The sequence below is a fragment of the Bombyx mandarina genome, chromosome 05 (assembly GCF_030267445.1).
Source record: "Bombyx mandarina strain Sakado chromosome 05, ASM3026744v2".
Taxonomy (NCBI): Eukaryota; Metazoa; Arthropoda; class Insecta; order Lepidoptera; family Bombycidae; genus Bombyx; species Bombyx mandarina.
In genome coordinates this window covers 17,909,210-17,981,298 of record NC_143212.1, presented here as the reverse complement: position 1 = coordinate 17,981,298, position 72,089 = coordinate 17,909,210, and the positions used below count along the sequence as shown (strand labels likewise).

Genomic DNA, 72,089 nt, shown 5'->3' with positions numbered 1-72,089 from the left:
CTAATGTTTGAGACGTGTCCTTACTGATAGCGGAGAGCAGGAATAGTCGTAATACATACAAGTGGGAAGATCAATACTTTTTGGTCAATTAACACTGGTACACTTATTTAATTTTAAAATAAGAAAACTTAAATGACGATCAACAACTGATATTTCGATGGTACGAATAGGTTTTTGAAGTGAAAACTTCTTTGGAATCGTTGTGATTTCAAACCGGATGCAACGGAAAAAACGACAGGTAAGAGACACAAATACAAAAATGTGTAGGATGAATGAGACAGAAATATACATATTATTTAATACAGCGCCATCTGTGAGATTTTTTAATACTAACGTGTGTATGAAAGCTCTTGTAATGAATTTTAATTTAGGATTATACGTGAAATTAAAATATCAATTCACAGAGGGCGCTACCTTACAATTATTTACTCATGACAAAATTTTACATATACTTAAGACGTTTAGGATAATTGTATTTTAATTTTGGAAGGTTTCACTTCTACCACGTGTGAATTGCACACATATTTTTTTTGGAGAAAATAAAAGCTTTTGTTGTTAAACTAAATATCCACTAGAATCCCACCATATGAATGTCGGTATTTTTTTGGTTATTATTAATAAAAAGAAAATAGAATATAAAGCTAACTGAAATAAATGAAAAAAAATATTCTATAACGGTAATATCAGCTATGCATATAGGTCGTGCATATAAGCTAAGCATATTATTATGCTATGTTGGGATAAATTTTAGATAAGGAATTTAATAGATCGCGCATGGTGTCCGCTGCGAGCAGACCGCGGCCCGCTAGTGCTGAGTGCGCACGATCTACTCTATGAACCAATCACTCTCCGCTGCCTCCCCCTCCCCCCGGCGAGTCGTTACCGGGAGCACGCACGCGTCGCGTTACATTTATGAAATCGTTATATAATTGTTTTTAAAGTATTTTGCGTAGATGAAGGAGCGAACGAGCTCGCGCTCCACCTGATTTTAGGCCATTATCGGAGCTCGGAGACGTCACAGGGTAAATGCCACCACCCGCTTTGAGAGCTCAGGTGCTTGGCCTAGAGGCTGTCCGGTCCTTCAAGGCGAAACGTATGAATGTTTGTCAATTTTGATCACGGAAATACATTTGATAATGAAACGGGACTTACTATTTTACTAACGAAGCATTCACTTCATTATGTTAGTGACCGGGCCGAACACAGCTCACGATGTCCCCGCTCTAGCGCGCGACACGTTCTCAACACGTGAAGAGAACTGAAGTGGAGGGAGGGTACTCATGCCTGTGATGTGATTCTTTAATCTTAATAATGCACCGACACACGCCACGTGTACACACTACCTGAGCTCTATACTTGTGACGGGTAGAGATGTCTAATGTATAAGCTCTCACCCCTAACTAGGACCACTTTACAATGCGGCGTGAGTACGGACTCCTGAGTAGGGTGTGGCACGATGGTTGCGTGTGTTTAATCCTGAATAGAGCCAACTGGCAATCTAACCTAGATATCATCCCGCTGATATCTCACCGCATCTTCTCAGCGGGTCGCGATTCCGATCCGGTAGTAGATTCATTCGCGAAGCAGTTACTCTTAAGTTGACGGGTCTTCTTTGGAGGTGCTCGGGGTGCTGTTAGCAAATCCCCCCCTTCCCGACTGAGCTCGTGGCCCCGCCTGCCCTGCCTAAAACTGGAGAGGTCTTCGGGCCACCAGTAATCTCTCAAAAATAAAACAGTTAGTAGCACGGCGCGGTGTCTCGCAGCTCTAATACAATGTGTAATTACGTTATGTGTATGTAGATAAGGACGTCGGGAACCGCACTCCGGATCCACTACTACGGCGATACACAATTTCAGGATAATTTTAATTATTCAGCATTACAACAATGTTATGAATTATAGATTAACTTTATTATGTTATATCTATGTTTCTTGGAGTATTTCCACTTTCGGGTAGTGACATGGTAAGCGGATGGTCTTCGTAAGTTAATAAAACCAGAAATGTTAACTCAGAGCGTATATTACGCAGGAGCGTTCTGTCTGACACGGCGACTCGCTCGCTTCTCAGCTCGAGAGAAGAAGAAGAAGGGTCGTCGTACCCCCTTTCGGGGGCACGGAACGGGCCTCGGGGCAATCCCCACTGCCCGGGACGAAGCTCCCTGCCACATAGGGCAGGGGTGATATGGATGCAGGACGAGATGGGAGGGGACTGTTCGCAGCGTGCTCGGCACACTCACATCGACAAAATAAATAAATACTTAAATATAATACGATGGGCTTGTTGTTTTCCTGGGTGGAGTGATGCCCGCGGAGGAGTCACCCGGCGCCGCCTGCTGTCCTCTGCTTGAAAAAATTTTTTTTTTTTTTTTTTTCTAACTACTAACTATAACTAACTAAAACTAAACTACTACTAACTATTAACTACTACTATTTACAATATATACAAAGCGGGACAACAGTCAGCACCGTGGGGCCCGCCACCGGCCCCACCTCTACAAGTCAGAGGGGGAGCCGCGGCACTGGTTTGGCGCTCACCCGCTAGGGGCTCCCCAGAAGGGGAAGACCGTCGCGGGGAGGGACTGACGTAAATCACTCCCCTTAAGGGGGAGTGGTTCACCCAAACGGTTGATAGAAATGGGTCCCCATAGGGGGGCACCCCAACAGTGTGGGGGGAAATGAAGAGTGTGGACAGCTCAGTCCCATGGGGGCACTCATTATGAGCACTCCCATATCACTCCGGTTAAGCCGACTATCTTACCATAGCCGGGGGTTCCAGTAGCTCCCTTGGTAGCGCCCTACCATCAGGTAGTCTGGCGTGCAAGGGAGCTATATTGTGTAGGTGCTCGTGGGGTCCACCGTCAGCCCGTTCGTACATATTACGAGCTAGCCTCCGAATGAACTCCTCGAGCGACTCCACATCTAGATCCCGGGCGATTACGTCATTTCTGACGTAACGCCCTGCTCCGACTATCGTGCGAAGAGCCAGATTCTGCTGGGCCTGTAACTTCACCCGCATGATCTGCGGGATGAGGTGATACCAGGCCGCAGCTGCGTACGTGATACGGGAACGAACATACGTCTTGTAAATGCCGAGTCTAGTCCTGGTCGGCAACCTGGAGGCCAACACCGGCCGGAGGAGAAACCTCGCATAGCGGGCGGCCGCCAACGCCGACTTGGCGTGGGCGGTCATCCTCAAACTCCGGTCGATACTGACTCCCAGGTATCGGACACTAGGCCTAAACTCGACATTGACTCCACGGAGACTGAGCTGTCCTGGGACGACTCTTGTGCGGACCGGACCGAAGAGGATAGCCGCGGTCTTCCCCACGTTGACCGCGACCCTCCATCGGTCCAGCCACTGGGGCAGTAGGTCCAACAGCCTCTGCATCCTCGAAATGGCCGCAGAGGGGAAATTAGAGGACGAGAAGTAGGCGCTGTCGTCGGCAAACAGCGCCAACTTCACGTCGGCTTCCCACGCTTGGAGGTTGCCCTCAAGCGTGGGAATGTCGTTGGTGTAGAGAGCGTAGAGGACTGGTGCCAGGACGCTTCCCTGGGGAACTCCGGCCGTGACTGGGCGCACCGACGACTTTGCGCCCTCGACCGCTACAAGGAAGGATCTTCCCTCCAGGTACGACCCCAGCAGTCGCACATAGGCGTGCTGGCGGTCCGTGTTCTGCAACAGCTTGTGGATCAGTCCCGCATGCCAGACACGGTCGAAGGCCTTCTCGATGTCGAGAAAGACTGCGGCCGTGTACTGGCGCGCGTTGGACCGATCCGCCAAGTGATGCATAACGCGGACCAATTGCAGCGTTGTCGAGTGACCGCTGCGAAACCCGAATTGCTCGGGTCTGAGAAGGATGTGCGGTGTGTGAACAACTTGCCCATATGCGACAGCAGAGTGATCGGACGATAACTGGAGGGATTTCTCCTATCCTTGCCGGGTTTGGGCAGGGCAATAACCTTGCCCAATTTCCAAGTTCCCGGGAAGTGTCCTGTGGACAGAATGGAATTGAACAGTCGTGTCATGAATGACACGACCGTTTCGGGGAAGTGGAAAAATGCGAGGGAGGGAATACCGTCCTCGCCCGGCGCCTTGCGCCTCTTCATCCGCTTGATGGAGAGGCGCAATTCACTGGGAGTGATGAAATCACCATCTCCCAACGGTGGCACCGGGGAGGAGAGTAGGCTTGCTACGCTCTCTTCCACCGATTGGTGGAATGCGGCCTCTGAGGGTGCAGAGTTGTTTGGAGCGAACTGCCGCTCCAGCATTACGGCCAGGACATCGGCGCGGGCCTGAGCCGAGAAGCATCGGTTACCCCTCTCGTCCACGAGTGGACAAGTCGGGGCAGGCCGATTTGAGAGCTGGCGGCAAAGTCGGTGGAGGGACACGGACGAGGGGTCCTCACGGGCCTCATCGATCCGTTCCTCCCACGCATAGCCCCGATAGGAGCTAATCTTCGCCGCCAACTCCGCTTCCAGCTCATTAAGCTCGCGCTTGATCCTAGGACAACGAGTTGTTGCCCAGAGCCTCCTCAGGCCCCTCTTCCGGCGAATAATCGCTTTCAGATGGGCCGGGAGTATACCTCTGGGCCCGCCGCTGGGCACAAGAGTCGTCGCCTGGTCGATCGCTCCCCTGATGGAGTCGACAAGGCGGACTGCCGCGTCGTCGACCCCCTCAGGGGTGTTGGGGTCCTGAATTGCGGGAAGGTCGACTAGGCGTCTCTTAAAGAGCTCCCAGTCGACCTTCGGTCGTAGGGGCGAGGTCGCAACCCGGGTGAGCCCCATTCCCAGAGTGACCAGGATAGGGAGATGGGGGGTACCCAGGTCGTACAGTGCCTCAATAGTTAAGGGGCACCGTAGCCCCTTATGAACGCACACATCCAACACGTCGGGCTGGAGTTGCGCGGCGGTCGGAATGTGCGTGGGTTCGTCGGGGCCGACCACAGAGTAGTCGCCCCTATCGGCATCTTCTAACAGCCGCCTGCCCACCGCTGAGTTCAGTCGGGAGCCCCACGCGACGTGCTTCGCGTTGAGGTCCCCGACCAGCAGAGCTGGGCGGCTGTCGCAATTCAGGACCCGTCTTATGTCCCCGGGGTTGAAAATCAGGCCCCGGGGGTCTATACGCGGAATAAACCCGCATATCTCCCCCCGAGGTGTGGATCCTCACACCGATCGACCTTGTCGATGTGAAGGCCAGCAAATCCAACTGATCATGCACCACGTCTCGCCTGACGAGCGCCGCAGTGCCCCTGAACGGCGTCCCGGCAGGACTCACCTCGTCACGTCGGTACATGAAGTAGTTTGGAATCCTGAACACATCCCGAGGACGTAGCTTGGTCTCGCCCAGGAGCACAACCTCAGGGTTGTACTCCCGGGCGAGAACCAAGAGATCGTTCTTGCGGGTTTTTACCCCGCCGGGGTTCCAATAAATGATGCGCAGTTCCTGGCTAGCCATTGAACTGCGCAATCATTCGGTAGAACCCCGACAAGAGAGCCCCGAAAGGGCTGGCTCCCGAGGCGATCTCGCGGATCACTCCGGAGACCACCTCGGACAATTTTTCCCAGAGCGCGAGAAGCCATGCAGCAAAGCCGGCAGGCTGTGAGGCCTGCCGACCGCTGCGCTGCTCGCGCTGAGGGCGGGGGGGAAGAGGGGGCAGAGTATTGCCCAACTGCTCAGGTTGAGCTTGAGGCAATGTTTGTCCCTCCAGTTGTGGAGGGTTAGGGTCGGCAGTTACGTTGGCTTCCATGGCCTCATGAAGTTGTTGGTCCACTTCCATGTTTCTGGCGCTGCTCTCTCTCGCCATTTTCTTCAAGAATTTCTTCCTCTCCTTCTTTTTTTTATTTTTAATTTTATTTTTTGCAGATTTAGGGGCTGAGCCGGCTGTCTGGCGAGTGTCGTGGGCTGTGGTGACAGCTATAATTTGGGCTCGGCCACGAGGAGTGGGGTTGGACGTTTTGGTCTGTCGCGGCGGGTTGGCCTGCGCCATCAGCGTGGTCGCTGACGGCGCTGCCTCCACTACCGAGACAGACGGAATGGTACTAGGAGGGGGAGGGGCTGGGGTTTGGGAAGATTTCCCTTTCCCCTTCCCCTTTCCCTTAGGGATGGGAACAGGTGCGACTGGAGCCGGGACATTCCTGGGCCGAGGCACCGGTGGTGGAGGAGGGGGGATGGTTACTCCCATCATCCTGGCCCTCTTGCGGTAGACCACACACCGCCGATCGATGGCGGCGTGGTCCTTCCCGCAATTTGCACAGGATAATGGGCCATCCCTTGGCCTCGGGCAGTCCGCCACAATGTGCTCGCCGGCACATCGAACGCAGCGAACCGCACGGTGACAATTGGTGGACGCGTGACCGAAGGCCTGGCAGCGGTGACACTGCGCAGGTCCTCGGTTTGGACGCCATCCCTCAACCGTCACCCCCGGCAAGTACATCAGTTCATTCACTGAATACAGCCGGGCGAGGTCACCCTTGGAGAGGTGGTCCAAGGCCACGAAGAAAACGCAGCCCTGTCTCCCTCTCTTGGCCCGGATACACCCGGAGCAGGAAAGCCCAGCTCTTTGAGGGCGTTCGTAACTTCCGCCGCATCGGTGTCGGCAGGGAGACCCCGGACGGCCACCTTCGAGGGTATTTCCTCCGACAGCGCATAACAAAACCATTTAATGGCTTTGTCTGCGGCGGAGGCCCTCGAAAGATAGTCCTGGATCACCCTGTACTCCTCCGCCGATGACGGCAGGAAGCGGAAACCGGCGCCGTGGGGTCTGGCCGAAGGAGCCCTACCGAGGCGCTCCCTAATGGCTGCCATATGGCGAGACCAGTTCGGGAGAGCTTCCACCATGATAGTACTGTCGCGAGAGGCCGGTGTGTGCCTCACACTGAACGCGTGCTGTATATATATTGGAATATCAAGAGAAGATGGAAGAGCAAACATCGCGAGCCAACACGAGCGAATCTCTGATAACAGTCATTGAATATAATATGGTCCATATGGACCGTTCAAATACAATACTTGTACCGAATCCGGCTAATACTATATTATAGGTATTATCTATGTTTCTCTCTCTCTCTCTCTCACACTCTTTTTATACGTGTTCTCTCTATTCTTTTATTAAATAAGAAACGAAAACAAAACAATTATATTATGTTGGCTGTAGAGTGTACACATCTTATATGATATCATCACAGAGCAACGTTCTTTCTTTGTACCACAGGCTCGAGTACTGGCACGGGAGGGCCAGCATTAGACCAGTCATTTCACGGGGAGTGAACATCGCCCCCGCCCCCGCCCCCTGCCTCCCCGGAGACCCTCGCACGCTCTGACCCTTACAGGTTTTGTGCGTTCGACCGAAATTATCCGACCACGTTAATTAAAATACAGATAATTATAAATGTAGGTATCGTGATCGTGATAGGTACTCATCGGTACTTCGGTACAGCGGTATACTTAGTTACATTGAAGATACAGAAGGCGCCATGATATTAAGTGGCAAACGGCCGTGGCTTGAGGTCGAGGCCCATTCGATGGACACACGAACTCCGGACCAGGTAGTTGTAGTGAAAACCGATCCGTCGTTGAGAATGCACTTCTCAGTCAGCGGAGTGCTCACACCAAGCGTGTTGCCAACATCCACACGGTCTGGAGTGCTAGCTGATTATGAATATCATTCGTATCCGATACTATCATTTGTTGTGTCCCGCACTGTTTAACAACGACTACTGCTGTGAATATTGATGATTCTAGAACGACATTACTGGGCTGTAACGGTCACTACGTTATCGGCTAGAGCGAGCACGCGTCGAGGAGTTCGCCGACACCTCACACCTCACACCTCACACCTCGCAACCAACGACCGACGACCGACGATAGATATTATCAACAATCAACATTGATTGGTTGTGTTGTCAGACGTGTAGAGCTGAGCTGACTAAGTCTATTCCTGAGCTCAAGTAATTGAACCGAACTCACAATGGATAATGTTAACATCAGTCGTGTACGAGTATAGAGTATCCGTGAGATAGAATGGCTCAACGGTGTGCTGTGTGAAAAGTTCATGCCGACTCGCACGATTTACAATTGATGTTAAGTTGGTGTAGAGATAACTACAGGATTAACCATAGCAAACAGTGTATCACAGCTACTACAGCAGTAGTAAGAAATACCCTGTCATATTTAGCTACAGTTTTAGCCCATTTTTTCTAATTAAGATCGTTATAAGTTTGTGTGTTGCGTGTCTCTTGTTCTGTCAATGTCAATGTTCTGTTAATTAAGCGCGTACAGAGAGATACGGGAAACGATCCAATTATACGTGAATCGAGTCAAAGGTTCAGTCGATGAAAATTTACAAAAGCGAACTACGCGCTGTTGCTAGTAAGTAAATATTGAAAAAGTGTAGAGAATAGCGGCGTCGGTTCCGCAGCGGAGGTGAGCCGCCTCCTACAATAAAGAGCACGGAGCGGCCGCCGAAGCCCGCAGAACTTTTCTCATTTCCCTGTCATCCCACGCGCGGAGATCAGTAATGCGACTTGTTAAACAATACAATTAGCTTCACTATTGTAAAATCTAGAGTCATTTCTATTAAACAACACACGGCCTCTTGAAGCTGGTCGTCGTTCGTTGCCGTGCTCTAGCAGTCTACTTACTTACTCGACTCTTCTTACTTCCTGTTGCTCTAAAAACTAAAAAAAAAAATGCAGGTTTTAAATAAAGAGCAGCTGATTCAACGAGAATGTAATGAAAGTAGTCGGAGCGGAGGGCCGCGCTCCGAGTGCTACTCCTTTTTGATGACGCGAACAGCACATGAAGCAGAAAGTATCTTTAAAAAAAATGCGCCTTCAAGAATAATTGCGTCAGCATTTAGGTAGGTATAGGTAACGTGGCTCTACGTGAATTTTCAGATTATCTGTCTCTATGGTTTGCTGGTATATATTTCGCGACAAAATGTGATTTTAATAAATAAGTTGTCAACTTGGCGGTGTTCATGCTTTGTTATTGTTATTTTCTCAGAGAGATGAGACGATTCGCTGTTTTTTATTTTTCATTATGAGAAAACATACAATTTAAGAAGAGCGAGATTGAGAAAATAGACAGGACCCGCAAATCATGGCTTAAGGGCGTCGGCCACTAGATGGCTTGTTATTAGTTTCTAATTGGTCCTGTAGATGGCAGTAACATATTAACTATCTTATATTTAATTTGTAATAAAGTATTTTTAAAAATATGTATAGGATCAGGGGTAGATATTATTTTGTTGAACACCAAGTAAAACGAAGTCACTTTTTGATTCCTGATTTAATCAACAATATGACAACTTGATTCACTTATCCAACCTTAACCAGTACGTATAACAGTCACTTAATCACACAATGTAACAAGGATATAGTAAGTGCACCGGGCAAACGCAGTCGAACGAATGTCCATTGCGAGGCACATACCGCCTTTTTATAACGGCCGGGGCACCTGGCTTATCTATGAGTCACTCCTGTTGCACGTGCTGTATAACAGAAATATCGTTAACGTCGTCACGGCCATACTGACGTGCGCTCGTCCTCGTCCGACTGGATCCGTCTCGTCTGGTCTTTCTGTACTTGGACGGTCATTGTAGCGGCATCGTACAGACAACGACTCTTTATTAATTGGATTTTCACAAAAAGCTCCAGCGAGGACTTTGATATTATTCTGAACGAAAGCTGCCCTAAGTAAATGAGATCCCTTTGAGTGATTTAACGCACACACTCGTACGCACCGTGTGGCTACAAGTTTGTAGATGTTATAATATAAAAACAAAGTTTATTAATGAACTTTACTAGTTTGGATGAATTAAAATCTTTGTAACAGAAGATGCCACCGTCAATTGAAGCCAGTCACAGAGGCAAGTTCTGTCTTAGGCAAGGGCGGTTAGTATTTTTATTATTACCACTAGGCTACTTTCAGATGCGTCTCTACGCGTTGCATCTCAGCGGCAGCAGCTCGAACAAGCGTAACTCTCTATGTTATTTTGCTGAGCGCTAAGATATAGTTTTTAATATAGCGTTCGGGGAAATATAGTCCTTTCTCAAACGAAGTTTAGAAAGCGTTTTATATTCAGTTTAATTCTAATTTCATTTTAATAAGCCGGATGTATTTATTATAAGTCGATTTTAATAAACTAGAGTATAGAATCAGGGCTTTTGCGGGTTAGACAGGGACAGTTTGTAGTTTTCCAAACTTTCTAGGTTTTTTTATTTTTTATTGCTTATGTGGGTGGACAAGCTCACAGCCCACCTGGTGTTAAGTGGTTACTTATCTTATACTGACATCCACAATGTAAATGCGCCACCCACCTTGAGATATAACTTCTAAGGTCTCGAGTATAGTTACAACGGCTGCCCCACCCTTCAAACCGAAACGCATTACTGCTTCACGGCAGAAATAGGCAAGGTGATGGTACCTAACCGCGCGGACTCACAAGAGGTCCTACCACCAGTAATTACCTAAGTTATAATTTTGCGGATTTGATTTTTATTGCACGACTAGCTGACCCGGCAGACTTCGTAGTGCCTCAATCGATAAATAAAAGACCTAAACTTTTGTATAAAATAAACTTAAAACAAACAAAAGGAATCCGCCCGACGGGGGACACATCAAAAGAAAAACAAAATTGTTATTTTTATTTAATTCCGAGCATTTTCATATTTATCTACCTTTTAAACTTTCTCTGGACTAACACAAATAATTTAAAACCAAAGTTAGCCAAATCGATCCAGCCGTTCTTGAGTTTTAGCGAGTCTAACGAACAGCAATCATTTTTATATATATAGATAGAAGATAGATTGAAACTGTAGACTTTGTAGTAGCTCAGTCCGTGTAGGGCTTAAAGTTCACTCTTGTGAGATCCGAAGCTTATCCGAATAATATAAAGTCGAGTTTCAACTAAACCATGTCAAGTGTACTTATTTGTAAGTGCAGAAAGCTTGTTTCGTAATCACATAAAAACTTTTCAATGTCGTAGAGTGGTCCTCAGTATCCAGACCATCACACCTCCCGGCTCTCGGGCGGCGGTCTATTCAAAGTCTGCCTCACCGGCGCGCCGTCTGACATCGCCGCTTGCTTACAACCAGCGCGGGCTGGGAAATGTGCTGATCGTGACTTGGTGTATTTTTTTTATTGCCACTGTGGGTAGTCGATCATATGGCTCATCTAATTAAATGGTAAGTAGTTACCGTCGCATTCAAAATGGCATGTCGATGTCACGAAGTATCAACAACAACATGTTTATAAAGACGCTGTAACGACCAGATTGGACCAGAACTGGATGTCATCCAGATGACAACAATGTGCAACCAACGTATCCAAAGTGTAATGTTAGAGTAAGCAGACACTCGAGCACAGCGCGCGGAGCAGGGCGGGCTCGAGGATGAATGGGAGGCTTCGTTAACTCCGACTAAGGTCTAAGAGTATAGTGTGAGGTGCACACAGTGTGCAGCTTGTACACGCTCTGTCGCCTGAAGAGTCGTGTCCTATTCAATGGGAGATAATATCGTCTACACTAAAATAATCTAAATTAGAATATTTAATTGGTCCAGTCGGTTAGTTCGCACGTGGCTTAGTAGCGTCACCAACGCCGGGCCGCGTCATTGTTACAATCCTTTACTATATGAGCAATCGTAGGCTTAGTCCATAATTGTTTTAAAGATAATTTTATCACAATCACGAATAGTGCCTATGCAACTTTCATATTATACAGTTTGCGAGTCTATATGTACAAGTGATGTGTATATGTATACACAAGCGCGTCACATCATCCCGTTTCATTTTCTTTTCATCAAGGTATCTTCACGGTCGAGGGACGCCGTCTCCGGGATCTGCTCCCCCCTCCCACTACGTCCTCACCTCTCCACCTCCTCACCGCCGCCTCACCGCCGCCTCTCCACCGCCGCCCGTTTTGATAATGTTGCACATTTTAGTTGTTCCTCGTCGTTTTTAAACGTTATTAGTGATACAGGCTCGTCAGGCAGGAGGATCGACCGAGGCGCGGGCGGCGCGCTGCTCTGCCATCGACGCGAAATGTTAATGCGCTTCCAATATTATGTTACCGGTGCACGTAGCCTCGATGAGGTCTATATTTCTTGGAATTTTTTTTCAAATTGAACATTGTTTTATAGAATATTTTTAATTATCAAATTTTGTTAATGTTTTATCTGATAGTGTGGACGAACAAAGTTAATTCGATTTAAAAAAAGAGTAGCTCTCAAACTGATGATGATTCTCAGCTTGATAATGTATTTGAATGTATGTTGATTAGATTATAATACGTAGTTATTGAAGAACAATAAACGTTTTTTTCCCCAAGTATTTTTTTTCGTATTGTGTTTTCTATTCTGGGTTAAATATACTGTCTTTGTGTAACATATTTGGTATTTGGAGTATACATTTTTGAGACGTGTTTGTATTTACGGTAGTTCAATATAAACTGTTCATTTTATTATTTATTAATAAATAGTTTAAATGACATACCCACATTAAATATTTGTTTATATTTATATATTTGTAGTCGTCGTGCCTAACGGATAAGACATCCGGTGCATTCATGTGTAGCGATGCACCGGTGTTCGAATCCCGCAGGCGGGTACCAATTTTTGTAATGAAATACGTACTTAACAAATTTTCACGATTGACTTCCACGGTGAAGGAATAACATCGTCTAATAAAAATCAAACCCGCAAAATTATAATTTGCGTAATCACTGGTGGTAGGACCTCTTGGGAGTCCGCACGGGTAGGTACCACCACCCTGCCTATTTCCGTCGTGAAGCAGTAATGCGTTTCGGTTCGAAAGGTGGGGTAGCCGTTGTAACTATACTGAGACCTTAGAACTTATATCTCGAGGTGGGTGGCGCGTTTACGTTGTAGATGTCTATGGGCTCCAGTAACCACTTAACACCAGGTGGGCTGTGAACTCGTCCACCCAGCTAAGCAATAAAAAAAAATTAAAATTAAGTAATATTCTAATTTTAGATTTTGATTTATTTATTCATTTACATTATATTATTAAATATCTTTACAATTGAAAACTATCCACAGATTCGGTAGAATCTGGCGCCAAGTTCCGTTCAAAAATCCCGTTGTAAACGGAGCGCCAGACTACCGACTGTGTTTACTGTGAGCAGAACAGTTTTTTGAGGTTGCGAAATTTTATTTAATTCTACGGTACTTCTGGTTCCTAAATTGTATATTATATCAATCACTCACAACTTTATTTTACTGATATTAACTAGTTATATCAATTACAACAATTAATCTACTTGAAATTATTAATTTTATCACCACAAACTATGGCTCGCTCAAAATTTTCGATCCTGACTTTTTTCGATGTAAAAAGTGACATGCCACAGACTATAAATATTCGAGAATGGTAATCTAAGGCCGCCAGGGTGCGCTGGAATTATTCCTATTTGTAATGGATTTTATGACCTGGTAACTGAGACCTTTAAGTCATGTCTTATTTTAATTTATATTCATATTTTTATGAAAAATGATATTATGGAGTGAAATGAAATGTGATATTATGGAGTGAAATGAAATGAAGATGATTAATTTGAGACATTAATCAAATGGGATGAAATGAAATGAGATGAGATGATATGGAATGAAATATAATCTCAGTAAAATGGTGGTGGTCATTTACTAAGATCTCAGTGGACTTTTTGGAGGAAACCGAGAAGTTACGTACAGCGGCTTTGTTTAATTTTCCCACATTTGTGCACTTTCACAGATATTAAACAGTTAATAAACCACTATTATTACATATTTAAACCCGAAGAAACACTAAATAGACAAATTAAAACAAATCACACAACTTCACACCTCGCGTTCCCGCCAAAAAGTCATTATTCCTACATAAACTGTAGCTTCAAAGGGATAGTTTGCAGTTCTTATTGAACGGTTTGTACATTAAATAACGTTAATGTTGTTACTGTTAGCATTTTAGTTTAAGTACTGCCGAAGCAAGTACTGTTGTTACTGTTGGAGAAACAATTTTGTTTTGTAATGTAATACCGAAATACTTTACGAGATGGCGTTACAAAAAATCCCTTCCCAAACTATAAAACCGTTGTGATTGTCTACGAATAATAAATAATATAATAACTAATATTTATTCGTAGGTGATTGTTTAAGATGCTATGAATATTTCGGTTTTGATTTCATCAAAATAACTTGAACTTTACTATTGAATTCCGAAGAAAATTCTAATTAAGGCTGAGTTAAGTTCAGCTTTTTATTTAAGCCTCTTACTGTAGTTTTTAAATTACATTTATGCGGATTGATGTTTCAAGGCTTTCAGATTTTAATTTTAAATTCTGAAATAATTAAGAACAGCGTCATCTACCCTTCACATTTGAAACAAAATTTAATTCGGTTTAAATTTGTAAAAGTTGATGTTGATTATTATTACACTGTAACGCAGCGTTCCGTTTCGCGGGGCAACAGCAGCCAAAGGGAATGTGACTCAGGTCCGTGCCGCGACGACCCACCCCGCGCTACCCGCGCCCGCGCATCTGTTGCATCATTCGCACCAATCGCACCCCCAATTAGTGCGCGCCAGACTTTGAAGCGGAATACACGCGTCCCCGGTCGATACCGGAACTGACAACCCGAGAGTCTCATGCCAGTCGGGCACCTAACATTAAACTGGCAGCCCAAGCGCGGGCCCTTTAACTAGTATTTCGGAGTGAATCTACGTAATTACGACACGTACTCGTCGTCAGTCACGGCGTCAATCCGATTTTCAAGACGTTGAAGAAGAAATTGGTTCAACCGCGGGACCGACGCCAACATTTACCGCAAACATTGCGTCATTACAAGAAAGTCAAATGGCAGCATTCGAACGCCTACTCGACCGTGAGCATAAAACTCAACTCGAATCATCAGCAACACCGACGTCGGAGCCGACATCGCCGCCTTCCTCGACGCCCGCTCACCATTCTGGGAACTTCGCGTCATGCACGGCGCGGTTCAGCGGAGCGCCCGGCGACTCACTCGACGGTTTCCTTGACGCGGTCGAATCATACAAAGATTGTGCTGACGTAGGACACGCCATCGCGTTACGAGGACTCTCAATGTTACTAACCGGAAATGCAGCCGTGTGGTGGCAAGGCGTTAAAGCTAGCATCACTTCCTGGGACGACGCTTTATCATCGTTACGAAGCGCTTTCGGTGATTGCAGACCGCCCCATCGAGTCTACTTAGAGCTCTTCAAAATGTCGCAAGGACAAAGAGAGAAGACGGAGATCTTCGTTGCCAGAGCACGAGCCCTACTAGCTCGACTCCCACCTGGTGACCTTAGTGAGAAAGTTCAAATTGATATGCTTTACGGCCTTCTACACCGTCGTGTTCGTAAAAGATTAAGAAGAGACGAAATAACTTCATACGACATGTTATTAAAGAAAACGCGCCATATCGAAGACTCCATCTACGAGACCAGTCCGCCTGAATTTATTCATCATCCTCAGCGAGCGACGCCACGTTCATCGGGTAGTACCGTAGGCGAAGTTCCCGCCGGTGCTTCGACTTCGCAGCATACATACGCGCGGATGACGCCGCGGAAAATATTCAACTCGGGCGCCGCTGGCGGCCCGCCACGCGACGACAGCGCTGCGCCGAGCACCGTTCGAGTCCCCGCGCCTCGCTACACGAACACTGATAATGTATCATCTACGTCGATTGTTAAAAGACTTCTGTGTTTATTGCAAAAAGTACGGACATATTCGTGATGAGTGTTTAAAATTTGCGTCAAAAACGAAATTCGACAACGAAAATACGCAAGCTGTATCCTCGTGTTACGGGTGTGGTACCAAAGGTGTTACTCGGTCTCAGTGTACAAAGTGTAACGCAAGTTATTACGCCGTCGACGCTGCACGGACCCGATCAGTCACATCCGATTTACCTATTGGTAAAGTAAATACACAGCTGTCAAGTTCAGTGAACTCTATTCATCGCGACAGCTCGTTGCATACAGCTTGCACTTCAAACACCGTAAAGTCGTCCATTTATATTAATAATCGTAAACAATGTTTTGTTGATAATGAAAATAATTATTATCCTACCGATTTTAAGGCGATTCTTCCTCCGCGCTTTTTCGGTACTGATAACAAGGTTAGACTTCAAAATTATTCTAGACTTAATCATAATATAAACAATAATATTAGTTCTAGGAATAGGCCCCTGATGCGTTACTCGAGTGGTACCGAACCTTAACATAGTTATTCCGAGGTACCAAGTGGCCGCGATAGGGTGACCATGATGAACGAAAATAGGGTGACCATGGAAAACGTCGGACATTTTTCGACGATTAATTCTAATGTGAAAAGTGTTGCCCAGAGTAACTCTACTGAGCACCAGGTTAGGTTAAGACCAATTTTAAGTGTTCAAATTTTAGGTATACGAGGTAATGCTTTGTTGGATACGGGAGCTAAGAGTAGCGTTGCCGGTGCGTTGCTTTATGAATTGCTGTTAAAGCATAACCATCCGTGTGAGGAAACCAGGCGTCGGGTGAGGCTTGCAGACGGTTCCGCGCGCACCCGCCGAGTTTTGCTCACTACTCTAGAAGTAAGGATAAGTCCCGAAAGGTCAGTAACCCTTGAATTTACTGTTTTTCCAGATGCTCAAAATAATGAAACTTTGCTTGGCATGGATTTTTTGGTGGCGGCAGGTGTTGTGCTTGACTTTGCTTCATCCACTTGGCATTTTTCGGGAAAACGGGTTACCTATCCAATTGAATATGAGTGCCCTAAGCCATGCATGTTTGCTTCTACTGCTGACTTCCTGCGTGATGATAAGGGTTCTATGCTTGGCTCCGATGAACGGCAGCAGCTATCACATTTATTGCAGCAGAATGGAGACATATTTAGGGTGGGGGGAGCCCCAACCCTTTACGCCGAGCACCACATTGATACCGATGATCATCCGCCTATATCGGTACCGCCGTATAGGCTCACTCCTGTGCTTCAACAGCGTGGAGAGGTTCTCGCAATCGATTTGTTCGGGCCACTGCCAGAAGGAGAGCAGGGGGGGCGATGGGTACTCCTGGTAGAGGATGTAGCTACAAGATGGGTAGAACTCTACGCACTTGCTGATGCCACCGCCGTGGCTTGCTCCCGAGTCCTACTGGAAGAGTATTTCCTTCGTTATTGCTTGCTTATGCGTCTAGGGGTGTAACACGTAAGTTCATGCCACGACGGGATGGCCCGTATCGCGTAGTAAAAATAGTTAGTCCTACAACGTACTTCATAGCAGACTTGTCAAACAATGTCATCGGCAAGTATCACACCGCGGATTTAACCCACTCTCCGTCAAATTCAAGTACGGATCCAATTATGCCAAAGAGGCAGAGAGGAAGGCCGCGTCTTCAGACTAACAGTCCCAAGTTGGACTCGGGACGCGTTCCCAACTTGGAGGGGGAGTATGTAACGCAACGTTCCGTTTCGCGGGGCAACAGCAGCCAAAGAGAATGTGACTCAGGTCCGTGCCGCGACGACCCAACCCGCGCTACCCGCGCCCGCGCATCTGTTGCATCATTCGCACCCCCAATTAGTGCGCGCCAGACTTTGAAGCGGAATACACGCGTCCCCGGTCGATACCGGAACTAACAACCCGAGAGTCTCATGCCAGTCGGGCACCTAACATTAAAACACTAATTAATTGAGCGTTTCATTAGCTTTTAAGCTGAGTGACTATTAATAATTTATTTTTATTAAGTAATAAATGAGCAAAAAATAATACTTAACAAAAAGATATGAAATCCGAACAAAAACAGTTTCACTGTAAAAAATTGCGCCAAGTCCACGTTTATAAAACTCATCTCAATAACATTTGCACTTTACAAAAAAAAGAAGACTTCAATAGCTTTCATTCTCTACAAAAATATGTGAAATACAAAAAAATACCAAGAAACCGTCATAAAGATGAAAAAATTAAAAAAAAATTGTTTAAAATTTAAAAATAAAAAAATTAAAATTTTATCGTACTTGGCGCGCGTCATGAGTACCCCAAAATTTTTCGGAAGAATTTCAACCCGAGAAAAAAACAATTTTGCTTTAATATACAGTGAAAGCTGAAAAAGTTACCCAGGTTGTCTTTTTCGCTCTTGTTAGCGTTTTATGAGAAATTGAGACAGAACTACGGTAATTTTCAACAGCTCACTATATACCTATGGGCTATTATATGCCAAATCGACCACTTTTGCGTTCGACCCCTTTAGATTCAGCTGAAACTTTATTATTCTTTTCTACCCTTTGAAAAACATCTTTGAGAATTTTTTCAAATGTTTTGAAGCCAACGTATACATACGTATCGACTCGTAAGTAGCTTGTATTTGTATAAGCGAACACGAGAGGGTGTTAAGTTCAAATCATAAAAGATGAGTGGGAAATGAAAAAAATTCAAATAACATACGTATGAGATGTCGATTTTACTTAACTTTTGTAAAACTTATTATGAAATAATAATTCATTAATTACATTTATGCATTTCATAGGTTGACCTACTTATAAATTTCTAAACATTGAAAGGATGTTCATTTATCCTGAAAAATTTGGGGTACTCAATGACGCGCGCCAAGTACGATAAAATTTTTATTTTTAAATTTTCAACAATTTTTTTTTAATTTTTTCATCTTTATGACGGTTTCTTGGTATTTTTTTGTATTTCACATATTTTTGTAGAGAATGAAAGCTATTGAAGTCTTCTTTTTTTTGTAAAGTGCAAATGTTATTGAGATGAGTTTTATAAACGTGGACTTGGCGCAATTTTTTACAGTGAAACTGTTTTTGTTCGGATTTTGATTACTCGTATATTCGGTAATGTTCGTAGCACTCGTAGCACACGTAGCACGGGCGCTACGGGCTCGTTGTACGCCACTCGGGTGCGAGTCGCCGGGCGTATCGCGCGTGAGTCGTACTACGCTGCACGCCACGCGCTCGAACTGTATGCAATAACTTAGGACGACAAGTCGCGACTCGGCTCTAACTCTAACACTGGCGTGCTAGTGAACAGTGCAGTGTAGTGTAGTGTAGTGAGATCATAATGTTTATATAATGTTGGTTTTGTGTACATTTTTTGAAGCTGGTAAATACTTTTTTACATTTAATTGTTAGTTACGAATCATTATAGGGATTAGACACATTTTCCAACAAAAACTATGGTTATATTAAAATAATAAATAAAAACTCAAGTAAATTGTAAATATTGTCTAATAATCATAATTTGTTAAAACTTGAACATATAGCGAAACTGTTAGCCTTTTTTGTAAGGAAAGAAATGCAGATATAATGATTAATTGTAAATATGAAATTAACTTTGTTTGTCTGTTCTATTTTCACGCCCAATTCATTAAATCGAATTTGACGAAATTTGGTATGAAAATAGTTTTTTATCTGCTATTACTTAACCGCTTCTTGTCACGATTTTCACTCTTATTGAGTACTTGATATATTGATTTTTTTTTAATTAACATAACTCCTTTTAACCTGTCATCGCTGTGGAGCGAACTCACCCTATCTACTTTTTAGTTCGGCTAGATTTGAAGGTGCATGTTTTATTTTATTTTTTAATGAAAACTTTTCCTTAAATATAACTAGTCTGGCCATAAACTCTGTTATATAAAAACTTATTTTTTCTATTTTTTAATTATTTGGAATTTGTAACACGTATATTATTTTAAAAACTTCTTTCGATTTTGCGCCATTTCACATTTTTTCGTGTTTATTATCAAATTACAATACGGAATCGGGTATTAAAGGCAATAGGATTACAGTGATTGCCTTGCACAAAGTGGGTATGGAGTCGTCGGTCATATTCCAGAGACTTCAAAAGCTTGGTATCAGCCGTATGTTCGGATATAGTACTATCAACAGATACAACAACACTTCGTCTGTCGAAGACCAGAAAAGATCGGGGCGGCCGCGTGCTGTTGGAACTACAAAGGCTGTTAGTGCTGTTAAAGCCAGAATTCGTCCAACCCCATTAGGCATTAGGAAGCAAAAAATCTTATCGCGAGAAATGAAGATAAATTTTAATAATTTTAATAATGGTATATTACTTCTTTAAAAAAATGCATTTTCATTTGTAACAGAACTTATGGCTGGTCTACGTAGAATAAAGGGTTTTTAAATAAGTAAACTTCGTCCTTGACGCGGTACATCCTACGACACACGGTTGGTTTGAGTTGCAACGAGCCGGATGTCGTCACCCCATCCGCAGCTGCTGGCAGATGTACGAGTACATTCAATTAGCGAGACTGCGTTAGTGTAATGGGACAGCGGAATACATTTATTTCACTGTGATAGGTTTAAGTAAGAATGAAATAAAACAAATTTAGATGGTCCCTAACGGTGAAAAAAACGGATGGTCTCTACTCGCGCGGGCTGGTCTGGACGCGCAGAGTCGCTAGTACACCAGGCATGTTCTCGTTGAGACCACATCAACTTCAAAACTTTACGTTCGGCCTCCATTACAATATTTACCTACCTACCTACCTTTATGTAAACTGGAAATAAACTAGAGCGCCGGGGTGCAGAATAAACACAGTCCTGTGTATTTTAAGTTCTCTATTTCAGTTAGTAATTCCAATTATTAATTGAAGTTAATTATAACACGCTGTGTACTTACTAAAATAAAGGCGGACAGGCACTACGGTGTCTCAAACTGATACGTAACTTAATGCCAATAGTAAAGCCTTGTTCGAACTAGGCGAGTATTTTAGTCGAGTACCGAGTAATTTAGTGGCTAAACTACTCGCTACTCGCCCAAAAAAATAGTACAAAATGGATTGACTTGACTAAATTATTTACTAACCTACTCGACTAAATTTTTGGTGCTCAGACACATTTAGCAACTAAATTACTCGGTACTCGACTAAAATACTCGCCTAGTCCGAACAAGGCTTAAGGTTCGCTTTATTAGTGAGAGTGGATGACAGTATGTGACGTCGGCAGCGACTACGGCGTAGCAAGCCGAGAAGGTCTACGAACTTGTAGCACAACTAAAACTTATATTTTATAGTCCTTGTAATATTAAAAATGTCGGTAATTTATTGATTATTTATTGTCTTTGTAGGCCGACAAGTGTACGGTCCGCCTGATGGTGAGTGGTTCACGTAGCTCTTGGACCTCAGCTATGTCATTGACACTGCCAAACCGCTGCTAGCTGCTGAGCACTGGCCCCGACCTCGCTTGAAGAACGACATGTCGTACCGCATAAATAGCGTTCCGTATTTGAAGAAAACTTTAAAACTTAAAGAATCTTAGAGTTGACAATGTAAATGAATACGTTCGTTCCTAATGTTTCTTCTAGATCGTTAGGATACTTGTAGACTAGTTTATTGGTAAGATTTTTTAATTCGTTTGTCTATTTTAGATAAATTATAGAAGAAAATTTTTTTTTCGAAAACTTTTCATAAGAACTTTTACGCCCGGCCAATTGCACACTCAGAGCATCTTAACAGAGTAATAAACATTTGTGCGTAAATTTTCTTGTCCAGAAAAAGGTGTTCTTTCATTTAGCTGTGATTCATCTGGCTGAATGTTTCTAGTTCTATTGCGACGAGTATCGTAACGATAATAACCGTGGACTTCAGATATCGTTTCGGCTTTTTATTCATATTCAGATAGCTGTCTGTCTTTCATGTCCTGAAGAAATAAAGCCAGAGAACTATAGATCTCCACGACGGATGATAAATCAACTTGAGATTCTTGAAGCTTCTTACTAGCAGCATTAAATCGATCTAAAACTACTAGAACTGCTGAACTACTGCTAAGTTATTTTCTGACTAACTATAATTGCTGTTTCTAAATGCTGCAACTTTCGGTGCCTTCGCGCTCAGGTTATTTTAATAAAAATTTTTCTGAGATATGAATGAATACTAAAATGATATTTAATATTAGGTATATATGCATATCTACAGTATTTTTATTTAACGGTAAAATCAATTTGTGAAATTATTCAGATTTATTAATTCTTAAACGCTTTATAAGCATGAGATTAATAGAATAACAAAACAACAAGTAAAATATATCATTTGATAAAGACTAACTGATCTACTAAACAAATTATATCTTATTCATCATCATCATCATAGTCGGTTGCTCTTGGTAGAGCAGTCGTGGTCATGTGGAATTCTTGCTTATTAAAGCCTTGACAGATGTTTTCCGTAGTTTGCGAACCCAGATATATTAATAACCGAGATATATTATAAAAATTATTTATACTTGTCTCGAGATTGTTTCCGGTACATGTAGCAGTTACATTTACATGCGTCTCTATCGGCTCGGAGAGAAGAGACGGCTGCTGGGATGCGAGCTCGTCCGTGCTAGCGCTACTGATGACCAGTACTTTACACACTGGGAACTGTTAACTTAAAAGAAAATATTCCAAGCTTAGCAATTACACAAACTGTAAGGTGGGACCAGCCGGGTCCGTGCGTTTTGCGTAACGTTTTGTTGTTTCTGTGTGCAGATGTCGGAGCGGCGTCATGATCGGGACCCTAGTGCTGAGTCTCCTCTGTGCCAGCCGTGAGTACCATTCTCTATCTCTGTGCCTCCGCAGATAGGGTACACTTTAGATATTTGTAAATCTAAACTTTAATGTAAATGTGTATAATAATAAAAAGCCGATACAACACAACAACTTCGTTATTAATATGACACTCCCCGAAAAAAAAACAAAGGATAAAAACAAAAAATACTTTTATGTTTTACGAGTGTTCGTACAGAGTTTCTGTCCAGGGCGGTGTAGGCGGTGAGGGCGGCGAGGGCGGTGAGGGCGGCGAGGGCGGTGAGGGAGGTCCAGGCTGTCAGGGCGGCCAGGGTGGGCCGAGTGTGGCATCTTGAACAAAGAGAAACTTGAAGCCACTTAAAAGTCTAACTGCGCAACTTAAGTTTTAAAAATGTTCGCCTTCAGAGCTGCGGAGTTCCCAATCTCGGCTCCGGACCCTTATCTCGCAGGACGTGCCCGTGTCCGTACGGATCCGTATTATCGGAATAAAGCGTCCTCGGTCCGGGACGCAGTATTGGTACTTTGTTTTGATTACGTTCCGAGTCTCTCACTAGCAGCTGCTTCTTGTTCCCACGAAATTACTTGATTTTGTCTCTGTTGATCCTACCTTGAGATATAAGTTCTAAGATCTCAGTATACGTACAACAGCTGCCCCACCCTTCAAACCGAAACGCATTACTGCTTCACGGCCGAAATAGGCGAGGCGGTGGTACCTACCCGCGCGGACTCACAAGAGGTCCTACCTACCACCTTCTGCCGATATTTTAAAGGCATCCCTCACGTGTGTCGGCTAGTACATAATTATGTACGTGTACTGTACGTACTGTAGCTAGTGGTGCGGTCGGCCGAGGTACAAATCGATTCACACACCTCATGTCTCAAGAAGGATGACGATATTGACATTGTGATTTCTATGGGCTCGGTTTACTACTTAAAACAGCTGAACTATGAGTTCGTTCCTACTACTCGTATGTGCAAAAAAATAAAAACAGCTGGACAGTTTTTCACATAAATAAGTAAGTGACATTGTATCTGATATGATCCAAATGTAGAGCTCACCAGAGCTGGAGTCTAAGCGTGTGTATATACAGGCGGCTTCTCAGATGGACACAACAATGCAAATGAATCTTTCTATCTTTTCTATGTATACATAATGTCGGGTATCAGAGGGGAAACCCAACCAAACCGAAGATTTAGGAGATATAAATATTTTAAATACAATTTTAATGTGGTTCAGTTCGATTGTCGATATACACATATATAAAAGATTTCTGTATGTCGATAGCCAAGACCAAGTGTCGACCAAGAATGTTTTGAAGGTACAATGAGATCTCAAATTAAGTTCATCTGAATACTATTGAAATCAAACTAAGCTCAGGCAGAGCTGCGAAATACACTTAGTTAAGTAATACGAACAGTTTAGTGAACAAATGTTTATTTTATGTTAACGCTTACTAAAATTGTTGAGAGTTAAATATTTCTAATCTGTATCGTTAAAAGTTGACTGCACATTTCTCATTGTCGGTATCTATTCACAGAAAAATGTGTATTTTTATATAAACATTGTTTATATATACATACATTTTATATATAAATTATTTTGTGACTACCTACATATATATTTTTGCACATATATGTACATTTTTTTATAAATTATATATGTATACTATTCTTTCTGGAATTCCTTCAATCTTAGATGCTTACAGCTAGTAAAGTATTTATTGTAGGTCCTGTCCATTCTGTGCACACAGCTAGAGCTACTGCTCTAGTGCAGATATCATTATATGTGTACAGTGCAGCGGGCGAGGAGGCGCGCAGACTTCACTAATCGTTTTAACACCTCGTAGTTACACAACCGTACAACACAAACGACTCTGAGGGACGCGGTCCGATGTAGATGATTCCTTTGTACTCAAACTTGGGGCTTCACTCTTATTATACTATTTTCGTTGAAATTTGCTGAATTTTATTTTAAACGCACAGATCCAAGCGCGTTGCCACGAAGTATAACTTTGTAGTTTTTATCACGTAGTGGCGATGATAATAGCTCCGTGCTACAGACGGCTGCGGTCGGCGCAACGACACTCGCTACTGGAGGAGATGTTGAGGCTAAGCTCGAACATTATTATTAATGGCCTCAGCAGGCAAGCGAGCTCACGGCTCGTCCCGTATCACGTCATTGTTATTATTATTACACTGCGCTGGCGCTGCTCTTCAGTGCAACAGTATGTACATATATAGACGCGGCGGCTGCCGTGGAGCGACTGGCGCCGTGGTTCGTGGTGGAGGCGCCCCCTGTGGTGCAGTACGGGGTCGGCGAGGGGGTGCGAGTGACGTGCGTGGCGCGCGGGGACCCGCCCCCCGCCGTGGCCTGGCTGGCGGAGGACGGCTCCGCGCTCGAGGACGTGCCCGGACTCAGGTTCGTGTTCAGCTCCTGCCGCACAACGTCATCGTCTCGACCTGGACGCACTCACGTCCACATCCGACTGAATTTACAAAATCAACTTAATTGTGTTCACTTTCATTAACATTCACTTATAGTAGCTACCGTCACTCTGCCTAGTTCTGCCACGCAGCGGTCAGGTTCGTGAGGTAGGTGAGTTATGAAGTAATACGCATACATCTCATGTCCCTAGGTGAGTCCCTTCTCTTCGCAAATACTGCAGTGTCTGAAGGCGCATTTCGTGACCACTGAGTGTTGTCAGTGATGACATATGGTACTGGAACGTGATAGCTCACAATGGATCTTATTAGAAGGCTCACAGTCACTTAAAGAGCAATGGAAAAGCTATGATGGGAGTTTCCCGAGATCGAATCAACAACGAAGATATTCGCAAAAAAACTAAGGCGACTGATATAGTCCGGAGGATTGCAAGGTTGAAGTGGGCAGAAGGCTGGGCTGGGCCTGTAAAGTTCTCGAGTATCAACCGCGCACGGGAAAATGCAGCGAGGGTAGGCCTCCAATGCGTTGGACCGCTAAATGTGAGCTGCGGAGGACCGGCCACTATAGCGAGAATTGAAAGAGGCAGTGGAAGTCTACGGGCTGATGATGATGATGATGTTGACGAGAAGTGATCGGTAACCACATGCTGATAGTAATAACGTTGCGGTGTAGGTGTGTATAAATATGGTGTAAATTATATTTAAAGCTAAACCTGCTAAAATATATCTAGCAGCGGACGCGGAGTCCCGTGGGCACTTCCACGAGCACATTGTGCCTACCTAGTGCATCTACTACCCTACTCCCGGAGTACGTTGTACATTTTCAATACTGTACGCATCTTAAACTTCTACTGACCTTCCTTTCAAACATTAAACATGCACTGAAGCTAATGAAGAAGGGGAAATTGTCGGGTCAGGATAAAGCCACACACGAACGACTACGTTGTGGAACACCAGCACTTAAGTACCTTTTTGTGCTGTTCAATAAGGTTCTTTTCGAAGGTGCGATTCCAGAGGCTTGGAAAAAAGGATATGCGATTGCATAAAAAAGGGCATACCACCAAACTCACTGACTACCGACCGATATCCTTGCTGACTCATTCACAAACTATTTACGAAATTTATTACTTTGCGCTTTTCTAAAAAATTTGACTCAACACAACCAGTAGAATGGGCTGGATTTCGCAGTGGGTATTCCACAAACGACCATAGCCACACACTGTACGACAACTTGTGGAAATATGCAACGAATACAATCGTCCGCTGACAGCAGCCTTCGTAGATTATGAAAAGGCTTATGACACAGTCGAGCAATGGGCGATAATAAACTCTCTATAGATATCGCTAATTGACATCATATAGGAGGCAGTAAAATCTGCTTACCAGGATGCTATTCTTCAAATAAGTATGTATGAGTTGACTAATCCGGTGAAAGTGAAGTGAGGACTGCGACAGGGAGACACTATATTACCGAAATTGTTTACATCTTGCTCGAAGACATATTCAAGCTTATCGAACTTATTATTAAGAGCGATGATTGAAGAGCTTTACGACGTGTCTCTGCGAATTCATCTTCAAATGATCCGATCGCGAACTTAGTCTGACTATATGGCAAATAGTCTGCTTGTGCCGTGGCCGTACGCAGCCTACGCACGGGTGGGTAGCACAACGTTCTCATTAAAGACTAGACATTTGTGTCACAGCACACAACAAGGATTTACACGTATTGTCCTCTCGGATTCAACCGGAGTGCCGTCAAGACTTGGTGTCAAATAGTACGTTTGATAGCACTGGACCCGTTGAGGCAATCAGATTTGAAGTATAGAACAGCTAGTATTAGATCCCGGGCGGCGTCTGCGTCCGCGTGGCGCTCTCATCGTAACATCATCTCTCAAACAACCTATTGTTTTTACTTTAATTAATATATATTAGAATTTAATAATTATATTAATAATTAATTAATATACCATATATTTGACTGCAATTGTAAGAACACCTTTTCACATTGAATATTGTCAAGTTAGAGAATTGTATTGAAGCAAGTGCTTGGTGCGTGCAAGGTGCGAGGTTGTCGGTGTGTGCAGACGCGTGTACGGCAACGGCACGCTGGAGCTGGCGGGCGGCGCCGCGCCACGCCCCGCCGCGCTGCGCCCCGCCACGCTGCGGTGCCGCGCCGCCAACGCGCACGGCGTTGCGCTCTCCAGGGAGACGACGCTGCGCCCAGGTACTGTACACTGTACACATACGAGTATACCTACTGTGCCACACGCTGCCTGCTGCTCGCTACTCGCTACTCGCTGCTGAAGACAGTAGGCTGGACTTTGACTTTTGTCACTGTGCTCCTGGCGTTTTCCGGAAACTTTCTTACGCGTCTTCCACTTGTCACAGCAAACTATTCAGGGAACACCGTGGAAGGGAGATCGTTCTAGAGCCGGATAATACGAAAAGCGTTTGTCGGTTTTCTTCTATTCTGTAATATCTACCGCTACAACGAAACTAGTCAAATTTTTGCAAAAAAACAAGGCATATTACTCGTAGAAAACTTTATTATTCTCTATAAAATGTAAACAGTGGGTGCGTTGGGTGCGGTGGGTGCGGCCAGCTGGGAGGCCGTGCTGTGGGTGCGCGGCGCGGCGGCGGGCGGCGTGGCGGCGTTGACGTGCGGCGCCTCGCGCGACCCGCAGCTGGTGGAGCCCGCCGCGTGGTACCGCGGGGAGGATGTCCTGCACGTGGACCCTCCCACTCCAGGTGTGCGACGTATACACATAGTGTAATTCGAAGGAGCCCTCCCTCTGGCGTCTGTTATCAAACTGTAATTCTACAATAGAAATGTCTCGCTCGGCCGATAAATGACCCGCTGTGTTGGATAAATAATTGGTGTATCTCGTTTTAGGCAACCGAGTATAGTATTAAATACCAATACTTTCATTAACTGTCCACTAGTTGAACAGAATTAATATAGTCTCGACAACATAGATGTTAACAATTCGCCTGTCATTTGGCGTCATTTGGTTCTTCAACCTCACCATGTCTCAACATTAACTCGTCGACTTCGACTGAAATGAACTGTCGCTGATGTATAAGTGACTAATAACAAGCACACAGCACCTACGTCAAGCCATAGTAGCACTAATGAGTTCGACAACAAGATGTGAAGTCGCGACGCGGAGACGGATCGTTTCAAAGTTTCTGAGGCTCACGAGATCATTAACCGAATGTGGCTGCGACTTGGACTAATCCTCTTCAGAGTGTGGCGTCCTCCACACAGTGGCAGACATGCAAAAAAATCGTACGGTGTAATGTGCATAAACAAAACGTAAAAGCTCGACTCGTACGACGGCCGGTCACGTCATCTCCCGCCCGCCAGTCCGCACCACGCTTTCGCTTGCGACGCATGTGACACTGCTTTAATATTGTAAACAATCGTTCTACTGCCAATAAATATTTTTCATTTTGAATTTATAATTATCCACATATTCTTTCTGCTTTCCTGTGCTTGTGCTTCTTACCAAATACAAACTATTAAACTGTTGGTGGAGTGTTTAATTTGGGATACTCTGGAACACGCCGGGACAAACCCCGTATCTCCCGCTACACGGACCACCTCAAGAGCATTATATCTGGAAAGAGATGAAGCGGTTCACTCCTATATTAGGTTTGTTATGGGAGCCTTGTTCTTTAGGAGTATCGATAGGTCGTTACCTCGCTTGGTACGTGTGAACACTTCTTCGGTGATGGATGATGTGTCATAAAGGGTGTGGACGCTAGCGTTTACAATTCTTTGGAGCACCCAAAATGAAACTTACGGAACAATAAGTTTATCTATAGAGGAAGAAGCTTCAACTCGTCTGTCAAAACAAATTGAGTGTGTATCTCTAGCAATGGAATGTAATTGAAGTTTCCTACGCCGGCAACAGTATAATCAAAGTCTCCACAGTTCGCTCACAGATGTACTGTGCGCGCGATTAAGACAGTGAGCGCGCTGAAGAAACGTTTCGGTTTCGTAACGCAACCGGATGCTCTTTGGTTGTGCATCGCTAGACTCACACAGATGAATGTCGGCCGTTTATAATAACCAACCAACCAACTGGCAAACTAACGAAGGGCGCTGGGCTCATGTTGTAGGAGCTCAGCGTCACCCTTGGTTGGAGGGATAGAAAAAACGTAACGTTGTGAATTTATCAAAGGGAGAAAAGTATAAGGGATAAAATACGCAGAGGTTTCATTGCGGCCGGAAGTAATAAGGTCACACATATAAATCGTGGCGTCGCACCGGATGCGGATAAATCTATCATCCCGACTGCACGACCCGGCCTCAGCTGCCCGCCCGATATCTACCGCACGAGTCACGACGGACATTACATAGTATACAGCTCTAGCCACGTGTACTCGCTTGATTTCCTTTCAATAATAAATATATCATACTCCAATTGAGAAAAACCTTTACTTCATGTCTCGTTCTTAATTAGTACAGCCTGCTGGAAATGCTGCACAGTTTTTTTCAACAAGCTAGCCACTCGGTCTTTAGTAGTTGCCACAGAAGCCCATGGATACCATAACGGGAATGCCGCCTGCCACCTTGTAATATGAGACCGAAGTTCTAGTTGCATTGTATGACCGCTGTCCCATATTTCAAACTGGACCGCGTGACTCTAATCATTGGAATCAACAACAATAGAGGCAGTGAGCAATCGAAGCTTCGACGGCGCGTCTTGAAGTAGATACTCTCATTCTCAGCTACGGAACTGGAAGACGGAACTAAATATTTAAGCAGTTAGTTGGTACTTTAAGTAAGGAAGCTGGTGTGTGCACACACAATAAGTTATAAGTGGGTGTGTGGTGCGGGGCAGAGTCCCGGTACGTGGTCGCCGGGAGCAGCCTGCTAATCCGCGCGGTGTCGCCGGCGGACGCGGGCCCCTACAGCTGTCTGGCGCGGCACTCGCTCAGCTCCGTCACCAGGCGCTCGCAGCCGGCCACGCTCACCGTCACAGGTCATTACTTCATTTCAAATTCATTTTAAATTTCAAATGCTAAATCATTTAGTTAAGAATTTTACTCTGGTTCGTACGTAATTCCGGATGACCGTTTCGCTCGTTAAGGAAGACATGCGTCCTGATTGATTTTATTAAAAAACCCACCCATAAAGTCATGCGGTCACCATTAAGAAGGATTTCAGTCACTGTTCGTAGTCGTAGCGAGGTCCCGCGCCGAGCCTCGCTCGCAGCTCGGGTCTAGAGCGTATTCATCGAAATTCTAACCGCCTATGTCTAACATTGAATTGATAATCTAGTTTTATATATATTTTTTTTATTTAATTGCTTTGATGGTCAAAGGCGCTCATGACCCACTTGGTGGTAATTGGTACCCGGGCGGTCCCATAGGTATCACAGTGTGAGTGTTGCCGCTCGCCCCGAGGTACGAGTTCAAAGCTTCAGTTAAATTATATAATAACTGTTCTACCTCCACTGAGCATGCACTAAACACGACCCCACAGCGGTGCAACGGCGTTGTAAAAATTCAGTCCTGGATAATATCTTTTTAGTTTGTAAACAATACAGAACTCCATAAATAATAAAAAAATTGTCATAGCTCTTGACATTCTTCAGTAACGTCACAACACAATAATGTATAAATAATTAGGTTGAACGACGCGGCGTCGCTAGGTGGACGGTATTCATACTGTTCAATTAACGGCGGTTTGTGGTTCGATGTTAATTACAGTGTCACTCTGCACCAGACCATAATCTGATAACGCACGGGGATGCATATGGAGTACGACCACACCCTATATACAATATACACATCGTCGTACAACAACCGGAGGATGTATTGATTGGAGACAGTGAACCAATCTCTCAAATGCCAAATGTTACTTTTAATACGGATTCTATGAACCGTGTGATCTGTGGAAACGTTTGAGAAAATCCCGTCACTTCCTGTCCATCGTGGCCCGGCTCGCCCGGTGCCGGCGCTGTCGCCGCACGGTCGCCGCACGGTCGCTGTACTCAACCACAGAATACATCCAGAGCTATTTCCTACCACGTTCCTACCGTTACTTACGTACCATAGTTTCCAGGGAATGCACTGTCCTCCGCGCAGTTCACTATTCGCTTTGAGGGGTCTTCTACAAACGATGTTTATTAAAATAAATGATGGGTTAAGATGATCTATTAAGATGACCTACCGTCAGGTGGGTCATACGAACGCCTGCATTCCGTAGCAAAATAGGTATCGTAGGTTGAGGTGGACGGGTCTGTTAGTCCGACATTCTCTCTCAGCAGCTCAGTCACCCGACGGGCTATTGCTACGTAGGAACCCTTGGCTTTTCCTTGAAAACTTCCCAGTTCTGTAAGTAATTGTGAACGGTACATGTCGTGTGTCGCAGCGAGCGCGGTCGGCGCGGCCCCGGGGCTCGTGTCCGCGAGCGAGCTGACCGCGCGCGCCGGCTCCGCGCTGTGCCTGCCCTGCGCCGCCGCCGACCACCCGCCGCCCACCTACTCGTGAGACTATTACTGCGGATCTAATACATAATACAAGAAGATCTAGCGATCTTCTGATACTCCTTACATCCTAGAAGCTTCTGAACTGAGATTTTTTTATACTATATTTAAGTACTTACATATGTATAAAAGTATTAATACCTAATTAAAGTTTATTGAGTAGTATATGAATGGCTAAGCATTTGAAACCTTGGAGCTATTGTATGACTATATGCCGATTCATTCTGTATCTACTATAATATTTGAATGTGCAGTAAAGGCCAGGTCGGCGACACGTCGGTGCAATGCTCTATGATATAAACGCCAGGTGGTATCGCGAGGTGGCGGGTCGGCTGCAGCCGGTGGAGTCGTCTCCGGAGGCGTGGTGGTGGGCGGGCGGCGCGGCGCTGTGCCTGCCCCGCGCGCGCCCCCAGCACGCCGGCGCCTGGCTGTGCAAGGCGTACAACGTGTTCGGAGACGCCACCGCGCAGCTCAGGATACACGTCACCGACACACTCACAGTCACCGTCGGCCCCTCGGTGCTGGTGCGACCTTCATCATTCAACCCACAACGAACACACAGCGACACACAGAGCATTGGCAGACAGCTGTATGTCTGCGGGTGGTTGCGTGCAGGTGGCGGAGACCGGCAGCACGGTGCGGCTGAACTGCTCGGCGTCGGATCCGGTGGCGCGGCTGGCGTGGCTGCACGACGGCGCGGCCGCGGGCGTCGGCGCCGCGCTGCTGCTGCGCTCCGTCAGCCGCTCGCACCGCGGCCTCTACCAGTGCTTCGCGCGACGACCTCACGACAGCGCACACGCTGATCTAGAACTCAGGCTTGGAGGTTAGTTAAGCTAAGATAACTCCTTCTATTTTGGATTTGAAAACTTATATGAGGTTTCATCTTGACCTTCTCAAACTTGAATGAGGATTTTCCGTTACTATTTGCTTCACTTTTGTGATGATAACTTCAATTGCAGATGTTGATAGCCTACTAGAGCGAGGCAACTCCTGCATCATATCTCAATAAGCACGTCTTTTTGATAAAACCGATTCACCGTAACTGTTCAGTAATTTCCTACACGACAGTCTATAGGCGATGATCAATTTTATGACAAAGCAAAAAAAGTAAGACAGTGTTCATCTTCATTGTGAAACTCGCAATAAGCACTACTAAAAGTTGTGCCGATCTAACAACAACAAGAAAAAGAATCATTCAGTCCCGAGAATTTTTTAACTGAATGTATAGTTACGATATTAATTAAACAAGATAAATCAGTGGAAGAAGTACAATATTTTAAAATCAGAATGTTTCGAAATAAATGGAAAATGTGGCTACGGCGTAGCGTCACCTCCGTTGGCTACATGGTCTACGAAGTCGAACCAGAGTGATGGCTACGACAGACAGAGCTGCATACACACATACAGATGACCATGCAACTGAGGTGTGGAGAGTAGATGTTGTTGATTAAAACACGTACTGTCTGTACGACGTCTTTAATTATACTGAACTACTGACTTACACACTACACAGCTATGTATAAAATTAAATGAAATAAACAATAATTAAACACAACCGGCGAAAGAAATAATCCCATGCAAAACATTTTACACTGTGTTTGAATTATATAAATTATACTTACCTAATGTTTAAAGAACTAAAAATCGATGTGTAACTTGTAAGAGTAAAAATAAAATAGGGTTACAAAGTTATTAAAAAAAAAATGTTTGTATTTCGTAATAAAACCACATATAAGTCTCACCACCACTTTCAAGTCCAAAAATTTAACCCTTATAAACAGACGACCCAATAGCTTACCTGATGGTGAATGGTTACCGTTGTTCATGGACATCAGCAATGCCAAGTTTACAGCCAGACCGCTACACACCAATGATTTTTATTCTGAATTTATTTTATTTATATGTATGGGTAAAGACACAACAGTCTCGTCGTAAGAAAGCCTCAAAAATATAATCCATTTACTTCAATAAATCGGAAAAAGAAATCTCTAACATTTTCGTTTGAATAGAGCACAAATCGAGCGGGAAAAATCTTAACGAAATACATCGATACCGGTTTATTAGATGAGAGCTGACGAGGGTGGGGGGTGGGGGTGGGGGCCAGCGACGCGAGGGGGCAGGGTGAGACCCACAGCGGAACTCAATCAATCTCATTGTCGGTGTAGTGTCTGAGGCGGAATCAATCAGGAAGGCCCGCGCCAGCATTGTGTCTCGGCGGTGACAATAGACCAGGGAGGGGTGTGTAGCCGGGGGGAGGGGTCGGCGACCGTCCTCGGTACACAACGAGTCGGTTTAACTAATCAATGTGCTTACACTCAGCGATGCCTTTTTATTCCCACCGTATGTTTATCCTAATGGTACCTATAAGGCGTACTGTGAGCTTGCTCGGTCGGGTTTCACTGCGTCGCCTGTTCATGCCGCTATTGTACAAAACGATTAAGACTTCGACCTCACGTCACAAAACGCGTGTTCACTCTCACGCTGTCTGGGAGCTTCAGTACCCACTCAACAACAGGTGGACCGAAACTGGTTCACACATCTCTCCAACCAAAAAAAAACTTAATTAAAAACCACTTAAAACGATAGATTCCCGAGACACTTATGAAGTCGTTGTGGCCTTAAGGATAAGACGTCTGGTGCATTCGTATGTAGCGATGCACCGGTGTTCGAATCCCGCAGGCGGGTACCAATTTTTCTAATGAAATACGTACTCAACAAATGTTCACGATTGACTTCCACGGTGAAGGAATAACATCGTGTAATAAAAATCAAACCCGCAAAATTATAATTTGCGTAATCACTGGTGGTAGGACCTCTTGGGAGTCCGCACGGGTAGGTACCACCACCACACCTATTTCCGCCGTGAAGCAGTAATGCGTTTCGGTTCGAAGGGTGGGGTAGCCCTTGTAACTATACTGAGATCTTAGAACTTATATCTCGAGGTGGGTGGCGCATTTACGTTGTAGATGTCTATGGGCTCCAGTAACCACTTAACACCAGGTGGGCTGTGAGCTCGTCCACCAAAACTAAGCAATAAAAAAAAAAAAAAAAACACTGTTGCTCACCTCTGACGAAGAGAACAGGAGGCCCGCGAGGCCCGTATGTAGCGGCACTGTTGTCTCCTCGTGTCCACTGCATCTCTCTGTCGCGCGGTGACCAGAATGCGCCGATCAGACGATACACGAAACTGCACTCTAGGGGGATCCGAGAAGCCTGTCGCGCTACTTGCTGACAGTTGGAAGCTTCAACAAACACCTTAAGGTGCTTTCAGTATGCTGAAGCTGAACTAAGGGTCCGGTGCAGTAAGCCGCGGGAACCCTTAGCGCTGGAGGTATGAGCCGAGAGCACCGCCACCGGTCTTATTTAATGACTCTGTTTTTTTTTTAATAATTTGGCTCCAACGCCTTTGGCATTGATTTTGCCAATGTCAAAGTATTTACAAAAATGACAGGTGCTTAGAGAGGGAAAAAATTACTAAATCTAAATACAAATAAATTTGGTCGGTTTTTCCATACGCGAATCTGTGGTTTTACGAACAGCACAAACAAATATATGTTAGACTTACTACTTTAGAGATAAATATTATTAGCAGATAAAAATGTACACAGAATATTTACATGTTTAGAATAGACTAAAGTTAATAAATAATTATTAATATTAATAGGCCGGGGAATGTCATTGGGAAGGATATCATAAAGAGGGCATACGATATTGGGGCAGTCGAAGAAAATGTGATCCAGGGTCCCTCATCTAATCCACACTCACAAAAAGAATGGTCACGGACTCTAATTTTGGCAAGAAAAACAGGGGAGCAAACATGGTCAAGTCTAAGACGGATTATAGCTGAGACAATTTTTTTAGGGAGGTGGCAGTGGGAGGAAAACCAAGGCTTAGAGGGCAGGGTCGGTTGTAAGTTACCATGATGCTTACCTACTGACTGACGAGAAATCTGCCAGCTTTCATTCCAAGATTGAAGCATATCAGGTTTTGCCAGGGAATGTAAATCTCGAGGAAAAATTTTGTTGTTACAGCCCATGATAAAAGCCTCCTTAGCACAGGAGTCAGCAAGCATATTCCCACTAATTCCGCTATGACTTGGGATCCAGACGAGAGTGACATCAAGACCGGAGCAGCGACATTGAAATAGAGTTTCTTTAATTTTTTATATAATTTCTAAATTGACTTTTGAATGCGATGGAAATTTAATTATGTCTTGAAGACAGCTTAAGGAGTCCGAAAAAATTATTGATTTATTTAGACCGCGGGTTTTAATAACAAGAGCTGCTTCTAAAAGAGCAACAGCTTCACCAGAGTACACAGAGGAAGTCTGAGGGAGTTTGTATTTTAAGGGGATTTTAAACTTGGGGATCCATACCGCAGCACCGACAGGACCATTTTGGGATAGTTTAGATGGATCCCAATATTCAAAAAGGTAGTGGGACGAAATAAAAGACAGTCAAAACGACTCTGTTTACTGATCCATTTTGAACAGTGTTTTGTTTTTTATTGCTCTTGTAAGCAGACGAGCATACAGCCCACCTGATGGTGAGTGGTTACCGTCGCTCATGGACTTCAGCAATGCCAGGGGCAGAGCCAAGCCGCTGCCTACCAGTTTTGATGCATATACATATTTTGAAACAAGCACGTTACGATCACGCGTACTGAGCGTATACTATTATATTATAGTTAGGTACTATTGTGATCATAAATTAGCTTTTTACCCTCGATTATAGAATATAATTAACACGCCTTAGAAACATACAGATTTCATATTCACATTGGCGAGCAGTTACAACGTAACAACAAGTAACAATTCGTTTGTTATTCATAATAGCGACGACAGTACTAGTTAATAACGGACGGGTAAGAGTGTGACACGGAGCGCCGCCGCCCGGCAGCCTCCTGCGACTCGGATGAGCGTCGGTTCAATTACAGAGAACAAGCGGATGTTTGGCCTCCACTCGGAGACTCACTCGGAGTATATCCCCTAATTAAATACTGCATCAGCCCGTGAAATATACACAATTTAATGTAAAATAAAAAAAAATATTGACATGAAAACAGTAATCTTATTTTTTCTTTTAAAGTTTGTATTGGATGTGATATTTTGAAATAATGAGACCCAAGCATAAATGCTACATAATTATAATAGTATTCTGCTTTAAGTTGTCTTTTAACCTCAAGCAAATTTCCAAAATTGAATCACTTCAAAAAACTTTTCAAGGTGTGTTTAATTGAGCATTCAACAAAACGGCCACTTCACTTCACTTCAGCACTTCACAACACAAAGCGCACAGCTTACATTTGGAGAGCACACACACGCGGCGCGGCGGCGCGAGACAAAACTGTAATGATGTTAGGAAATAGTAAGCGCGCCCGAGACTACATCGAAACGTATTAAAGGAGACGGAAAATCGTGGGCCAAAAATGTAATAATTTGGAATGTAGTCTAAAAATTTTGTCATATTTTTTTATATAAGAATTAAAAATATCACCTCAATCCTTTTACTGGGACCGGAGAAAAATGAGAAAATTAGTTTTTGTCGGTTTAGCGGTGTGATCGATTTAAATAATCGATTACAGGATTATAAAAAGAAAAACCTTGCACTAGGTAATGAATGCAAAGTAATTAAATGAGCGATTTATACTTGTTGTATACAAGTGCGGTATACGGCGAATTTAATTACGATTATATACATAAATAAAGAAATAGTCTATTATTACTTAACAAAGTAATATGATTATCGATTTCAAATCGATTAAAATCAATTGTATTTTTAATGACAGCTTTGACAATAAGCTGATATGACGAACGAATTATTGTATGTAGTTGATGTAGAGTATTAATGTTCCGAACAGACTCAGCGCCGGAGTTGCACTACACCTTCATAGAGCAGGCGCTCCGGCCGGGGGGCAGCGTGTCCCTGCGCTGCGCTGCCTCGGGCTCCCCGGCGCCCAGGATCTCGTGGCTGCTCGACGGACAGCCCCTGGATCAGTTCGGAAACCAACACCGGTACGCCGCTTTAGTAACGCTTTCATATGGTTCATTACAGGAGCTGCTTCAGATGGACCTCACGTAGTACGAGAAGCATGTTGATGCCAATTTCAAATTACACGGTGCACAGTGCACGGAATACGATGCATTTGAGTATAACCATTATGTAGTCACTTTAGGATGTGTACTGAAGGTTACAATCATTAGTTACAGCTGTTAATACGTACGATTGCACAGTTATTAGGTTTATAGAGGTGGAGGGCTCTTTCATTACTTTAGTTTTCCATGTTCAGTAGGTACACAGCACAGCAGTGTATTGCGTGTACTGCTCAGGTACTTCATAAGCGAGGAGTCGTCGGCGGGCGGCGACGTGGCGTCTGCGCTGAACGTGAGCGCGGCGACGGCGGCGGCGGGCGGCCGCTACTCGTGCCGCGCGCACAACCGCCTCGGACGCGCCGAGCACTCCGCCAGGCTCAACATCTACGGTCACTACACATTTACTTCTTAGCAATAATTGATCCTAAACAAATGAATGCATACCGTCATTACACAAGTAGTGTACAACCCATTAGTGACATGGCATTGTCTGTGTTGTATCAGGTCCTCCTTCGATCCGCGCGCTGGGTCCGGTGCGGGTGGTGGCGGGCGACAACGTGACGCTGTACTGTCCCTATGCCGGATATCCGATCAGGTCTATAGAGGTGCATTCTAGGATCATTCCTCTTACACGCACCGAACGAGCGAGTCGCGCGGGCACCCCCGCTCCCTCGCCTACTCAAATATCGCTTTACTTCACCAAAAGCAAATTAATATTTCAACGTCGATATTTGAAAGGTCTTCATTGCAGCTGCTTCTTTCTGGCAGACAGACCCCTGTCATTGTTCCTCATAACATCGAACAAATATTGTTGGATGATGTATTGCAATGTTGCAAAAAAATATACAAAAAAAAAGTTTTTGCTAAATATTTTTTTTTATTGGAACGAAGTTCCTTACGGCAGGCTTGGAGGGGATAGGGATTTTGCTGCGCGACCGAACTGAAAAAAATGTGATAGTAAAACCGTAAGAAAAAATCCGTGGAAAAAAGTGCGTGGAATAAAACCGTTAAATGAGACGTGCGCAGGCGCGACAGTCGCATACACAAGCGAGTAGTGTATAATACCTTTGTCTTTCTCCCTCTTTCTTTTCGTTCTCTCATCCCTTCTCTCTCTATTTTGTAATTATTTCTATTTCTATGTAATTTTATGTTGTCAAACAAAAATAAAGAGACATATTTTGTTATTTTAATTGATAATTTGAATTACGATTTTATTTTTATTTTACGTAATTTATTATTTCCTAAAATACTGAATTTCCTAAATACTTTCCTGTACTTAAATAAAAACTAATCAGCAAAATTTAAGAGAAAAATCAAGAAAACCAACATAAAATTGAGCACGATTTTGTTTTTGCAAATTGTGTCGATTCTACCTTAGCCGAAGGAACTTCGTTCTTACCTGGTGTCCCACGACACCACATAATTAGTTTTTTGCTTAAGTAGGTGGACGAGCTCACGGCCCACCTGGCGTGGAGTGCTTACCGGAACCTAAAGACATCAAAACTTAAATGCCGCCACCTACCTTGAGATATTATGAGTTCTAAGGTATCAGTATAGTTACAACGGCTGCCCCACCCTTCAAGCCGAAACGCGTTACTGCTTCACGGCAGAAATAGGCGGGATGGTGGTACCTACCCGTGGGGACTCACAAGAGGTCCTACCACCAGTAAAAAAATTTGTGCATGTGGAGCTCTCCAACCAGCAATTATTTTTGTGCAGTTCAGTAACATGGTGGGTGCGGGGGTCCGGCACGGCGGTGGGAGGCACGGGGCGGGTGTCGACTCGGGGGGCAGCCTTGCGACTGTCGCCGGCGTTGCCTAGCGATGCCGGACACTACGCCTGCGCAGTCGCCGCGCCCTCCGGTCCCGCGGCCCGCAGAGATATAGAGATACAAGTTCGAAGTTAGTATGCGCTCAAATAATGTCTCACTTTTTGTTAAAGAGGACGACGGTCAGCCGTGACAGTAGTGTGTGGCAGTGGTGCGATTCCCGTACAGTCCCGCTTTGCGTGATAGCGCGCTATGTATATGGCAAGCCTAAGAAAGGTGGTATGCATGAAAGGATGACTGAGGACGGAAGAGTTTTGATGTGAAACATCTATAGCCGCACGTAAACCGATTTCTGGCGTGACGACGCATGCCGTGGCGACGCGTCGCCACGCTATATGATGGTATATATATACAGTCTATATGCAGTAGTGTGTACGGTGTGGCGACGCGTCGCCATACGCAATCGACTGTGCGATTCTCTCCCACTCGATCCGGCGTTAAGCCATCTCTCTCGCTACACTGAGCTCGGATACCTATAGTGTATACTCCGTAGTGTATACAGTGTTGTTTACTACAGTACACATAACCTGTGTTTTACTTGAAAACAAATTATTTTTTCGTAATATTTTATTTTATCATTATGACATATTTAGTTCCTATCACAATCTGTTCTTTTCTGCATATTACTTTTACAAAATAATGTCGATGTTTCACATCTGTCAGGCGTCCCGTGACGGATCACATTTTTTTTTAAAAAGGAAATTGAGTGGTGCCAGGACAACCAAAATCAAATAAAAATGTATTCAGCAACGTATGTATGTGTCAGCAAGGATTTTAAGGGCCTTTTGGAAGGAAACGAAGCTTTGAAGTGTGGTGCGAGCTTGCCAGGTAGTATGGAGGGTGTGTGAGAGTAATGAGACTGCGGAGATTTTTAGGGAGTACTTCACAGTTGAGTCGTGGCCTGAGTCTGGAGACCCCGGGATGAGTGAGCTAGAGTTACGAGGCGGCGGTCTCTTAAGTACTGCGCAGGACGACGGGCGAGCTTTTAAATTACGACAAAGGCCATATCACCTGAACATGACAACCTTACCATAGAACGCCTTTAATATGCCGGAACGCATTCATCGCGAGTATTGGCGATATTCTTTAACATACATAATCGTAGGACGCTCTAGCCTCCCGGTCAACCTCATGCCTACAGTGGTAGAAGGGTGATAGGAAGAGGGATGTCTCAGATAAGAGTAACTTCCGTCCAATTTCATCGGAAACTGGTCCATTGAATCCATCTTAATTTAATTTTATATTGTATTTTAAATTTAAAAACTTTTAATGTAATTAATTTTATTGTTAGATATTTATCCCTATATAATGTGCAATTGAAATAAATTGACTTTATTTTATACATGCACAGACATGTTCACGATATAGTTGGTTATAAGTCGTTATCAGAGACCATAGGCAGTAGGCGTACAGACTCCATCATAGGTGTTGTAGGTGTTGGTGCGTACTGCACGTGTCGTGAGACAGCACATGTAGTTGCCGCCATCTTGTCCATTTCTGACGCTAAGCGATCATGCATTCTGATTTGATGGGTGCGTCAGTCGCTATTGCTATACAACTTAACGACTTACACCCCATGTGTCAAGGTGGGTGGCCACATTCACGTTTCGATGACTGTGGTCCTCGAGAGATGCTTGAAGTCCGGTGGACTGACAGTGCGCTGGCTTGCCTTCGACTGTCAATAAAGATAGAGATAAGATATCACAGACGATTCCTCCCGTCATAGATCCACCAAAGATTTCGCCGTTCATGTTTTCATCGGAGCTGACGGAAGGCAGCTCTGTGCAAGTGCTGTGCGGAGTCTCCTCCGGGGACAAGCCCATGTATTTCTCTTGGTTCAAGGACGGGGCTCCTCTGCCGTCTAACTTGCAGGTACTAGTATCGATCTTACCTATTACTGTGACCGTAAGGAAGTTGTGTAAGAGAGATTGCACATTAATTGATTTAAAATGAAACTCGTTATCGAATTGTGATGAATGCCTTACTTTAGATGGTTCAGTTCTTGTACTGGTGTAATATCATGACGCATGTGTCATGATCGCCTTATTGTTGCCGCCGCTGACTACTCCTTGAATCCTGATTAAGCAGGAGCCAGTCACCGTCAACACCCTAAAAAACGTCCTTACGGATCCATCAGATTCAATAACCGTTGCATTAGACGCCTTTTGCTCTAACACTAGGAGCAGGCTTGGGGACCCCGGTAACCGTACTCGTCGAACTCGACAAAGAGGTCGACGGGCAACCTAACCTAAACATCAGCCCGCGGAGTTTCACGCCGGATCTTCTCAGCGGGTCGTAATTCCGATCCGGCAGTAGATTCATTCGCGAAGCAGTTAATCTTGAGTTGTTAGGTCTCCTTTGGAGGCGCTCGGGTAGCTGTTGGCAATTACCACCCGTAATGGCTGAGCCTTTGCTCGGGCACCTGTCCTAGTGAAACTGGAACGGCCTCCGGGCCACCAGTATTCCTTCAATCATAAAAAAAATCATGACACTAGATAGAAGAAAAGAGTCTGAACGAGTTCTCCCTGCTGATGTTCTCCGAGCTGACGTCTCGTCACAGCGGCGCCTACACGTGCCGCGTCTCCAACCACGCAGCCTCCGTCAACTACACTGCCACGCTCAGCGTCAAAGGTAATCAAACGCGATGGCGGCGACGCGGCTAACAACTCGCTCATTTCTTTTAGAAAATAAAGACAAACGTTTAAGTGTAGACAATAATCGTAAACTTCTAACAAAACTCTTATGTAATCCAATTCTCGTGAACGATAAACATGGCGCATTATTGGGATGAAAGTGGCAGCAATCATAACGTAAGTGAGCAGTCATAGAATAAATTCGCACCCTCTCTTTTAAATAAAGTACTGTAATATTCTACAATCTCCCTACATATTTTAAGTACTGATGTTAGGGTGTGTTGCAAGGTGGCACGGGTGCGATTAGGAAGTATTCATAATATTCGTTCCGACTTAAAGAGCGGGGCAGCCGTTAAATTGTATAGTTGAAACATCAATGTCGGGTCTCGGAATGAACTCGGCAACATTCACGTTATGACACTTGTGACTTCTAATCGCCACTTATAATCAAGTCGATGTACCTAAACTTGGACTTGTCCAATAATCAATAATTCTAATTTTGATAACGTGTCTGTACGAGTGTCTGTTCTATAGCTCTACGAGTATAGGCAAGTACACAACAGTTGAGTGCCTTGACCCCGTCTACTTGTCAACAGATTTTCTCTTTGTTTGTTTGTTTCTTCGTTTAGTTGTATCGAAGAGCATTAGAATTATCAACAAAATAATTTAAACAATTTTTTATTCTTTCCTTTGAATAAAAAATGTCAATAACACAACAAAAAAGAGAATGTAAAACATGATAGTATATGTAGATCGATCGGTAATCCTGAGGTGTCCGTCATTACGATACCAATATTAATGATGATGAATGTGGCACCGCTCAGTGGCGCCGAGCTGGGTGAAGGAGCCACAAGAGGCCGCAGTACTGCTCGGAGCCCCACTTCTTATAGAGTGTGCTGCAAAAGGATACCCCACACCTGACATAGTTTGGTTCAGAAAAATAGGTAATGTTTTAACATAATTTCAAATTTCTGAAAATTATTTAAAAAATAGAAAATAATTTTTGAGCATAATTTTTTCAATATAGGTGATGGAATCTCAATAGGAGAAAGCACTGAGCAGTGGGAACAAGTGAGAACCGTTGAATGGAGCTCTAGTCCAGAGCTCGGCTTGCAAGCCAATAACGGGACCTTATCTGCCGGGACTGCTGCTAGAGCTCATCAGGGCCTCTACCGGTGTCAAGCTGATAATGGAGTGGGTCCTCCCCTGGTCAAACACCTCAATATTACAGTTCACGGTAAGAAGGGGACTTCAATTCTTTTGTGTTTTCTTGCACATACTTTACGTTATTCTATAATAGATATCGAGTGTAATTTGTACGTAGTAAATAACTATATTGTTCCTGTTGAATGTCCTGTCCAGAAGCAGCTCACTTGGAGGGTCCGGGCGGCAACGTGTCGTGCGTGCGCGGACAGAGCGCCACACTCACCTGCGATGCGTCAGGAGACGCTCCTCTGAGTGTCCACTGGTCACACCGAGGAGTCAAACTCGATCTCAACTCTTTTAGGTTTGTGAATGTTGACTAATTTACAAATATACTCTAAAATTTTTTTCTTTAGCTTATGATCAATCTATTTTTTTCTTTTTCTCACTGTATGATTTTGAGCCTGTTTGTTTCATACATATACATATATTATAAGATTATCTATTATCCTTCTTCTTAAAACAAAACACTATGTGATTCATCTAAAACATAGTTTTATTTATTAAATACAGTTAAACTTTTACTTAACAAATATCAACTAATGAAATAACTATGTACTAACCTAAAACAGAGAATCGACAATTAAATGTTCATGCTTTACTGTTCTTATATTCAAATTTGAATCGTCTTTTTTACTTTTACAATTAAGCTAATTCACAATCTGTTTTATTAAAAATGGTTTATTGTTTTTCTGATACCTACCTACATACCCAAATATTAATGGTTCTGTCAACGTCAACGTCAACACAAAGCTTACATCACCCCCCTTCGAAATGAAAAAATATATACATATTTATTTATTTTTTCCTTTCTACTTTGTAAAATTTTGGTGCAAAATCTAAAAATCATCAAGCATAGGAATGAGCTTTGTGACATGATATAGACCGATAGATCTTGTGCCACGGCCAGTATTTATTTTAAAAACTGAATCCGATATTTTTTCTTCAATTTCAAAGGGACCAATTCTAATTTCATCCAATTTTTTTTTATTCAATTTGTTACTATAGTCGACATATACCTTATCTCCTTTTTTAAATTGATGTTGTAATCTATTCTTGGTAAATAAAGTTTTATTATATTCATGTGATTTTATTGACCTTTGAAGTGCTATTTTCCTGTCTTCTTCCAAACTTTTTGTTAATAACTGTTTTTCTTTTAATTCATGTGGTAATAAATCTGTAGACTCACCAGATAGCAAATATTTAGGAGAAAATCCTGTTACAGAATGGTTTGTTTCGTTGTACCTATTTCTACATTCTTCTGCTATTTTTGACCAATTTGTTTTTCCTTTTAATTCATTCATTTTGCATCTTATTTTGTTCACAATAGTCTGGTTTAGCCTTTCGTTTAAACCGTTTGAAAACGGTGCGTCCACTGCTGTAAGTATTAATTGAATATCTCGGTTTTTAAGGTAGTTTTTGAATTCAATTGAATTAAAAGCTGGATATTGATCAGAGAGTAAGATGTCTATTGTTTCTTCTTTAGGAATATTTTCCAGAAGTTTGATGAAGTCTCGAGCATGTTGATTCTTAGAGCATAGGATATATGCATATCTAGTGAAGTGGTCTACTAATAAATGTAAATATCTTTTTGTTGATCTTTGACCCCCAAATCCTCCTATTGTGTCCAGTGACATTATTTGAAAGGGTTTAATAGCTGGGCCTAATTGCGACATAGAGCCATATTTTCTATTTAACCTTGTTTTATTTTTTATGCATATCTCGCAGTTTTGGCATATATTTTTAATATTTTCTGATAGATTCGGTGCAGTATAAGGTTTTATTTTAGATTCTATTTGATTTATTCCGGCATGACAATATATTTCATGGGTCTTTTTTATTATAGTTTTACTGTAATCTTCGCTTAGAACTATTTTTTTTCTATTTTTTCCAATTTTTTTATAATAAATTCCGTCTTCTAAAATAATGTTCTTTTTAGGTTCTTTTATTTGCAAATTTTGTGCTTGATCATATATTATGTCATGAATATTAATAATATTTACCGTTTTTAAGTTATCTTCATTATTTGCATCAATGTCCAACACTGGGTTTCGACTGAGACAATCTGCTTCTGTATTATTTTTTCCAGGAAAATATTTTATTTCACAATTATATTGCGACAGATAATGTGACATATCATCTAATTCATCGTCAGGTCTGTTTTTTATATTTAACTTTTCTAGAGGTTTGTGATCTGTATAGACAGTAAAATAATTTCCAATCAACCAATGTTGCCAAAACTTTATGCTTTCTTTTATAGCTAAACATTCTAAAAATATAGCTTTTTTATTTTTTTGTGATTCATTTAGTTTTTTAGAAAAATATGCTACCGGTTTTTCTTCGCCATTGCGCTGAATTTGTTTCAAAACTGCTCCTATGCCTATAGCACTCGCATCTGTATAAATAAATGTTGGTGCTTGTGGATCATAAATGGCTAGTATTGGTTTGGAACATAGATAATCTTTAACTTTCCTGAAAGCATCCTCACATTGTTCTGTCCAATTAAATTTCTGATCTTTCCGCAACAGTTTATGCAAAGGATCAAGAACTGTTGAGACACTCGGAATGTATTTTCCATAGAAATTTATTTTCCCCAAGAATTGTCGTATCTGTTTTCTATTTTGAGGGGCAGGAAAATCTTTTATTGATTTTAAATTGTCTTTTAGAGGTGTAATCGTATTTTTTTGTAATATATGACCTAAATACTTAACAGAATTACCTGCAAACTTACATTTTGTTAATTTTAGCCTGAAACCTTCTTCTCGAATAGCCTCTAGTAATTTTTTTAGGTGTGTGATATGTTCATCAAACGTCTTGGAAAAAATTAGTATATCGTCAATAAAATTCACTGCAAATCCTGTCAGCCCATTTTTTCTTATAATGTTTCCCAAAATCCGTTGAAATATGGCTGGTGATATTTTTAGGCCAAAGGGTAAACAGGTCCATTGGTAATGACCTTCTTGAGTTACAAACCCAGTTTTGTATCGGTCTGTTATTCTTAAGGGGATAGACCAAAAAGCTGAATTTATATCCAGAGTTGTAAAATAATTACAATTTATTGTTTTTGTTATTAAGTCTTCTATGAGAGGAAATGGTTGTGATTGTGGTATAATTATTTTATTCAAGTCTCTGAAGTCAATGCATAGCCTACTTTTTTTTCCTTCATCCCTTTTAAAAGCTAAGGTGACAGGTGCCGCAAACGGACTGTACGATTCCTCGATCAATTCATGTTTTAAAATTTGTGAGATTTGATTTTCTATTTCTATCTTGTCTTGGACTGAACATCTGTATGGTCTTTTGTAACAGTATTTTTCAACTTGCAAATCTATATAGGCTTCATATTTCTTCACTTTTCCAGTGTCATATTTCTTTTTAGCAAAAATATCCGTGTAACTATCCAATAATATGTTTATTTGTTTTCTTTGATCAGTATTTAAGTATTCTGTGTCTATATTAAATTTGTTTGTATCTATACCCTCATTAAAGTTTACTGCATATTCATTTTCTTCTCTATTTATTTTCATCTTTTCAATCTGTTTATCTTCAAAGATATTTTTATTACCTATTTTGAAATTATCTGCTTTATGTATTTGGATATTTAAATTCTCATCATGAGTCAACCCAAATTTATAAATTGAATCCAGTCCTAGTATTAGATCATACTCAAAATTTTCATTTTCAAAGATAAATGCATTTATTTTAATCTTCTTATGTAATAACTGAGCATCCAGTGTAATTAATCCTTTAGTTTTACCTCCTCCACTTATTGATTTTATTGTGTAAATTTGGCTTCATGTTTGTTACCTGAACTAATTTTGAATTTATTAATGTTATTCGTGAACCAGGATCATACAGCCCCTTGGCTTCAATTGCGTTATTTAGAATCACTGTAATCTCAATCAGTGGAGGGAATTTTAGTTTTTTGGATCTTCATTACTCAGTTCAACTTTTAATATTGAATTAGAACTATGATTTTTGTCATCAATTGTTTTTTTTTCATAGTTGAACCAGCAAACATTTTCTGGATGAAATCTATTTAATTTTCCTTTATTCTCACAAATCCTGCATGATTTTTTTTCAGTTTGTTTTATTTCTTGTTTATTGTATTTGCTTCCAGTGCTTAAGTTTTTCTTTGTGTCATTTTTCCTTGTTAAACTTTCTAGTCCTCTAATGCAGTTAAATAAGTCATTTACTTCTTTAAGGCTTTCTCTATCTATTCTATCCATTATGAAGATTGGTAGACCGGTGGCAATTAAATAAATCAGGGTTTGTGTATCTATTGATTTGTTTATTTCTAGTAAAAGTCTCTCTTTTTTAAGAGCGTATTCTAAAATTGATCCTTGTATGTATTTAAAATTCATAGCGTACCTGATTGGAGACCAGCCTTTATCAGCAAATGTATCACTTAAACTTTTCTTCCATACACACCAATCTGAATCTATAGTATGTTTAATAATCATTGAGGCGTACCAATCTTTACAAGTATCTTCCAATAGTAATCTTAGAATTTCAACTTTTTGTAAATCTGTGTCTATTTGTAAACGTTCACATTCACTTTCAAAAGTATTTAACCATTGCTTAACATTTGTTGTATTTCTTGAAAACTTCTCTATTGAAAATTCTGCTAATAATCTTGTCTTATTTTCTGTTTTTTTTTAATAGGGTTGGTTCTGTTGATGATGACTCATGACTTTGTTCTAATTTTTCAAGTAAAAACCCATCAAATTGTAAGTTATCATCATCTAAATATATTGATTTCATTTCCTTGGTTAATGTTATCCAAACCTGTCTTTTATCGTGCCTTTTCTGTAGAGATTTTTTTATTTTGTCAAATATTTCATGCTTTAATATTTCTTTGTGTAAATGCATTGATTGATACTCTCTAGGTACGAGAAAAGTTTGGTTCTGTGTATCAGTAATGGAGGTTATGGCATAAATATTTGTCTTATTATCATCCGGTTTGGCTTTTATAATAAATTCAAATCTTAATTTCTCCATTGTATCGGTTAATATTTTTTTTTCTTACATGTAGGTATATGAATTGTCGATTTATAAGATTATCTATTATCCTTCTTCTTAAAACAAAACACTATATGATTCATCTAAAACAGAGTTTTATTATTTAATACAGTTAAAGTTTTACTTAACAAATATCAACTAATGAAATAACTATGTACTAACCTAAAACAGAGAATCGACAATTAAATGTTCATGCTTTACTGTTCTTATATTCAAATTTGAATCGTCTTTTTTACTTTTACAATTAAGCTAATTCACAATCTGTTTTATTAAAAATGGTTTATTGTTTTTCTGATACCTACCTACATACCCAAATATTAATGGTTCTGTCAACGTCAACGTCAACACAAAGCTTACATACATATATTCCAAACAATCCATCTGAAATGTTTTTCAATTTAAATTATAATTTATTCGCAATAGCTTAAAGCTCTTGCTAAAGAAAGGAGGGTATACAATAGCATGGCTAATGCCTCTTTATAACGCTAATAAGCATAGTTCATAATGATCATTGGCCCTGTGACTGCAAGGTGGTCCGTGAGTGAAGCGCGGACGGCAGGCGGTCTGAAATCATCGCTTCAGTTGAGAGCTGCAGAGAAACTGGACGCTGGAGAGTACCGGTGCCACGCTCGCAATCAGTTCGGGAGCAGTGAACTATTGATGTACCTGCATGTTGAAGGTACCACTTACTTTTAAAAGCTTATTAATCCCACTAATATTATAAATATGCAATTTTGTAAAGATGTTTGGATGTTTTGCAATCACACGTAAGCCGTTGGCCACATTTGAATGAAACTTTGCCAAGGCGAGCACGCAGATAGATCGTTTACTGGATTAAAATTTTGAATTTTATCTTTTTATTTCGGTAATGTGTTCCCATCGGATAACATTTCAATTTAGATAATAATTTAATTGGGTTTTTCTATTATCGTAATTTAGTTAAATCAAGAGATTATCAATATTTCAAAGCTATGCGTTTAAGTTATTATGTGATAATATTAAAAACGACTAAGCTTGTTTTACGGATTACCATTCACTTTAAGAGTAGCCGTTGTTAAAAATGACCACTAACAACTGCTGAAAGTCGCAGGAATTCATCTGGGCGCTCCCTGCTGCTCACATGGCCGGCTGTATGTTCGTTCGAGGGTATCAAGTGGCCAAAACTTGCACCCACTAACTCAAAATAATAGATCGTACATAATATCTGTATTCCAATAAGTAATCCCCTTACAGGCATACAGGGCAGGGCAGAGTTTTCATGAACACGCTGCCCATATGAGCACGGACGTCTCCGCACTGTGATCACTCTATCATCATTAGGTCATCATCGCTCAGCGCAGTAACGGTTTCAGTTACGGTTGATCTGTGCGTAACTCCAGAATTCAAGTTTTTGGAGGTTACTCCTTGACAATTGATTTCATATATTATAAAGTCCCCGAAATGACAAGGTGATCTGAGCATGACAGGATCATTCTAAATTTTACTACATATTGAGTGGGTGTATCAAAATTTGACACCGGTGGCAGTAGTATTCATTACTTGAATAATAATCATGGTGCTAAAAATATTAATTCAGAGCCGCTAATTTGAAATATGTTAATTTTAAAGTTAGTAGGTATAGGATGATAGTAAATTTGATTTGTTAAATATAAAAGTAGCTGGTCGTGCAGTAGTAGAGTGAGAGTACAGTGGGCTCGCGTCCCGTAGAGCCCCCGGCGGCGCCGCGGTCGGTCCGCCTCTGCGCGCTGGGCTCGCGCTGGGCCCGCGTGTGCTGGCGCGCGGCCCCCGCGCTGCACCACGCCGCGCTCACCGCCCCCCGCGCAGACACCGCCCCCGAGCCGCACCAGCCGCAGACACTACTTAATCTCACCGTCGAAACTACCGATGACAGGTTTATGACATGACGACCCTCTTAGATTATAATATAGTAGTTAGGTTAGATTAGTACCTAGTAGTGGAATAGACGATGATTAAAAATCATAAGACGTTCTCTTGCGTTTAGGGGCTTCTAATGTGCCCTGCCACTGGCTAAGACCCCGGAATGATAATAAGACCAAATTGTATTGCCCTAGTTAAAACAGCTCTCTTACTTTATTTTAGTTAGTTTTTATTTTATTTGAAAATGTCTTCATGACGTACATACTTAAAGTACCTATGTCGTTTTATCAGTACTTTTCTGTATTGTTGATAGAGCTGACGCCACCGGTTCCCGAGCGTACGCAGCACGGCTGGCCGACCTGAGGCCCGCGGTGCCTTATACAGTACGTCTCGTCGCGTCCAACCACGTTGGCCAGTCACCACAGTCTGATCCTTTACTCTTCACTACTCTCGATGAAGGTCAGAGTCTGCTTGACAATTTAGAAATGTTAATTTCTATGAGCTTTATAATTTTTGTGGTGAAATTTTAGCTCCATCAGCAGCTCCGCTAATGGTCCGCGTGCGGCCGGCCGGTCCGGGAGAACTACACGTTTCTTGGTCGGTGAGTACGGCTCGCTCTACGAACGTGTAGTCGTCGACGTTATCATGTAATTTAGCAAAGCGATCGTTGTCCGTCAGGCGCCGTCTCCAGTGAGCTGGAACGGGCAGCTGATCGGTCATGTGGTGTCGTGGCGGGAAGTGGGAGGCAGCTCGGAGGGTCGCATGGCGGCTCGCGGGTGGAGCGCCGCCGCACTCACGGTCGTGGCTCTGCGGAGCGGGGCGCGGTACGCGGTTACTGTCCGCTCGTACAACCGTGCGGGCGCGGGGCCGCACTCGCCCGTCGTGCACGGCGCCACGCCGGCTGGCGGTGAGCACTGACGACTGATTGCGCACGGCGCATTGTTACCTTTTTTTAATACTGAATTACTAAAACTAGTGTGTTGAGTGCAGCACCCGAAGAGTCTCCACAATCCGTATCATGTATCGGAGTGTCACCTCGTGCACTGCGAGTCCGCTGGGCCCCAGTCCCTCACGCGGCGCCGGTGTTGGGTTACGATCTACATCTCGCGACGATACAACAAAAACACAGTGAGTAATCGATATTATTTAGTTCCCCTTGTAGACAGACGTAGGTATCGCTACTTGTTTTCGCTGTCGCCTGTCCGAGTGGTAGTGTGATTGACTCGGTCACAACGTACAACCGACGAGTGTTGTTGAGTCCAGGCTGGAGTGTGGCGGAGTGGCAGGTGGTGCGAGCGGGGGGCGGGGGCGAGGCGCGGGTGGCGGGGCTGCGCGCGGCCACCAACTACTCGGTGTGGGTGCGCGCCCGCTCGGACCTCGGGCTGGGGCCGCCAGCTCCTCCCGTCTACTGCTCCACGCTCGATGACGGTAAGTACTTACCTACTCGCTCTCTAGCTCCTTCTTTCTCATAATCGTTGACGGTGGCTTGATCCCGCACCGGTACTGTGCAGTGGCGGGCGCGGTGGGCGCGGTGCGCGCGGTGGCCGCGGGGGGCGACACTGTGCGCGCGTCCTGGCTGCCCCCCGCCGGACCCGTCACACATTATACGCTTTACACCAGGGAGCTCGGCAAGTACGATACACTAAGTTTTTTTCTTAACTTTTTATGACAACCTTGTTGATAGTAGGATAATTATGGTAATATGGTCGTACTTAGGGTAGGCGGAGAGTGGTCGCAACGTGTGGAGGCTGAAGAGGGAGAAGAGGAAATGTGGCGGGACGTGCGGGGGCTGAGGGCACGCGCCGTGTACGAGCTGTGGGTCCGCGCGGCCACCCCCGCCGGCGTAGGCCCCCCGTCCGTCACTGTCACCGCCGCGCCTGTTGCAACAGGTTTGATTTGATTAAATTTCTGTTGTGACATTATATAGTGTTTTTGTTTTGAAACGATTAATTTGATTTGTAATTTAACACCAGCTCCGGCGCGTATTTCTTCACTAAGTCGAGCGGTGTCGGTGGTGGAGGGCGCTGATGCGAGGCTGCGATGTGCAGCAGTAGGGGAGCCCCCGCTCCGCCGAAGATGGTCGCCACTACCTCCAAGACATGTGGTCTCAGACGCCGGGGATCTCATCATACACGGTTTGTTACGCAATATGGTAAGTAATTTCAAATAACAAGAGTGGAGATAAATGCTGAACGTGGAGTGTGTATAACGCAGGTGTCGACGCGTCGCTGAGCGGTAACTACACGTGTCGCGTCCGGAACGCGGCCGGGTCGGACGCGGTGTCGTACCTAGTGCGCGTGCGCCGACCGCCCTCTGCCCCGCTCCTGCGACTGGCTCGCGCGGACCTGTACGCGCTGCACCTCACTTGGGAACATCCTGTGCCGGACCCTGATCTGCCACTTATTAGTACGTGGTAAACAGTCCACTTGTATGATAGATATAGTCGTATTTTTTGTAGTGTCTTGTTTATTGTATGTAGGCTACAGCATATGGTGGTCGTTGAGCGAGGAGCCAGCGGAGACAGCGGAGACAGCACAGTGGGCGTCCGTTCCGGCGAGCGACTCGTCGTACACGGCGCGCGGGCTGCGGTGCGGCGCCGCGTACAGCGTGCGGCTGCGGGCGCACAGCGCGGCCGGCGCCTCGCCCCCCTCGCGCCCACTGCTCGCCAGGACCGCGGGGGACAGTTCGTATGCCGTCAATGCAGATAACAAATCACTCAAATAATACTAATTAAAAGTGAGCGAAAGAAGATTGAATTGGCGGATTGGTTGAAAGGTGAATCACATGTGACTGAAGCAGAGTGCTTAAAACAACATACTGTCTGATAATATTGGACACGGTCTATAAGAGGCGAGCTAGCAATACAGTCCTTCTGTTCTATTACATTTGTGTCCTTAAAAAATAATAATAATGTAGATTGTAGCTGCTAAGTATTTAGTTTAGTAGCACGTTTAGTGTTTTACATCTTCATACAATAAAAAAATTGTTGTCACGTCCAGAGGCCAGATAAAATATATTGCAGATAAAGAGTACCTGCTATTTTCCGATTTAAATAAATAAATGACGGACGGACTTGAAACGGTGGTGTGCGCAGAGGTGAGTCCCGCGGCCGGCGCAGAGTCGGTGTGGGCGAACAGCTCGGCGCTGCGGGTGAGCGTGCTCGGCTGGAGCTCACTCTGTGCGGTGCGCCTCTGGAGGCTTGCGCTGCGCCCCGCCGGCGCCGACCTCTGGACTCGCATGCCTACCGACGGAGAATACGCAGAGGTCCCTGCCTCGCTCACTAAGTGTTTATTTTGAAATATTGCCAGTCATTTTTTGATATTCTAAACTGTCTATACATAAGTCTTAATATCATTATTTGAAAACCGTCAGGCTACGAATCTTCGTCCCGGGACTTGGTATGAGATCAGAGTGGTGGCGAGCTCATCCGCCGGTGAGAGCATAGCTCTGTATCGAGCTGCAACCCTGACAATTAATGGAGGTAAGACATTGAAAACTTCACACAGCATCATCATCATCATTCATTTACTTCCCTATTATTGAAAATTGAATGGATTGAGCAGAACGATTAGGAGAAGTTGTGGAGCTACCAGTAGAAGAGCGTCGTGCGTCAGCAGAGGGTGCGGGGGGCGAAGGGGTGCACTCGGCCGGGGAGGGAGGTGGCTGGCGCGCGCTGCTGGTGCCCGCACTGCTCGGTGGGGGGCTCGCTGTACTCCTTGCTGGATTGGGAGGCAAGTCATACAAATTTTCCATTGGGTATACTGATAAATTTTTGATTAACAAAAAAGTGAATTAATGAAATCAGGTTTCTTGATGTAACCTTGAGAAAGTTTCTTGCCGGATCTTCTCGGTGGGTCGCGTTTCCGCAGATTCACAGATTCTGCGAAGCACTGCTCTTGCTAGGGCCAGTGTTGGCAACACTCCCGGTTTAAGCCCCGTGAACTCGCCTGCTCGTCCGGTTACATTGACGTAGCCTCTCAAGGCTATACCTTAGGTAGGAAAAAAAATCTTTCACCAAAGGTAATCTGGTAATGATTTTTGGGTTAGTTGATTTACCTTTAGGTTTTCGTTTTTGGTAAAGACATGTGGCACGTAGGTTTAGTGCTCGTCCGTCGGCGCCGGCCCCCGTGCTGTCTCCGCGGCGGGTGCTCCCTGCAGGCGGCGCGACCGCAGCCTCCGCTCTACACCACCGAGCCCAAGAGAAACGAGAAAGCTCTCACTCTTCCGGATGGTAATAGCTCAAGTTTATTATTTTACACAATCGATCGTTGCGACGGGGCTCCAACTCAACGATGTCAAACAGCTCATATTCTATCTAGCCTATCTAGTGTCCTGCGTCTTACTAATGATCGTTTTTTATGGAGGATATATGGTAGAAGTGGTGGGGTGGCATGGGCACAGGCGAGGCTTCTAAATGATAAGTGTGTCCTCGTACACACGTGGCTACTTTTAATCGCTCGCTTATTGCTAAACATCGTAATGAGTCACCACCATGGGTAAGGATGGGTAAGCAGTAACCGTCGCTGATGGACATCAGCAATACCAAGGCACAGCCAAAGACGCTATAGTTAAGATCCATTTGCAGGTGAACTGCACGAGATAAGTCCATATGCAACATTCAGTATGTCAGGAGAACAGGCGCTGATGGGGGGTGCGGGCGCGGGGGGGTGCGCTCTGCACCTGCGCAGCTTCGGGCGCGCCGAGTTCGACCTGGCCGCGCCTCCGCCCCGACCCAACTTGTTAGCGCACGCTAACGGTCAGTCAACCTCTTTATTAGTTACACAGTCGCCACCGGTTTCAGTATGTTTCCAGATTACATATATTACCTACATAAATATTTATTACATTCTTTACATTTTTCAAACTGCATCAGCAACTAACTTACTGTACTGTACTGCACTATGTCGGTCTTTATTAGTCAGGCAGCGTGCTATCACGTCGGCGGGGGCTGTCGACGGCTCACGTGTCTGTGACGTCATACAGCAGCAGTGACGTCACAATAAATCTTCCACGTCCCGCAAAACATGTCGAACAGACAAATTGCAATAACCAAAATGGAAAATGAAATAAAATAAATAAAATACTTAATGCGAGGGTAAGCCATCAGATTAAAGAAATGCCTGTAAGTCTTCGTAGTATTGTAGTCAAATAATAAGAATCTATTTTAAGCGAAAATATATCGTTGTTATTTAGACGTACGAAAAACATGAGGTGACAGCGGCAAAGAGAAGTACAGAGTAGCCCGGAGTCATGGCCGCACAAAGGACAGCGGACTTAAATAACATTTCACTCACCCATATAATAACATTACTTGTTCAAATTATTTCGTTTATGTACTATTTTTATGTTTTATTTTAATTTATGTACCAGTTTAGACACACATGAGTGGCGGACCGCCGCCGCCGTTGCATGGCCACCGGAGCCACCGGAGTTCGTTGATACTTCAGGACACAATACTCGGGTCTCACCTTCAGCGTGCGTAGCTTATTTCGTCATGATCGTAGAATAATGTCGGATTTGAAAAAAATCCAAAATCCACTTTTTACCATATTTGGATAATACATTGTCTAAATATTATTGCTACATTAAAAAAAAAATTACATGTATTTTAGATTTCAAATTAAGCAGTCGGTATAATGACGGATTTGATAGACGCTCATAGTAAAATGACGCTTGTGCTTAATCGTCTCTGCACGACGCGCGCCCGGCCCTCCCACTCCCGACGTATCCACGCAACCGACATTGTTCCTCGAAGTTGCCCACGCGTTGTATTTAGATTCAATTTTTCTTAAACATTTACACTAGATTACCTCAGTTACCTTTTTATTAATTATTACGTATCTAGTCTTACGTACCGTGTTAAAAGGTGTGTCACAATGAAACCAGGACGATCAAAGCTTATGTTAAAACTGGTGGAAGAAAGAAGCAAAAATGCACAAATTACGAATTTTACTCATGAAGAGTGCACTGATGAGGAGGACTGTATACCAGGGACTCCAGGTAGGTTAATTAATTATGTATTAACTTTTGGTATTATTTAATTTTTGTATTAAAACCATATTTACTAAAGTAAATGAATAAAGTATCGGTTCTGACTATCTGTCGGTTTTCTACGGAAAATTAAAAATCATTTAAAAAATTTATTTACATAAAAAGAATGTTGAATATTGGATTATACATTATTCTGAAGAGTTTGTGTTATATTTAAAAAAAAATTGAATTTTAAAATTGTATGTAACTATATTACATTTTTCTATGGATATAATAGTGACGGGTGATCACAACCGACGTTATTCAATGAACATGTTTTTTTAACTAATAGTCGTATCTGACCATCCGACTTTGTTCTTTGCACTAAATTCAGATCCAGCTTTATTCTACTTAAAAAAATGATTATTTGTATATATTTAATATATTTTTCTATAAAAAAATAATCCTATGTCAGTAATATTTTACCCGTATAAATAAAAAGAAGTAAATTGTTTTATTTCTGTACTTCCGAATCTCTTTGTTCTGAATCAATTTAAGGGTGTAAAACCTCACCTTAGGCGTAAACGTTAACTTGTGTTATTAAGAATTTATTTATTTTTTACATACTGATATGTTTTCAAAATGCCATTCACCTTTACCTCCAGGAGTATGCCATGCAATAGTAAAATGAACGACGTTTATGAGAATGTCTTTGCAGACGATGTACACCGAGCAAACGAAAGTATTACAGATGAAAATAGGAATCAAAACATACCATCCTCTACTTGTTTTCTTAGAGAAAATCACTTTATAGTTGGATATCAAAATGCTTCCACACCAGATTTACTCTCGTCAGAAAATTAACATACCGTGTCCCTAAATATCAGCCCAGCTTTAAGCCCTTTAAATACCTCTATCTTGATATCAGATATATCACCTTTCCCACAACCGATTAACCGATTGCCATTACCAGCAAAAGGCCATGGCGAAGTCTGTAACGATTTTTGTTGTTGCACTCATGATGAAGCGGACTATAGCAACTGTCCTTTAATCAACACAGTTGTGTCCTCATGCCAGTCGTGTCCTCCAGTGCCTCGTATTCGATGTAGAGGTAAAAAACGAATCCTAAATTACGATGATTGAAAAGAAGTTACTAGAAAGCGCTTAAAAATGCCGGGAAATAAACTCCTCCAAAAAGGGCCTTTTTGTTCCTTCAAAAACTATGGGTGCCTACCCAGTACTTGCGCGTGTAAAAGTAAATGTTACACTATGTTGACCCTTGAAGAAAGACAGGGTGCATTTGATAAGTTTTGAGAATTAGGTGATTGTGAGAAACAATGGTTGTATGTTGCGAATTATACTACAAAACAGCAGAAGAAAAGGGGTCTTCAAAGAGCTTTAAAGCATAACCGTCAATTCACTAACAATTATTTTTTGCCAAAAGAATCATCAACAATAGAGGATTGTAAAATCATGTTTTTAAGTAAATATTCGATTAGCGAAAGGTTGGTTCGGACAGCTTGGGATAAGTATAACGGAAGTACTTTGATTGAAGAAGACATGAGGGGGAAACATAAAAATCATAATCGGATTGTTGACGATGAAATGGTAATGTGGGTTTGCACCCACGTTGAATCATTTGTACCAGTAGAGTCGCATTATAGAGCAGCGTCCAAATGGCTGTATTTAGGTGACTTCGGTGACTTCAGCATCGGTCGGATGTTCAATTTATACAAAGAATTGTCTGAACTCCAGCCTTAAAGAAAGCTTATGTAGGTCTAATTCCAATCAGTAATGATAAATATAACAATCTTATTAGTCTTTGCAATTCCTCAATAATACCCACGAAATATCATAAATTTTTCAGAAGTTTAACTCATGGACGTAATGTTACTGAAGCTGGTAATGAATCCGACTGAATAATTGTGCACTAGGGTTTTTTTTATAATTTTAGTTATTTTATTGTTATTATTTTGATCTCTGAAGTTGTGATTGTTAAGATTTTTTTCATTTTAATAAATGTTTTTTCTTTTCTTTATAATTAAATTCTATATAATGATTAGTATTTAAATTTTTAGGTTAGTAATTTACCAAGAAATCAGTAATCATATCCAAATAGAGTCAACATTATAGTCTGCTTAGTCTATATAGTAATAAAAGAATACCTACTATTGATAATAAATACTTAATTTAAGCATGTATATCATGTTGATTAAAAAAGAGTAAGACCAATTAGTCTGTGTTTTATTTAAGACATCCTAATCTGGTTACTTACTGACCACTTGCCGACCTATAATACTTACCTGCGGTTAAAATTTAAAATAATATAATATGACAAATAACATATCCGCCAAAATATTACTCTGTAAGTTAATAGAACATGATCGTAAAGTAACTTCCGTCATTCCTTCAACAGTAACTTTCCGAGGAACAATGTCGGATAATACTATGTGACTGTATCAACTCCAAAGTAAAATGAAGCATGTGATTTTTCTAGAAAACTGTGTAATTTTAAGTTATTATTTTTATTTTATTTTAAAACGAATCCTTTTGTTTGCTTGTATGCCAATTTTCATAATTACAGAATTTGAATCTAAAAAGTTATGACAAAAAATCTAACATGACTATTTGAAATGGCTGCCCTGTGAAGTTTAATATTTGTCAGATCCGTCACTATTCTACGACTATGACGATTTGTAGTAACAGTCGGTAGGATGGCGGTGTCCGGTCCTGCAGGTTTGCACCATGCCCCACTGGCGGCTGATGTGCTGCTGGCGGGCCCGCAGTGAGGGCAGGTTTCACATAAAGTCGGATTGCAGTTTCCGGTCGCTGTTTGAATTCATAATTTCGTAGTTGAATTGTGCGTCGCTGGGTCGCCGCGAGCCCGGATATTAATCTGCACCAGGTATACAGGTACACGTGCTCACACTATGTACCTACAGATAGACACACGCGCAAATCGGGTTTGTTTATGTTGACCGCATACATTCTTATAGATATTCAAGCATGTAATTTTTTTTATCCACTTTTTTCTATTTGTATACAGACGAGTATGTGATAATATGCTCATTGAGGCCGCTACCTGCCGATAAGCTGTTTTTTTTCTTGTAATATTTACATGCTTCCCCCTTGGTAGAGAATAATATGGTTAGGTGCTATATTAAGGTGGGTTTTACCTCTCTCTAATGAGACGCACCACTTTGTGTGGAGGACGACCGCTTCACGATATAATTTAAAACTCCTGCGTCATTTCTACGGGCGGGTCACGCCACCTAAGGTGAGTAGAGTCATCCGACTGTACTTTGCATGGACTCCGTCAATAATATTTTTTATGCGAGTGCCTGAACGCAAGAAAAACACACAAGTCTTATGAGCCATGCGTCGATCCCCTCACTCCCCTTGCCGGCCTGGCTGCTGTATCAGTACCCGTGTTCCAATTATTCAAAGTCACGGACAATGATGACATGAACTGGATCATTCTATTGATTGTAGGGCGTCTTGTGAGTCCGCATGGGTAGGTACCATCACTTTGCCTATTTCTGCCGTGAAGCAGTAATGTCTTTCGGTTCGAAGGGTAGGGCAGCCGTTGTACTTTACAAAACAGACATTAAAACTCACATCTCAAGGTGAGTGGCGGAATTTACATTGTAGATGTCTATGGGCTTCGGTAACCACTTAACGCCAAGCGGGCCGTGAGCTCGTCCACCTATCTAACCAATTAAAAAAAGAATTAACATCTATTATCTACATCTACTATAGGGTCGATTTCTGTATTAAATTCTCTCTACGGTGTTGTTATTTTGAAGAATTGACACAGACATACAATGTGTCATTTGAGTCGACTATTATCAAAGCCGGTAATGTGACTTTTGGACAATTATTGGTAAATCAGAAAAACGAATTATTGACTTTGTATTCCATTGGCAGTCACAAAACTCTTCTGAACGACATCTTAGATAAATAACAGGTTAAGTATTAACCTTTATTTAATGCAGGTTTTGAACCGTATTCTTTGAAGGAGACGATTATATTCAAATCAATCTGTATTGACATATCAATAAATTTATTTTGTCCAAATGCACAGATTGCCACCTTTGATAATAGACGACTCATTTGATAGTAGTTGGATGCAGTGCCGGTTAACACTCGTATAGTTAGATGAAGCTAGTCATTTTGTATAGTTTTGATTTTTCCCAATTAAAATATTATATATACATAGAGCCGTGGTATCGATGCAAGTCTGCTAGTGCAGTGGTTATTTTTCAATAAAATATTTTCTTAAAGAGGTTAGTTGTACAGGAGCCGACAAACTCTTCAAAGGTATTTGGTACTGCTTCTCCCGCATCCAAGTTTTCTCTCTGTACAATCAAATTACTTAATTTTAAAATAGAATTCCATATTTTAAAATGAAATTTATTTGACTTTAAAATTGATCGTCAGCCAGACACAAATTCCGTTTCAAATGGTCGTATAGTGTAAAACAGAACTTTATAAGTAAAGTAGTTTGGGAGGTTTAACGAAAAACGAAGATCTTCCACCGAGCGGGGGATATTGCTCGGTAGAGCGACGCGACGGTCCGAATGTTGTTTTTTGGACCTTGTGTATATGCAAACTTATCTTGAAATTGTCGTAAGCGAGATTCAGGTATCTGTTAAATATTTGTGTTCTATGATGGCTACTGCTCCATTTATTATATTATATACATACATAGATTCCATAAGCCACAGTGCAACAGTATATGGACATATACAACGGTACATACTACCGACACGCAATGAACTAACATTACTATCCGAATGGTTGAGATAGCCCCATTCATTACATCGCAGGATATTAAAAACGCGTCATAAAATAATAATAGTTCATTTCAGAGGCATTATCTCTGCTTCCATTCGCCGAGTTTGCAATTTCCGTTGCGCTCTCTATTGTCCGTCTCGTCCCCCCACCGCCCCCCGCCCCCTTCTCACCCCACATCTCGTACAGCCCACGAGACCTCCCTGACCGCTGGTCTATCGTCTCAAAGATTGTTCGGGCCGTCCCGCGTCCCGTACAAGGTAAGGAATGCAATATAGTGTCGTGTGGAGGCTCGTGGGGCGGTTGCTACTGAAATAAATTGTGTTCGGATTTAAGAAATGTAACTGAACCGTAATTTTTGATGGTAACATTTCTTCGTACTTTATGTCTGTCTCGGCGCAGTCCAATGATGCCTCAATTGTATCGCTCGTAATGCGAAGTGAACCCATGAATGTTGGCGGCCTGATTAATGTGTGTATGTACGTGTGTGCGTGTTATTTGTCAGCGGAACACGCATTGATATGCATTGCTCTCGAAATTAAGAGAAAGGCTTGAACTGAGATAACACCGCGCTGTGCCGCGAACGAACATTTCACTCAAGTATCACGCGTTGGAAGGCTTTAACGTTAATTACAACCCTTAACAAGTAAAAATCTTAAATAATTTATTATCTTCTCACACGTTATCGAAGAAGACGATTATAGCAAATTATAATTGGATAAGGATAAGACGTCCGGTGCATTCGTATCTAGACGACGGCGTCCGAATTCCGCAGGCGGGTACCAATTTTTCGAATGCAATAGGTATTTAGCATATATTATGTTCTCGGTTGACACAGTGAAGTATCGTGTATTAAAAATCAAACCCACAAAATTATAATTTGCATTGCCTACTGGTGGTAGGACGTCTTGAGTTCGCACGGGTAAGTACCACCACCCTGCCTATTTCTGCCGTGAAGCTGTACTACGCTTCGGCTTGAAGGGTGGGGCAGCCGTTGTAACCATACTGAGACCTTAGAACACGTGTCTCAAGGTGGATGGCGGCATTTATGTTGTAGATGTCTATGGGCTCCGGTAACCACTTAATATCATGTGGGCCGTGACCTCGGCCACCAATCTAAGCAATAAAAAATAAAGAAATAAAAAGAATTTAAGTGAATTTACGAAATATGTATTAAGAATTACCTGAATAATTACCGACCTCGGAATTAGCAAGTTTGTCTTTTTGAATAGTGGCTTTGAATCTAATCAGAAACAAAATATTAAAACTTCTCAAAAAGATTGCACGCTCTATAAAACTCTTCACCGAAAGGCAATCATTGGTAGAGGCTATAGAAATAAACAGAGAGTATGAAAACGTATCGATGGCGGATGTGATCTGTAGAGCGGCGCTGAAGATTTACCGCGGGCCCCGGCCGATGCAGCTCCTACAACTGAAAGCGTCGCTATAAATTTAAGGCTCAGCTTTAAGCTACGATAACATAAATTGAGCTGAATAGAGATTCAGTTCGCATGTACCACGAAATAATAGTTGACACACTTTCACTTGTGTGTATTTATTATTTATACTTTTGAATTTTGACAAACGCGACGTTCGGTTCAATTCGAAACGTGCAGTACATATTTCAGGTGTATACACACACACTTATATACAAAATATATGCACACATACATTTACAGTAATTTTAAGGGCGAGTGCAGTATTATTCCAGGCGGAGTTTATTTTCTAGCGGCCGGAATTAATCAACAGAAGGGGTGTGGTTTTTCATCATGATAACGCTAGACCTCACACATCTTTAGCCACTCAGCAAAAATTAAGAGGGCTTGGCTGGGAGGTGTTAATGCATCCGCCGTATAGTCCTGACCTTGCACCTTCCGATTTCCACCTGTTTATGTTATTTTAATTTCAAATTAAAAAAAATGTTATTTCAATGTTTTCTGATTGAATTTTTTTTTCTCTTGTATAATAAACGTCATACCTAATGAAATAAACTATTAGATCCTTAATAGTTCCGGAAAGACTGATCAAGTAAGATGCAGTAGCGATAGCGGTTTGTTTGTTGTCGCTCTGTTCATTGTTCAGACTCTCACTTCGCGACAAGTTCCAGTTGTTATTAGCGATCGTCACCAATTTAACTGAAGTCAAGTTAAAACCGAGGTGCAAGAGAAAACCATTAAGGTTGATCGTAGAGATGACCGAGACGTTCTCATAGGCTTGTGCGTTGAGGCGGGCCGGCGCTGCAGAGGCCCGTCCACGTTGTGTAATGCTGCTTGTGTTGTCTAATGTGTGCAGAGTACGGGCGGGCCCGCGACCACCGCGACACCGAGTCGGAGTCGAGCGGCTCCCCGTGCGCCGCCTGCGCCGCCGACCTCTACCGGCTGCCGGCTCCCAGTCTCTCCGGTAACTCACACACACACACACACACACACACACACACACACACACACACACACACACACACACACACACACACACACACACACACACACACACACACACACACACACACACACACACACACACACACACACACACACACACACACACACACACACACACACACACACACACACACACACACACACACACACACACACACACACACACACACACACACACACACACACACACACACACACACACACACACACACACACACACACACACACACACACACACACATTTCATAAATTGGGTCATATCCAAAAAGTTTTAGTGTCAATTTTTGTAAATTTATCAATGCACAATTGTCTAACGTAATGACACCATTGTCTGGATTCAAGAATACTAGCTCTGATCGACTCCGTTAAACTGAAAAATATTTTTTCATTTAAAAAAAAAGCTGTATTTGATTAGACTACGTAATAAATTATATAGAGGATGTCGTTAGTACACCTCAAGTGATCGAGTATAATGTACCTACTCGTATGCTCGCGGTAAATAGAACTAATCCGTTGTACCGTTACATACGTTAGACACGCTGCCAGCTGTGGAGTCCAGTGCAGAGGAGACGTCGTACAGTACGGGGGCCCGCGGGGGCGGCGCGGCGCGGGGGGAGAGCGCCCCCCGGCCGGCTCCACGCTCGCGACGTCGCCGGGAACACACCAGACATTCCTCTGGACCTACTGTGAGGTAGGATACCTTCCAGACAAAATATCTTGCAGTCACCGAAGCCTATGGAAAAAACTCCAATATCATTAACAACAAAAACTCTGCAGTTATTATATCTTTAATCATAAGGTTTAGAGTTGTACATGCCAGTCTCGAGCCCGCGTCCTCCGCATGTACGAGTAGCACTGAGCTGCTGTGCCGTGTTGATGTGGATAATCGGTTTCTGAAACTACACAAACTTCTAGACATCTTATTACAGAAATTTATTTATTTACCAATCTTTTTAACTTTTAAGGTGTATTTTAAGAATGATGCTAAAACATCGTCACCAAAGTATTTTTTACAGCAAACCATTCATTACAATCTGTTGTTTACTGTGAAATTCGCAATTCTTCTTCGACGCCAAGCATCTTGTTAAAACTCAGGCTTTTAAGTTTCTAAACCGAATTGTATAAAAAAAACAGCTGTTTGTTCTGAAATAAATGAAAGTTAGACGACGTCCGGAGACAAGTGATATCTAACGAGCAGCCACAACGTCAGTCGTTACATTATTACCTACCTACTATTCTATCAGAATTATTAAGGATTTTGTTTTCTTTTCAACGTAGCCACCGTTTCTAAAGGAGAGGTAGATACTGTTATACACGTACAATACATAGAGACACCCGAGACTAGTCGCTCCCTCGATCCCACCCCCATGCATGGCTTAGAGCTAGCTACAGCGCAAGAGATGCATGTCTCACAGCCCCTAACGTTGTGTTTCCAAGCTGCATCTCATTCTGAGACCCTAATAAATGTAGCCATGTAATGATGATGCTCTGAATTCATTCTGAAACTGGACCACCATGAAACAGTCGCGTGTGAACACGTGTCTACGCATTCTCCGTTTTAATCTCGCTTGTATTCCGAGACTTTGACTATTTTATAGTATCCCTGGTCGCAAGCGCGGCAGAAACTAGAATTGTAAACTAAACACGAGACTTAGCCGTAAAATAGTACCTATCGTAGTTGCGATGGAGTGTGGCGACGGAGGTCTGCAACTCTCAGAAAATTTGTTTCATTCCATGTCAGAAAGAGTCGTATACAAATTAAAACGATGTATTTACTTGGAACAATAACTTTATAATTTTGTATAACAATCCGATTTGTAGCTCAGATAAGGTTCCGAGTCTGCATGTGATGACGTGTTTGCGACGGGAGACCATGATGACGCTGTTGTAACAGTCAATGTTGACTCAATTTATTGGACCGCCGACTCCACACCCGATATTATTTTTTCATTCAATACGAATATTTACAAAAGTGCTTTTCATAATTATGAATATTCAATAGCTCTCCGCACGGCTCGCCGAGGCAACCCCCAATTATAGATCAAATAACAGATACGCCAGACTTACAGATCCTCCTTTTGATTATATTCATATTTTCAGATACTTCTCTTCGAAGTCACTGCAAGACCGACAACGTATTGTGTGAATGTTCAATTATCATAATTTTAATGTTTAGCTCTTAGGTATTACTGGATCTGTAAATAGAGTGACATTTGCAAGGACCTAGTCGTTTTTAGATTCGACTGGTTTCTTTTTATTCAAATTTATTAAAAATATTTAGTTTCTAATATTTGTTTCATTTTGATCCGAGCCCCCACGTGATTGAAGTGTTGGCGGGCGGCGCGGCGCCTCGATACTGCGTGATGTGTCAGCTACACTCGCTGACATGCTGAACTGAATGCAACGAGATCGACACAAAATGACGCCTTAGAAAGCGATTTGAGCAAATGTTCATCTGTGGGCATGTTGTACTGGATTTAAAACAATACCTAGCTTTCGAAAAACAATGCATTAAAAAGAAAAATAAGTGAAAGTATGGCAAAAAGACTTACCAATTTTAAAACCTAGGTCTGTTAAAGGCCAGAGGGAGAAGGTCAAGAGCGGGCAACCATCGGTCAACATAACATCAAGTACAATTCGTTCAAATGTATACATAGTTCCAGTGAGGCTACAGATCTCAACTGTTAAAGGAGAAGTGTTTTCCACTATGGGCTGATGGCCTGTCTCTGTTGACTACTCTTCATTCTACTTTTCCGGAGTTTGGGAACCGGTGATCCAATTCTCAATATATGGAATAATTTTACGGGAATAATATTGTGAGTAGGTTTTTATGTTTTTCAAGAAATATGTGCATGTGTTATTGCGGAAAGAACTTACGACTAGGGAGACATCAACATTTATGATCCTTAAAACGCGGGATCTGCTGATTAGTTTGACTTGTGAGTCCGGACCTATGTGGGTGACGTAAACTGATAGCCGACACAGAGATAGACCGAGGGGCGGTTGTGTTGGTCTCTGTAGTCATCAAGTAACCTGATGTCCATGTACCTTACATCGTGAATTCTTTCAAATTGTATGTACACTTAATGTACGATTTACTAGACTTTTCTTTCTAATGAATTTAACCTGAAAACGTTTATAATCGTTTCACTAGGAGGGAATCTATTCATTTGTAAATTCAATATCATATACATTCTGAATGGCGCACGTGCAGGACCGCGAGGCACGTAGCTGGTATCTTTACTATGGCGTCTTCGCCATGATCCGATACGAATATTATAGGTACAACAAATGCTTGCAAAAGTAGATATCGGATCTTACCGGAAACCCAAACTGTGTGAAAGCCTTTAAAGAGCCGGAGTACTCTTCAAAACTGACCAGCGTCGGATATCTACGAGGCAGGTCCCACACTCAAACATCTTCGTACTGAAATGATGATTTGAAACTATTGACTAATTAATGACTTATGAAATATACACCGGTTGCCTGTTTCGAATTCATTACAATAATTTGGCGCTCAAGGCGCGGCGGTATTATAATAAAATTAATTTAATCTAAACCGTTTTACTGAGTTTTACATACCTAGTGGTAGAAATATCTAGAAATCATAGCTCTTAATTAAGTTGAGCATGCACGTGTTCGCAGCGGCCGCGTGTTACTTTCGCGTTCAGTGTCATGTGAAGTAGGTGTAATGACCACGGAAACTCAAGAATCGTCTATTGGGAATGACTTGACATTTACTACGAGAATAAGCCTTATATCAAATTTAACTATGTTTAGACATTTCTCTTTCTTCTTATGACATAGAGAGATACGAATATCCTGTTGATACACAGATTCTCCGTGCGGGTACCGGGTCCATCGTGTTACTGAGAGAGGAGTTTAAGAATAGCATGGACTTGCGACCCTGGTGTAGGTTTGAGGCGTAATTTACAAGTGAAAAGTTGAATTTCAAAACTGTAATAACTGACGACAGCGTTCTGACGCGCGTTCGCTGCTCATAATGTATTAACGCTGTTGTTATCTGTTGGTGACGATTGCGTCTAAGGGGCCATCCATAAAGTACGTCACACGTTAATGGGGAGGGGGGGTATCACCGAAGTGTGACATCGTGTGACAAGGGGCATGGGGGGGTCAATACTTTTGTGACGTCACATGTTAAAATTTAAAATACTAAAACGCAAACTTTGTATGTGAATTAAAAATTTTAAAAATTTACAAACTTGATCTATATTTATTAATAATTTAGCATTCTCGCTATGCGATAATCTCTCATGCAACGTCATTTAACTTCTAGAGCGGCGTTGTAATGCAAGTGAGACACTCAAATTAGGATGTTCCTGACGTTCAAATTCAGAACGAAAATGAAGTGCCTGATTTACCAGTAATAGCTGATATAAAAGAGTGGATCCAAAGTCCATGGACACTCGATAATTAAGTTTTTTATCTTTAATTAATATAATTAATCGTTTATTATTTTCTAACTAGTCGTTTGTTTTTTCGGTTTTATGAAATGTTGGACTTTATGTTGATTTTATTAGATTATTATTTAATAAAAATAAGTAAAAAATGAAAATAGCTGTTTTCTCTCGATTATTTTTAAATACATACATAAATTTAAAAAATGCGTGACGTCACATCAGGAGGGGGGGGTTATAAAAATGTGACAACCTGTGACAAGGAGGGGGGGAGGGGTTCAAAAGTCCTAAAATTCGTGTGACGTACTTTATGGATGGCCCCTAAAAGATCTTAATTTTTTTTTAGAAAATATTTCAATACTACTCTAAAGCTGACTACGCTATACTATAGTGCCATAAATAGTACAGCAGCCTATACTTAATCAATAATATAGTACAGCACAGTGTGAACGTGTCCATAACAATGTATGGTGCGCGATATTGTTGTGCTATGAGCTATATACTATATGCTATTATATTGCAGCGTAGTCTGAAAGCGGCTTAATGTCTTCTAGTTTAGATACGCCAGCACTACTCTGAGCAGCGATTGTTACAGCCATAAATAAAACAGTAGATCCGTCACTCGTTGGTCGACGTCGGCTTGGCTCTCGACCTGACTTCCTGAGTCTTCAGATACTTCGATGAATAAAATTTTCTAGATGGATTGAATCACGTTACTGACTATTTGGGCTTTAGATCATTAAGTGAATTCTACATTGCTATCAATTACTATTAATTACAATGTCGTGGGACCCAGTAACATAGTTAATGAGTTGGGACCGGATGAGCTGAACGTAAGTTGGGTTTTGTAATTGCGTTTATGTTGATTAGGAGTGCGTTAAATGTAGAAAATACTTCACAGCAGCAATGCATACCCAGATCGATTCACTGTCCCCAAACTTCACAAAATATCTGGGATTTAATTTACTTTCGTAAGTAGCAAGCAAACAAAGGCTTTGATGAAATACGTCGCGCATAGCTCTGTCGTGTAATCTCTCCGTGGTGCGGCAATATCTCGCGCCCAGCGTCGCGCCGCTCTCCGCTATTGTTCGTGCTCCATTGTCCTCGACAACAGACAAAACATCTTCAGATCAGCAAATGTGAAGCAATGAATGTTATTCTGCCGTACTTGTTTAAGTGCCTTCCATTCTTTTCATATTTTTATTGTAAATTTAGGAACAGTTATTGCGTTTCAGACAAGATTCGTTTGTTCCTGGGTAGAAGCGAGTTATTATTATTGTAGGTTTGAAACTGGACAAAAGGAATGTATTAGCAGCGATGATACAAATTGGGGCGAAACATTAGTTGAAGTCTTTAATATTAGCTTATTAGCTGTTGTTGCTTTATAGCTATGCTATATGCTACATAGATATACATGTCTATTGGTTATCGGGCTAATAAAAGTTGAGTGCTATTACAAATCTATCTCGTTCAAGCGTACTTTTTATTCTGTTAAGTATCAGGGATGTATCAATGTTTTTCTGAACAGAAATGTACACATACACTTTGATGTAATGTTCAGAAACGGTGATATAATTATTATAATTATCTGATAAAACTAATAAGGTTCCGATCTATTTTAAAGTCAGATATTTAGAAGTCACAATATTCAAAAACTAAATGGTAAAATATGTACACAATATCTTCAGCAATGTAAGCCATTAAAATATAATAATTATCAAGCAGTAACTACTATCAGAAAATGTGTGTATCTTTTAGATGTTTGGACACATTTTTACTATCGGGTATAATAATAATAACACTTTATTTAACACCATATGTACAGAGTGAGCAAATAAAACAAATAATAGTCGGTGACATGAATTGGCGGCCTTATCGCTGAAAGCGATCTCTTCCAGGCAACCTTGCAGGGAGAGGAATAAGTGAACTGGACGGTGCTATATCATAATAAACTTACATAAAAATATATATTATATACACATGTGAAAAATAAATACAATATAAGATAGACTTACGATTAAATACAAATAAATACTAAAAATATGCAGGTAAATACAAAATAAGTAGCAACTTGTACAGTTATATTGTAGGAGCCATATTATTGTGCAAGGTAGTGCGATTTTAATCTGAATTTGAAAATTTCTGGCAAGGACGATTGTTTGTGCTTAGGGGTAATGCATTCCATAACCGGACTGCTTCAACCGTAAAAGAATGGTCATAGAATGACGTCCCGTGAGCCGGAAACTTCAGCATGAAGTTCTCCGATGACCTAAGTGAATGGCAATTTGCAGTATGTAGGAAATCAAAACGTTCCTGAAGGTAGCGCGGGGACGAGGAATTAAACAGGACACTGTAAAGAAGAGACAATAATATGAACATTCCGGCGTAACGAATAGGAAGCCACTTGAGCTTAACTCGATACTCAGAGACGTGGTCATATTTGCGTAAACCAAATATAAACCTTATGATGAAATTTTTATAATTTAAATATTAGTATAAAATAATTGTGAGGTCATTAATATTTAAAAAAACCTGTTATTTAGGGGCAGCGTAGCCTAAGGTTTTACAAGCTATAATTGACAAAACTGCACCCTGCTTTGCCGGAATGTTTAATGGTTGTATTTATTGTGGTGATTTCCCTTGAACTGAATGAAGTACGCAAAATTACTACATATCCTATAGCAAGTAGGTACTTTTGAAATTGGCGACTTCTCCTTATACCGGTTGAGTGCAGGCGGCAGTGGGTGCTCATATATGTACGTCACGCAGTACACTTAGTTCTGCAGGGTGCGCAACAAAATCGAGCGAGGCCACGCCACATCTCTTTGCTTCAGCTAACTTGATACTTTCCCGCAGCACTTAGCGGTATGCACAATGCTGCCGATATCGGTTTTCATACTGCGGAAGAGTAATTCTTTTCGAGCTATTTATAACGTCCACCAGAGGATTATCTGAGGATCAAGCTTAGGAGGACCCAATATATTATGAATCACAGGGCGTACGTGCAACGCTGAGTAATTGCAACGACAAAAATGATGCGTGACTCATCCCCACTACCACCGGTTGGGTGATAAAATGGTGAGCTGTGCCTTCCTCAGCTCAAGCGCACTGAGTTACTCGCCGGATCTTTTCAGTGGGTCGCGTTTCCAATCTGGTGGTAGATTCTGCGAAGCACTGCTCTTGCTAGGCCAGTGTTAGCAAAATTTCCGGTTTGAGGCCCGAGAGCTGACCTTCTCAAAGTGGCGCAATGATGCCGACTGTGGATACTTACTGATTGATTCAAGCTCCAGGTCATCATGGGGATCCACGCTCCTTAGGAACCATGGTGCTCCGACGGCTATCCTGCAAAAATGGGATTGAATAACATGAAGAGGTTTCAAGTTAGTGCGGGCCGCGTGAGCGAACACTACACTTGCATAGGTCATGTAGGGGCGTATGCAAGTTTTGTAGAGTGTCACCTTATTTCTAAGGGACAATTTACTTCGCTTGCAAATCATGAGGCTACCGGCAATTAGTACGAGTATACAGAAAAAGAACAAAATGAGAGACAGCTTTTGATAAGCGTGTACGTTTTCTGTTCTGCGAAGTATTTTCGTTTTTACCAACGAATCGTCGAATTATGTCTCCAGAATATGTACTTAGTGAATAAAATAAGGCAGTCGAGAATGTAGAATACATTCTATGTGTTGTGAGCGAGTGAGCACAGCGATAGACGAAGTAACAAAACAAGCAATCGACACGCAGGACCACACTCTCATTCTCAACTCTATTTGAAGCAGTCGGCAAACGTTACCCAAACCCGTCCTCAAATGTGGAAGCAAATTTATGTCTACTATAAAATTGTAGAACGCTTGATAATAGCAGTCTTTTTAACGGGTCTCCGTCAGCGACGACCAGCTCGGTCGAACTGGGGCTTCACGCACAAGCAAGGAAAGCTCACATCCTCGCCGACTGTTAGCCACCCAATGAATGTTGTACATTGTAAAGTCGAATTGTAATTAACATTTAAATATTTATCAATTCTTTCAAATCTACTAATACACACAGTGGTGCATTGTATTAATGTTTCCCCGTTTTGTTACGTAATGCGAAAGAACTAGATGAACGGCAGAGAAGGTCGGGCCGGCGCGACTGGCGCGGCTGGCGCGGCTCCTCCGCCACGCTGAATATAAATTAGCGTCCGCCAGGAGGGCTTGAGTAATTGCACTCCCACTTTTTTCCCTTTATTGCTAAACTTGGGCGTAATTATTTCCTGAGCTCGACTCCGTCGGATCGCAACGCTGGATCGCTAAGAGATTACAAAAATTTTGTCTTCAAATTGAACGTGTTTATTTTTTAATGAAGTC

At 42.6% G+C, this 72,089-nt stretch overlaps 1 protein-coding gene across 1 annotated transcript; it reads left to right on the top strand.

Moving 5' to 3' along the window:
* Positions 1 to 18,885: 18,885 nt before the first annotated feature.
* LOC114250701 (cell adhesion molecule Dscam2) lies at positions 18,886 to 65,613 on the top strand. The gene is made up of 38 exons (XM_089727517.1): positions 18,886 to 19,100; positions 22,488 to 22,543; positions 24,768 to 24,945; positions 27,053 to 27,192; positions 27,540 to 27,716; positions 29,819 to 29,959; positions 31,354 to 31,468; positions 31,776 to 31,992; positions 32,084 to 32,291; positions 37,328 to 37,481; positions 37,797 to 37,948; positions 38,064 to 38,154; positions 39,279 to 39,460; positions 41,114 to 41,259; positions 41,883 to 42,018; positions 42,845 to 42,964; positions 43,048 to 43,257; positions 43,383 to 43,527; positions 48,773 to 48,921; positions 49,950 to 50,133; positions 50,434 to 50,579; positions 50,651 to 50,721; positions 50,799 to 51,027; positions 51,111 to 51,248; positions 51,384 to 51,548; positions 51,632 to 51,752; positions 51,837 to 52,009; positions 52,094 to 52,255; positions 52,335 to 52,526; positions 52,600 to 52,803; positions 53,215 to 53,384; positions 53,493 to 53,601; positions 53,684 to 53,907; positions 54,183 to 54,351; positions 54,706 to 54,876; positions 63,177 to 63,284; positions 63,860 to 64,016; positions 65,426 to 65,613. The coding sequence occupies exons 2-38, from the start codon at positions 22,504 to 22,506 to the stop codon at positions 65,469 to 65,471; spliced, it is 5,640 nt and encodes a 1,879-aa protein (XP_089583643.1). The 5' UTR covers positions 18,886 to 19,100; positions 22,488 to 22,503; the 3' UTR covers positions 65,472 to 65,613.
* The last annotated feature ends 6,476 nt before the right edge of the window (positions 65,614 to 72,089 follow it).

What these genes read in the sequence shown, in the direction of transcription:
- LOC114250701 (XM_089727517.1), top strand. Translation starts at nt 22,504, where the DNA reads ATGATCGGGACCCTAGTGCTGAGTCTCCTCTGTGCCAGCC. An exon ending in CCCTGATCTGCCACTTATTA is followed by an intron (nt 52,527 to 52,599) that starts GTACGTGGTAAA and finishes TATTGTATGTAG; the next exon opens with GCTACAGCATATGGTGGTCG. An exon ending in AACCCTGACAATTAATGGAG is followed by an intron (nt 53,602 to 53,683) that starts GTAAGACATTGA and finishes TGGATTGAGCAG; the next exon opens with AACGATTAGGAGAAGTTGTG.